This window comes from Thamnophis sirtalis, unplaced genomic scaffold, assembly GCF_051295495.1.
Source record: "Thamnophis sirtalis isolate CommonGarterSnake01/CBP01778 unplaced genomic scaffold, rThaSir2_p1.2 scaffold_3, whole genome shotgun sequence".
Taxonomy (NCBI): domain Eukaryota; kingdom Metazoa; phylum Chordata; class Lepidosauria; order Squamata; family Natricidae; genus Thamnophis; species Thamnophis sirtalis.
The window spans coordinates 5,960,426-6,032,514 of record NW_028261383.1 but is presented as its reverse complement, the minus strand read 5'-3'; the positions used below and the strand labels follow the sequence as shown (position 1 = coordinate 6,032,514).

At 37.9% G+C, this 72,089-nt stretch overlaps 1 protein-coding gene across 1 annotated transcript; it reads right to left on the bottom strand.

Annotated features, from left to right (window-relative positions):
• Nucleotides 1-11,610: 11,610 nt before the first annotated feature.
• Nucleotides 11,611-68,118, bottom strand: LOC148047067 (vomeronasal type-2 receptor 26-like). The gene is made up of 6 exons (XM_087707719.1): nt 68,008-68,118; nt 49,838-50,050; nt 35,521-35,733; nt 15,545-15,757; nt 12,973-13,099; nt 11,611-12,515 (listed from the first exon to the last, which is right to left on the bottom strand). Exons 1-6 carry the CDS (start codon nt 68,116-68,118, stop codon nt 11,611-11,613), a joined length of 1,782 nt encoding a protein of 593 aa, XP_087563845.1.
• Between the last annotated feature and the right edge of the window lie 3,971 nt (nt 68,119-72,089).

Genomic DNA, 72,089 nt, shown 5'->3' with positions numbered 1-72,089 from the left:
AAGATTATCAAGCAATAAATCTGTGAACAGCTAGAAGCAAACCAAGTTAAAACAAAAACCAACATGGGTTTGTCAAAAACAAATCATGCCAAACAAATCTTATTTCATTCTTCAACAAAGTGACTAAATTTGTGGATCAGTAAAATGTTGTGAATACAGTACACTTAAATTTCAGTAAAGCATGTGATCACAACCTACTTCTTGGCAAACTATAAAAATATGGAATATATAGCCCCACCACAAGGTGGGTTTGCAACTGGTTGAGAAATTGTACTCAATTTGTAATCCTCAATGGAGCCACATCCACATGGATGGAAGTCAGCAGTGGAGTATCCCAAGGTTCCACTTTAGGCCCAGTACTCTTCAATATCTTCATAAACAATCCAGACAATGGAATAGAAGGAAGACTCATCAAATCTGAAGATGATACTAATCTGGTAGTAATAGCCAACACCTAGAGCACAAGCTCAAGATCCAAAAGGATCTTGACAGACTTGAACACTGAGCCCTATCTAACAAAATGAAATTCAATGAAGAGAAAAGTAAAGTTTTACATGTAGGCAAGAAAAACCAAATGTATAGGTACAGAATAGATGAAACTTGGCTTAATGTCAGTAACTGTGAAAGGGAACTTGGAGTCTTAGTGGACAATCACATAATTGGGTAAATAGCAATAGCAATAGCAGTAGACTTATATACCGCTTCATAGGCCTTTCAGGCCTCTCTAAGCGGTTTACAGAGAGTCAGCATATTGCCCCCAACAATCTGGGTCCTCATTTTACCCACCTCGGAAGGATGGAAGGCTGAGTCAACCCTGAGCCGGTGAGATTTGAACCGCTGACCTGCTGATCTAGCAGTAGCCTGCAGTGCTGCATTTAACCACTGCGCCACCTTGGCTCATAAAGAGTTAGTGTCACCAAAAAAAATTTGTTTGTCTGGACTATGGTCTGCACTACCTCCATGATGGGCTTTTGGCAAGGGATGAGCTGCATCTCACAAAGACTGGGAAGAATATTTTCGGAAAATGACTGGTCCAACTCCTCAGGAAGGCTTTAAACTAAAATTGAGGGTGGAGGCTGACCAGTCTTTGGGATCTCCAGGACCTAATTCCAAACAAACCCCCCTAGAAAGCAAGTCAAATAATGAGGTAAAGAGGGATGGGAAAGAAGACAAACTCAAACACCAAATAGGAGACATAGGAAGCATACCCAGAACCGGGTATAAAGATCTCAAATGTCTATATACAAATGCACAAAGTTTGGGGAAGTAACAGGGTGAACTTGAATTATTAATGCATGAAGGTCAATATGATATAGTTGGAATTACAGAAACTTAATGGGATGAAACACATGACTGGGACATAGTAATAGAATGATACAAACTGTTTAAAAAATCCCAGATCTCATAAAAGAAGAGGTGGAGTTGCATTGTATGTAAAGGACCACTATACCGCTACAGGAACACACAAAATCAAAGCAAACAAAGTCCTAGAATGTATATGGGTCAATATAATACAAAAAAAGAATGACATTGCCATAGGTGTATAATACAGGCCACCAAACCAAGCAGAAAAAAATAGATATACTTTTTGCTAACCAACTAACTAATTATATGTAGGAAACATACTACAATAGTAATGGGGGATTTCAATTACCCTGTCATCAATTGAAAAACTAATTCTGCACCAAGTGACAAATCAAATAGGTTCCTGACCAACCTACCTGTCCAAAAGATAGAGGAGGGAACTAGAGGGACAGCCATACTGAACTTAGTTCTTACAAACAGAGAATTCTTAATTCTTACAAAAGTGATAGAGGTAATTGAAATCACAGGAATCTTGGGTGAGAGCCACTATGTCATACTAAAATTCAACATAACACAAACACAAGCAACTTAACTAAGGCAGAATATTTTGAGGAATACAAATCTAGGGGACTTGATGGATTATATCACAGAGTTCTAAAAGAGCTAGCAGATGTCATCTCAGAACCACTGTACCACATCTTTCAAAAATCCTGGAACACCAGGGAACTACCAGAGGACTGGAAATGAGTAGATGTAGTTCCCATCTTGAAAAAAGGAAGGGAAAAAAACAGACCCAGGAAACTACAGACCAGTCAGCCTAACATCAATACCTGGGAAGATACTGGAAAGAATACTTAAAAAAAAAGATCTGAGGGGATAGAAGGGGAATTTACCAAATTTGTGGATGGTATTAAGTGGCAGGAATAGTTAACACTTTAAAAGATAGGGTCAAGATCCAGATGGATCCTGACAGACTTGAACACTGGGTCCTATTTAACAAAATGAAATTCAATGTAGAGAAAAGTAACATCTTACACTTAGGCAAGAAAAAAAACAAAAGAACACATATAGACAGGGTGAAACCAGGCTTAATATCAGTAACTGTGATAGAGATCTTGGAGTCTTAGTGGACAGTTAAATATGAACCGGGAGTGTGTGGCAGCAGCCAAAAAGCCAATGCAATCCTAAATTGCATTAACGGAGGGATACAATCATGATCAAGTGAGGTATTAATACCACTTATAAAGCTTTAGTAAGACCACATCTAGAATAGTGCATCCACTTTTGGTCTATAAAAAATATGTTGAAACTCTAGAAAAAATTAAGACAAGAGCAAGTAAGGTGAATAGGGGACTGGAGTTGCAAAATTTTGGCATGACTAGTCTAGTGAAGAGAAGGACCAGGGGAGACATGATATCAGTCTTCCAATATTTGAGGGGCTGTCACAGAGATGAAGGGGCCAAGATATTTTCCAAGGCGTTCAAAGTTCAGACAAGGAATAATGAATGGAAATTGATCAAAGAGAGATTCAACCTGGAAATTAGGAGAATTTTTTTGACAGTGAGAACAATCAACCAATGGAAGAGTTTGCCTCCAGAAGTTGTTGGAGCTTCATTACTGGAAGCTTTCAAGAAGAGATTGGACTGCCATTTGTCAGAAATGATGCAGGTTCCCCTGCTTGGGCCTAAGGATTCCTACCTACAAGGTTCCTTCCAACTGTGTTAATCTGATAAAATATGAGCCAAAAATGTGTGTCAGCAGCCAAAATAAAAAAAAATGAGATCCTAGGTTGCATTAATAGAGGGATAGAATCAAGATCACATGAATTTCTAGTAAAGTTCTTAGTAAAGGTTTTGGAATACTGCATCCAGTTCTGGTCACCACAATATAAAAAAGACAAGACCCTGAAAAGAATGCAGAGTAGAACAACAAGAATGATTAGGAGGCTGGTGGCTAAAATATACCAACAATGGTTACAAGAATTGGTATGTCCAGTCTAATGTAATGAACCTGATATCAGTATTCCAATTTTTGAGGATCTCCAGCACAGATGAAGGGAGTCAAACTAATTTCTCGAAGCACCAAAAGGGAAGGCAAGTAACAATGGATGGACACTGATCAAAGAGAGAAGTAACCTAGAACTAAGGAGAAATGTCCTAAGGGTGAGAGCAATCAACCAGTGAAATAGATTGTCTTCAGAGTTTGTGGATGCTCCATCACTGGAGGCTTTCAAAAAGAGACTGGGCAAGCATATGTCTGAAATGATATAGGGTCTTCTGCTTGTACAGGGATATGAACTAGAAGACCTCCAAGTCTCTTCCAACTCTATTATTCTGTGTGTCATAGTTCCGAGTAATTAACTCTGGGAAGTCAGGAATCTGACACGTTGTTCAGATTCAAGAAACCCTTTAATGAGTACATCATTTGGCACTTAGAAAGCTGAAGCTAGCTCTAAATTATTCCTGTAAATAGAGATAGTTAAAAGAATAGAATCCCCCCCAGGTCTCTCAGGTCACATGGATCAATCAGTGTAATTGTAGGTTCCCGCCCAGCTTTGACATATGTCCATAGATACGACCTTAGTTCACACGCTGGGTAGTAGATGTTATGATTAGTCAGATGAGACACCACATTCCTAAGTTCCCCTCTCTCCCCCTTGAATGGCTACCAAGAAATGAAGCAGAAGTAAACAACACTTCAGTTGCAGTCGTTTTGCAGGTGGACACTATATGATTAAAATATTTCTGAAAATGATGTTAAAATAGTAGTTTGCAGGCCAAATGAGAGTTGGCAATATGATATCTGTGAAATAAAGGCAAATGAATACATAAAAATGTTAGGTGTTAATGTCTTGGTTTGGAGAGAAACTAACTCAAATATAAATTCATTTTGAAGGCACCACACTTTGAAAAGACATTGCACAAATACTGAATCACTTTAGAGATGTACCAAGGAACCAAGGAAAGGATGAAAAGAGCTGGTCTTAGAATTAGGGAAGGAGAAGGAGAAGAAGAGGCATGTTGGTCTATGGGACTGAAAATCTTGAGGAGATGGAATCTGGTTGGAGAAGGGAGGTTATAGCACTTCCAATAACTGAAATTTGTTACACAGAGGTTTGCTGTTATTCCAGAGTGTTGGACATGGAAACTGAGCTCAGTTACAAGAGAGGAGATTCTGACTGAATGAGATAAAAAACATTCAAAAAGGAGGAACAATTTTAGAGTTGATCCAGTAAACCAGAGAAGTTCAGTTTCCTCTTCACTGATTGTTTTGATGCAAAGACCCAGCAGCCATCACTTAGAGAAACTTTAACTGAGATTCATGCAGATAGGAGGGGCTAAGGTAGATAATCTCAGTGTCTCCTTCAAATTTATGAACATACATTTTTAAATTTCTAATCACAAATTTATAAAGATAGGACTTTATTTAAAATGCATGTGTATTTTATAAAATTAACACTGTTTAATATCAAAATATACATGTCATGGTACCTACTCTTTGGAAAATTATTCATAAGTGATAAGATGGACCAAATGTGTTGGCCTTTTGAAGCACAAAAAGGTTGAGATAGTTTCATTTTCTCCTTTTTGTTCCTTAACTAAAGGAACCTTAACCAAATAAAGTAAGTTTGATAGGTCATTGTCAGGATCCCATACCTGCCATGGCTGCAGACTTTGAGTCCCCAGCCTCTCTTCTCTCTCTTTCCTTCTCTTCCTGGATATGGGAGAATACGCAGCATTCAAGGCATGGGCCATAGTATTAATCAAAGTATAAATATGGTGGTTATATCGGTTCCTCCCATTTCTTTCCACTCTGGTGTTCAGTAGAGATTTCTGAGTGCATCTTTTCCGGCCTTTCACAGAAATGAGGTCTTCTGAAAAAGAACAGAGAAAAGATTGATCTCCGAACTGTGGTTGCACACAGAGATCTGGTTCAAAGGAACTGCCACTTTGCCTTTTTCTAAATTGAAAATCATAGGTCCAAACACTATGGATATATTTCAGAAATGCATGTCTTTTTATATACAATTCCCCAAGGCATGCAAATATCCAGACTTTCCCTTCAATGGGTTCTGGCAAACTTTCAAATGTTGAATGGAAAGGAAGAAGTCTGTCCCAAACGGAAAAATATTTTATGATGTGAATAAAGACATTGACTTGTCTCCACTTGGAAATGGCATCCCTGAGAGGTGCTGTATGTCCAGCTGATGAAAATTGTTGTGATATAACAACACAAATTCCATTCCTGACAAGCATAGGAGTCAATGTCCTCATGGAGTTCTCTCCATTCTCTGTGTCTGAAGCAAAGAGACCAATCAAGGTCCATCTGAAATGGAGAAGCAGTTGGACAATTGCTGGGTAGTGGAACCCTTCTTTGGGAAGCATCCGGTAAAAAAATGGGAATTGACTTTTATCACTCAGAGCCTCTGAAACAATTTTATAACTGATCTGAAAAAGCAATGAAGAATGCTGTATTTAAGATTTGATATTAACTTTCAATAAATCCAGCTTTTTTTGTCCTGAACATATTAGAATAGTGTATTGTTGATCAGCTGATATTACAGACAGAATATTAGCAAGACCAGATAAAAAACACAATGAAAGAAATGAAGTAATAAAAAACCAGATTAAGGAATGCAAATGACTCTCTTTTTTTCTGAAATCAGACCCACATTTGCAGATTCAACTGAATTGTTTTGTTCAAATAAAGAGCTGTATTTTATTTAAGTTTTTAAGAATCTGTCAACAGAGGTTATATGTTTTTGTTTTAATATAAGGATTTTGATTTTGACACAGACCTTCTCCTTACTTGTGGGCAGTAGAACCCCCCCAAAGCAATGGTGATGGTGTAATGGCAAAATCAGGGTCTGCCTTTCTACTTACGTAAGAATAGGAGACGACACCTTTTCCAGAGGAGAGGGTTTTTATTATTATTGAATGCATTCAAGAGACCAGTAGATTTCCACCTAACTGATCTGACTTAGGTACATTTTGACAGAGGTTTTATACCTTTGAAATGGTTATTACAAATCATATAGACGTCATATAGGCGTGCACTGGTCCAGGTCATAACTTCTCACCTAAGTCAGCACAAGGTTATTTCGGGTAAATTACAAATATTTAAGGAAAATTACAATACATGATTCCCAAACCACAATAGGGAAGTAAAGTGAAACTAAAAGAGAAGTGAATCTTGGTTACTCATGCAGAAAGAGGAAAGGTCAGAACGCCACTCAGATATATTGCTAAAAATATGGCTAACCTATAGCTTGTTTACAAGTTGAACTTTGATTATCATAAACTGTGCTCTATGACTAAGGTAATGTGGTTAGCTGCCCACCCAGTCTTTCCTACTTGCGAAAAAAACTATTTTCCTGTTTTTCAAGCAAAAAGAAATATGTTCCTTATTTCTTTTCTTTAGGTGAAAGAGCATAAGCAGAGTTTTAATTTTTAAGTTTTAGAATAAAGACAAGTAGCCTGATTAAGTATTGAGTATTGAGTATTAAGTATTGAGGGGTTCAATGGTGGACCCCATGCTGTTTCAATTGTGTTATGAGATGATAGCCCTGCTTTGCTGCTTTCCCCTTCCCCAATGTCAATCCCATCACTAGACAATATACCTACGCTGGCCATGGAGGAAAACAATTCTTGAATGCCATAGAGTGGATATGGTTGAATTTATTGTTTACTTATCGTACTGATTCACTCTTTTTGCTAGATAAAGTAGCACACCACAAACCTGTGGGATTTTGTAGGGATCTGCTAATGTTGACATCTGGATGGAGATGTCCTTGTCAGCTCCATCAATAAAAGTCAAAAGGTTGTCCTTCCTTCCACAGCTGTAGTTGGGAACATTGGCTTCTCCAGTAGAGAGCATGTCCAGCAAGGAATCTGAAGTGCCAATAGTGTTCAAAGAGTTGTCATGCATGTTGTAGCCAAGTGTGAAATTTTGCAGGAGTTGGGAATTCTTATTGACCACTTGAATAGTGAAAATAAAGCGTAGGAGTTTAGACTGATCAGTAGATATTATACTGTAAAAAAATGTTCATTTTTATCATCACCATTACTATCATCATGAATAGCAAAATATATTTATATTTTAATGCATTTTGCTTGATTAATCAAAATAAATCATAGCACTTTTCAATGAGCAGTAGATAAGCTCCTGTAAAAATGAAAAAAACAAAACAGTTGTAAATATGATCATGTTACTATCATCAACAACAGAACCAACAACATTTTTTTTCAATTTAATCTGCCTTGTCTTTTGAAGCCTACAGAGTCTTAATCCAATACTGACTCCAAACCTAGAGACAAATGATACTCACCTATCTCCATTCACTTTTAATGAATGTTGGGAAGATGGAATTGATACAATCGTCTACATGGGTTAAGAAGTGCAAATACACTATTCATTGTGACACTACTAATTTTCATTTGCCCAGTAATCAGGGTTCAAGATAATTGAATAATTACAGTACAACCACCATAAAGGGAAGAGGATGTTTCAAAAGTGACCCAGAAACAAATCCTAAAAATAAGCTATCTTTTATTTGTATCTGGAAGCAAATATCAATGAGGAGTTGTATTTGAAATTAGCTGGGCAGCGAAAAACTACAATAATCACTAAACAAAAACCAGTATTCAAGTCATGAATTCAAGATTGAACAGAGAGAGGAAAATAATATGGACTGGTTTCAGGGTTGTTTTTTTTTCTGTCTCATCTTTGGATTAAAATAAGACAAAGAAAGCATGGTAATAAAAAGATTCAGGAAATTAGACAAAAGAGGTGCTGCCATATCCATCTGGAATTAGCAGAATAAGGAGAACAAAATGAGTTGTTAGAAATATAAATAGATGGAATGCAACTCCATTATCCTTAATGACTTACGAGTGAGACTGACTAGAAGGAGCTGCATTGAAATGGAACATTATATGAGATATTCTTGTTGCAGTGTTGACTACACTAATGAGATGGTCTCCTGGTCTGTAATAGCTCCATGGTTTTTCTCTATCCTGGTGTTCCAAAGTCAGTGGACATTTCATTCTAAGCTTCCCAGATATTGGCTGGGACAACAGTAGAATTAGAAGCAGAAGTAGGAGTTTCATAATTCATGGAGCTCAATCACTCCTCTTCCTGTTTCTAAACAAGAAGAAGAGTTGAGAAATTAAAAGCCCTCTCACAAGAGGTGATTGGATTGAAACAGAGAAAAACTAAGCTTCACCTAGAAAGGAGAGAAAAGTACATTTAACAGCATAGCCTCTGTCTGTCCTAAAATTCACATACTACAGAGTAGTATAAAGCATTTATCGTTCTCTAATGCAAGATACCCCCCATAGTACTTCAGTGATGTTTACATCAAAAGCAGTCACTGGAGAAGTAGAAGGAGACATCTCAAAGAGCAGGTGATAATTATGGTGATAATTACAGTGAGAAGCAACCTTTCCTCTGGGGATCCTGAACTTCTTCCTTGGCTCCATTTGCAGAAAGGAAGCTGGAATAGAGCATATTTAATGAAAAATGACAGATATACTCCGCAGGGCAGTGTTCTGTAGTGGTTGTGGTCTTTCCTATCAGGACCTGTCCAGAAAATGATGTTAGAGGAAAATGCAGCATTTCAAAACCTATGTTGTTAACTTCTGCTATCCTTCAACATGGAATCTTTTCTCCAGAGACTGCTGAGTAAGGTCACCCAGAACTATGAAGTTTGGTGCCACTCTACTTTGAGGACACTAAATATTTTTGGATTATATCATTGTGTAAATATGAAGAAGGATAAAGGGTCAATAGATATTTTTCCTTGACACCATTTTGGTTCCACCTAAAAATTCACCTAAAAACTGGTTTGAAGGAACATGGGTTGGAGACCTTGTTAAAATATGCCAAATTAATGTCAAAGAGCTCAGCAAATCTAAGATCCAATACATTTCCAAACTTCCAAGCAGAGCCTCACCACTGTCATCATGAAAAGAAAAAAAATGTAAAAGGAAAAAGGCTGAGCTAGTTGCTGCCAGAGTCACAGTGGATGACTCTGCTTAGTGCTTAACTGTTTAAAAAAGCCTCTAAAAAGTGCCCTCTACAGGAGGCGGGAGAATGACGTGCCTCATCTAGTCTGGTGTTTTATGATCACTCGAGCAGAGTTAAGCAAGAGTTAAAAACCGAAAAATTTCTGACATAGATGAGGCACATCGTTCTCCCACCTCCTCCTGTAGAGGGCACTTTTTAGAGGCCTTTTTAAACAGTTAAGCATTAAGCAGAGTCATCTGGCAGCAACTAGCTCAGCCTGACCTCAGCTTTTGCCTTTTTCCTTCTACATTTTTTTCTTTTCATGATGGCAGGCAAGAGCAGAGTTGAAATCCTCTCTGAAACAGCTGGAAAAGGTATGTGTGTGGGTCGGAGGGAGGGGGAGAATTCAAACTTCATCCTCAAGTGTAGATCCCTCCCCAAGTGTAGTTTGATTGCCTTTACACACACACACACACACACACACACACACACAGCTGGATAAAAGTATAAGCCCAGTTTTACTGATTATAAGTTTGAAAAGGCAACATGGCTCTACCTGCAATCAAAGGCTTGGATCAGAAGGCAGCAGGCGAATGTTGTGTTTGTGGCAGAGGAGCTGCTTTCAAGCCATTGGAAAATATATCCAATCCAACTTCTGTGTTTGTGTTTGTTTGAGAGTGAGTGAGTGAGAGAGGGCTCCAACTTATCTGTGTGCATGTGTCTGTTTGAGAAAGGGGGGAGGGAGGGAGAGAGGGAGGAAGGAGGGGGAGGGAGAAGAAAAAGAATGCAGGAAAACTTTTTCGCAAAGGAGAAAAATAAATGCTGTCATTATAAATTGGAACAGCATGCCTGGCTGTGGAATTCTGGGAGTTGAAGTCCACAAGTCTAAAAAAATTTGAAACCCCTGTGTCAGTGCATCACCAGCCATAAACCTCACCGCACGTCACTGATATCTATATCTATCTATCTATCTATCATCTATCTATCTATCTATCTATCTATCTATCTATCTATCTATCTATCTATCTATCTATCTATCTATCTATCTATCTATCCATCCATCCATCCATCCATCCATCCATCCATCCATCCATCCATCCATCCATCTATCTATCTATCTATCTATCTATCTATCTATCACCATCTTTCAAGAAACATATATAGAGAACTATGTACTAAGGCATAAACTCCAGCCTACATAGAGCAGAAGGAAGGTTCCATTAGGTTAGTTGCCTAGCAACAGAGTCAAGATTCTGATCAGTGACAGTTGGCTTCAGCAACATTCTGGGGAGTGACAGCCTATAGAAGAAACTGTGGGTTTCTTCTCTTTGCTGGGAATGACATTTAATACTCAAATGTGATCCCTATGTATGAATTTCATTTTTTACCCTTAGGCCATTGGAAGATAGATAGATAGATAGATAGATAGATAGATAGATAGATAGATAGATAGATAGATAGATAGATAGATAGATAGATAGATAGATAGATAGATAGATAGAGATATAAGAGTTAGACAGTGAAGCCTCAAGGATGCTGTTCCACCAATTTTCTACCTTAGATGAATTTCCCATTCACATAGCTGAATGCTGAAAGCTTCCCATTTGGGATACTTTGGGATCACATGGCTTGTTTGGATAGGAGACCAATATGATTCATGGCTGCTTTCCATTTCCTTATCTGAATCATGTCTTCACAGATTATGTTGAGCCTTTCAGTGCTGTTTTGCAGCAGGATCACTAGTTTTTGGACATGTCCAAAAGGATTGTGAGGATAGTTATGACTGAACACAAGGTCATGGAATTCTGAGGTCCATTAAGATCTATGAAGTCACCTAACACCTCCAGAAATAAATGGTGTAGACATCCAGAGTGTTGGAAGTGGGGTCATTTGCATGATCTTGATATGCAACTCCTCTGTTCACACCTACTTTCAAGAAAAAAGTCACCAGGTTCACAAAGATGTAGAATTTCATATTTGAGACACCTCAAGCAAAAGACTCCTTCACTCTCTCTTTTGGGGAGACTTGTCTCTTCTATTAAGCTGTCTTTATTTAATATAAATATCTTATTTCTTAGCTTGTTCATCCCTGGCGGCATGACAATTTTAATTATTAATTGTTATATTTTACTGTCTGATGATAATTTTGGAATTTAATTTCATTAGCCTTACATATTTATATGTTTATTTCCTTCTTTTTAAAATAAAATTGTTACTTTAAAGCAAAGGAAGAATTCAAAAGCTAAATAATTGCAATGAAAAAATTAAATGTTATATGCCTAAGAAATAATTTCACAGTCATTTCTCTACTTTTATCATGATATGTTGCTTAGTGTTTAGATCTGGCCTCAGGATTATAATGTAGCATTTGGGGAAGAAAATGCAACCCAACAGTCCAGCACTGGAGGCCAAGATGGAGAAGACTTGGACAATCACCATGGACTTTCCTTTGCTGCTCAGGTAGGTGGGCAGGAAGGAAATCCAGACACTGCAGAAGACCAGCATGCTGAATGTGATTAGCTTGGCTTCATTGAAGGCCCCAGGCAGATTCCTGGCCAGGAAAGCCACCGTGAAGCAAATGGCAGCTAGGAAACACATATAGCCAAGGACAACATAAAACATGGGGACAGAACCTTCATTGCATTGAAGAATGATTTCTCCAGGCTGGGAGTTTAAGTCAGAGTCAGGAAATGGGGGAGAAATTCCAAGCCATGAGGCACAGATGAAAATCTGGCCAGCAGAACCAGAAAGGATTATAGAGTTTGCCAAGCTCTTCCCCAACCATCTTCTCACTTTGTTCCCTGGTTTTGAGGCTAAGAATGCCAGCACCACTGTGATTGTTTTGGCCAACACAGATGACACAGCTATTGAGAAGACAATGCTGAACACAGTTTGTCGGAGAAGACAGGTGACTTTCCTTGGCTGTCCAATGAAGAAAAATGAGGACAAAAAACAAAGCAATAGAGAGAACAGGAGGATGTAGGAGAGATCCCGGTTGTTGGCTTTAACAATGGGAGTTTCTCGGTATTTAAGGAATATGATTAAAATTAATCCTGTGGCTAGGAACAAGAGTAGGACAATTGAGACCAGAATGATGCCCAGATGTTCTTCGTAGGACAGAAAGATTATTCTTTTTGGGATACATTGGACTTTGCTCTCAGTTGGATAATGATCAATTGGGCACTCGGTGCATTTTTCAGCATCTGAAAAAACAGAAAGTAATATTTCATTTATATCTCTTCACCTTTCAAGAAAGATCTTCATCAGCTGTCAGATGACACTGATCAGCCACAGCAGGTCCAAATAATGAAAACAACTCCCAATTTAGACAGGTTGATAATACTTACTGTGACTGTGGGAATATCCCACAAACTTTACCTCATATTGTGATGGAATATTTCCCCCCCCTTCCACCTGAAAGGTCCCTGCGAGAACTGCATCATCTCAAGGTCACTTTTTGTGATTTGTGTGCTTTTGTGAATGTTATGCATTAATACTGTATTCTGTTATTTTTGTTATTCCTCCCACTATGGAAGAAATTGGGAAGCTTGAAAATTAAGATCCACAAAATTGTCAACCTGAGATGTGTCTCATTTTAAAAAAAATACATGGATCAAAGTGCTATGGATGAATCCAGTACCCTTTTCTGTGATCACCCACCTTCCTGAGTGGAGATGGTCCCCTCTGGACAAGGAACACAGTCATAGCAGCAAACTGGCTCTCCTTCTCGTTTTCGCTTGACAAATCCAGGGTGACAACTTTCCACACATTTGGACTGAGGCAAAGGCTAATTAGAAAAATAAAGAATGGCAAATCTACTATGGTAGAACTAACCATCAATGAATAGTGGAGGTAGACATAAATATTAGCCAAGTCAAGCTGGACTTCACTTAGATAAATATTTGAGTATTTGAGTATTTGAAAATTTATTTATAGGCTGCCCTTTTCCCTGGGGAATAAGGAATTTCTAACTCCCAATGTTGCAGGGGATACAACTACTGGCGGATTCTCCATTTAATTTTTCTCTTTTGGTTTTGTGCTATCAAATTTGCAAGAAAGGACATTTCTACTGAATAAATTCTGGAGAGAAGCAATTGAGAAAAGATTTAAGCATTAAGTGATAATTGTGGTTTCTCCACATGGTTTTATTAACCTGCACTCCTATTTTCATATGCCCAAGAATGTAAATGTGATGTTTTATTCATGTTTAAGTTTAGAAGGAAATTTATTCTGAAAGTTTTATGATTTTTTTTATTTATCTAGATTTATTAAACAGAATAAAACCATGTTGATGAAAGAAACTTCTTTTCAGTTGGATCTGGAAAGTTTTCTTCTGGATTCCATGTAGCATTGCACAGCCACCAATTTGTAAGACCTCCCAGTTAAGATATGAAGGAAAACTTCATTACAGATTAAGATGGTCAACCTTAATTGATCTGTTCTTTGTTTATCTATATATTTATTTGCTATTTTATATAGCTGCCATGCTGGTGAATTAAGACTAAAAATGACTGCATAGTTTCTAGAAGTTTACAGAAATGAGAGGCAAGTAAGGTCATGAAAATGTCTCCCTCAAAAAGGGAAAGTTAAGCATCTTTTTTGCTACATCACATGGGACAAGAGTTTGAACCTTGGAACAGCAAGAGATTTTTCTAATGTCAATCTAGGTATCCAAAAATTGTCCTTTCTGTTGAAAACCCACAATGAGGTGATACCTATTGTCATGAAAAGATTATTATTATTAGATAATTTTGGAGCCTCAATTGCTCATTGAATACAATTGAATATAATTGTATTCAGGGATGTTCCATATGAAGGGATATGCTAAAAACCAAATCTAAGTAACTTTCTTTCTCAAATTGTCAAATTTCAGTGTTTCATTATTTTTTTTAATGAGGGCACATCAAAACAGTCATTATGACTTCATGTGAACTTCTGCAGGAGCAGAATATTTTTCTATCCCCTTGGCATGAAAGACAACAATGGATAACTCTGACTAGGTATGTTCTATTTAAGAACATCACAGATTATAAACCTGCCCAACCATGACAAGATAACCTGAATTCCAAAGCAGATTTTTCAATGGTATCAACAGAAACTGTATCCAGTCTTGATTAGAATTATCCTTGCCTTGGGAACCTGGCATTGGAGAAAAGAGTTTCATTCTATTTTGCTAATCTAAGGCAAGAAAAGAAAACAGGTTGATGCTATCAACATGAAAACTCCCAGCATTTGATTGCAAAAGCAATAGCACCTTGTTGAAAAATGAAGGAATAACATCTTTGTTTGAATGTGTGATGTACAAGGACAATAATGAACATAAGCATACTCGATAGATTATTGGTGGGATTATACATAATTGAAAACAGTGATATACAAATATAAATAGTTGGTAAATCCTTTTTATATTGTAAAAATATTCAGAATGGGATAAGTGATTATATAAAGGTATATTGTTATTAAACAGAAAATCAAGAATGTAAGGGAATTAGGTTTATTGAAAAGAAAAAAATATTAATCATAATTGAATATGCGTTGTACAATGAAAGTAAGGTATTTAGTTATATTAGATGGAAAATTTGTGATTGTAAATGTAATTGAGAATATGGATGCAAAAATACTTGTAACTAATGACATGCTGTACGTAATGGATGAGAATTTTTATGAGGTTTTTTAATGTTTAAAAATAAAAGAAATTGCAAAAAAATAGCACTTAGTTCTATTTACCACTTGACAGTGCCTTACAGAATTCTCTAATTGGATTACAGAGTCAGCATATTCCCCAAAACAATCTGGCTCCCCATTTCACTGAGTTCGGAAGGATGGAAGACTGAGTCAACCTTGAGCCAGACAGGATCGAACACTTGGCTGTGGGCAGAATTAATTGACAAGACTACATTCTAACCAATGCACCACTAAAGCTCTTGGAAAGCCTGTCCCCTTTCACCAGTTTTATAAAATAGACATAATTTGTGTCTTAAAGAATTATCATTTGGCATCCCACATTGGACATAGATGAATCAATTTGAAATGGTGTTCCATGTAACAGCATGTGAAGGATACCTTGTCAATTGTACTGAAGCCTCCCTAGTCATTTAAGAAAACTATAAGGGTTCCACTCCCAATGTTCAATTCTCATTGAAGGTCATTGCATTTGATGAATGGGCTTAGTCACTTGAAATGTATCTCAAGGTCTTGTAAAACAGAAAAAAGATGCCAATATTTCACCCACCTTGTTGAACAAATTTAGCTGTGAAATAGCATCTTGATTGATAGTAATTCTCTGTCTTTCAAAACTGCCGAGTTGCTCTGTAATGGGATCATCCTTGGAGAGAACTATCATGCTTATGATGTTCAGATCTGCTGCTATATCCCCATTTTGGTCCAAGTACAGTTTCAAGTGGGAAAGATTGTAAAACTCACTGTTTTTTAGAAATGGATGGAACTAGAACAGAAATATCCAGAAATATTAACAGCAGTCTAAATAAAATTGGTAAAGTACAGGGAACATTCTAGCCTGGGTCACAAATTGAACAAACAAACAAATGCAGATATTATTCATAAAGTCCTAGAAAACAATGAGGTTATTATCACAAAGCATGAACTGGTCAGGAATAAAGTTGTGAGGCTGATGTTATCCCAGGTAAACAAGACCAGAAAGATGACCAGGTGAGATAATTCTACTTTACTTTAATGCTACATTAACAGAATTTTGAAATTCTGTTTGTACAATTTTCCTACCAACTTTCTATTTAGCTTGAAAATGTAGACCATTTTTTCCTCTTTATTATACAGCATTATACAGCTGTGGGCAATTCCCCCTTTTATCCAGTATCTGTATGTAAGTGTTTGTGTGTGATGGTACCTGCTCTTTGGAACATTATCCACGAGTGATTGGATTGGTCAAACTTGTAGACCTTTTGAAGAACAAAATGGTTCCCCCCCCTTGTATTTCCTCCCCAAAGACAGTAAGTTTGGGTCATTGTCTTCACCCCATACCTGCCATGGGTGCAGCCTTTGAGTTCCCAACCTTTTTTCTCCCTCTTTACTTCTTCTCTTGAACGTGGAGGAATAGGCAGCATTCAAGGCATGGGCCAGAGCATTAATCAAAGTGTAAGCAACGCGGATATATCGATTCCAGATACTGTTACTTTCCAGTTTGGTTTTCAGTGGAGATTTCTGGGTGCATCGTCTCCGGCCTTTGACAGAAATGAGGTCTTTTGAAAAAGAACATTGAAAAGACTGATCTCCAAACTGTGGTTGCACAAAGAGATCTGTTTCGAAGGAACTGTCATTTGGCCTTTCTTTCCACTGAAAACTGTAGGTCCAAAAACTATGGACATGTTTCAAAAATGTGTGTCTTCTTATTTGCAGTTCCCCAAAGCTTGCCATTATCCAAAGTTTCCCTTCAATGGGTTCTGGCAAACTGTTAAGTGTTGAATGGAAAAGAAGAAGTCTGTCCCAAAGGGAAAAATATTCTATGAGGTGAACAAAGACGTTGACTTGTCTCCATTTAGAAATTACATCCTCAAAGAGTACTGTTCGCCCAGTAGTTGAGAATAGTTGTGATATAACAACACAAATTCCATTCCTGACAAGCATAGGAGTAAAGGTCCTCATGAAATTCTCTCCCTTCTCTGTGTCTGAAGCAAAGAGACCAATCAAGGTCCATCTGAAATGAAGGAGCAGTTGGACAATTCCTGGGTAGAGAATCTCTAATTTGGGGAGCATCTGGTAGAAAAAAGGGAATTGATTTTTATCACTCAGAGCTTCTGAAGCAGTGAAACGGATCTGAAAAAGCAGTGAAGAATGCCATATTTAGGGTCAGTTATTAACTTCCAATAAATCCAAATTTTTTGTCATGAACATATTATATACTATTGTATTGTTGATTACCAATAGACCATATCAAGCTGAAGAATATTAAAAACAAATCATTAGCAATAGCAGAAAAAATAAAAGAAACAAATTAAATAAGAATCAGAATAAAGAGTGTAAACCATATTTCTGTATCACCCCTATTGTTTTCCGCAATCAGAACCCCATTTGCAGATTTCAACTGAACTTTTTTGTTCAAATAAAGAGCCATATTATATGTAAGTTTTAAAACCTGTTTACAAAGAAAATATGTTGTTGGTTAGACATAAGGATGGCAATAGGTCATACATTTAATGTGCAGTCCACGATACTGACCTCTCTGTTTCTTATACAATTGATATAATAATACCATGTTTGCCAAAAATAAGACAGGGTCTTATTTTCTTTTGACACGCCCCCTGAAATAAGCACATGGCATTATTTTTGGAAAAGCCTTACTTTTGAGGTGCAGGAGGCAGTGAGTGTAGTCACTTCATGTTTGCTGCAATGTTGCAATATTTTCAGAGAGGGCTTATTTTGGGGGAGGGCTTATTTTAGCAGATGTGCTCAAAAGCCTGATTGGGCATATTGTCTGGGGAGGTCTTATTTTTGGAGAAAGAGGGTAGATGTTTTAAATCTTTTGCCTCTGGATTTCTAAATATACACATCACAAATATACACATTATAAGGGAATTGTTTAAATTTTATAAGAACATATCTTGCTTAAGGGGTATTTTCATGTAAAAATCACCCTAAGATGTTCAGCCATTTTGATATTTAAATACTTCACAATTTGGAAATAGAATTATTAGACACTCATCCACTTCAATGTGCCACACTTACTGAGAATTTATCTTTCCCTGTTTTGATGTCCCAATTTTTTTTAGATTGTACTCCAGTGATATGAGAGGGGGGGAGAGAAAGGTGTATATATATATCACATCTCTCAATATGATTTTTAACTTATATAGTCCAAGCAGTCTTTAATTGAAATGTTGTCTGTTCTAACAGGCAGAATTTGAGAGTCAGTCAGTTTCTGTAGCTTTAATTTTATACCAATACTGAGCTTTTCAATTTCATAGAGAAGATATAGTTGGATTTATCACTTATCTATCCTACCAATCCATTCAGTTTTCCAGATAAAGAGGCACACATACAAACCTGTGGGACTTTGTAAGGTCCTACTAATCTTGACATCTGGATGGATTTGTCCCTGTCAGCCCCATCAATAACAGCCAAAAGGTTGTCTTTCCTTCCACAGCTGTAGTTGGGAACATTGGCTTTGCCAGTAGAGAGCATGTCCAGCAAGGCATCTGAAGTGCCAAGTGTGTTCATATAGTTGTCATGGATGTTGTAACCAAGTGTGAGATTCTGTAGGAGCTGGAAATTCTTACTGACCACTTGAATAACCAAAATAAAGCGTAGGATTCTAGACTGATCAGAAGACTTTCTACGGTTAAAAAAAGTTAATTTTATTAGCATTAATTTTTTCCAAACAAATCTACTTTGTCTTTTGAAGCCTATGGAGTCTTAAGCCAATTCTGACTCCAAACTTGAAGACAAAGGAGAGACCCACCTTCATTTAGTTTTAATAAATTGATGGGAAAGGAAAGATAAGGGGTGATTGAGCAACTATTTTCCTTGGAGGAGTGGGGATGGGTGGTGGGTGGGGAGAGATTAAGACAACACGGTTGATAAAGAGATGATAACAAATGGTTCGGGATGAGGGTAGGCTCTCCACAGGATGGGAACCTGAAGATGTTGTGCACTCAGAGTGTCCCCTGCAAGTTTTAGGATTCCTACATGCCCCTCCTAATAATTGGGCTCCCTTCAAAAAGGGTTGATGATTTTTAGTATCCTGTTAAAGACCATGCAAGCCTGACCCGTCCAGAGGATGGGTGGAGGTTGGGAAAGCCTCTTTTGTTTGCAGACAGTAAGTGCCACGAGCACATTGGTTGGTCATCTCAGACAACCGTCTTTTGTTAAAGATGGTTTTCACTTTTTTTCCTCCCATGGGGAATGGAGGCTGCTGTATTAGGGATTTGTCCGAAGACGTGCTTTCATATAACTCATGACTTTGTGTATGTGTGTGCATGTAGGCAGAGGGATTTCCTTAGATGAGGAAATTTGTGTCATCTGAAAGATTATGGAGCAGAAGGAGGATGAATGTGGGCTGTGATGCACGGCTCACCTTCTAGAGATTTTAGCAGAGCATGAAAGGATTGTGGCTCCCAGTAGCAGCAACGACAGCAAACGTCTTCCTTGCCAGCTTCTAAACTGGGATGTTGTTGAAAGAAAGGAACCCTTGAATGTGACGCTAAGAGTAAATTTTAGGCAACCAGATAGTGAGTTAGCTCTCTGACAGTAAAAAGTTGCAGGCTGCTTAATTCATTCTCAGAGTAAATTCTCTTTTCTTTTTTGCCCTTGGTTTCAATTGGGATTCAAATAAGAACTGTAGTCCAACAGCTGAATTCCGTAAGAAGGGGAATGAGTGCAAATGCCCCTTCCACTGTAAGGCTATGAAGCTGGAGTTGATATGTCAAAGTCTCCAGTTTAAATGTCATCTTAGCTAGGTGACCTTAGGGATAGTATAGCTGTCAGTTAAGGTACCTACCCCATTTGCTGAATGAAGATAATAATATATTCTGATTTAAGGGAATGATGGCAAACAAGGCTTTTTGAAATAATGCTTGCAAAGTAATATAAAAATATTGGCTGGAAAAGTTGATGGAATTAGGAGAGATGGCAAAATTGACTGCTTTGATTAAAGAACACAATTAATTTTGTTTCTAATTGGAAACCCTTTTTGTGCTTCGGGGGAGGGGGAGTAAAACTTTGATTTTGGGTTTTGCTGAGTAGATAGGTTTATTATAGAAATGGCTAGAATATATAATGGTCCAAAGAAGACAATTCAGCTCATCACTATCAAGGTTTCTTTGAAAAATATTTCCATGGGACTAATTTCACCATTTTAATTTGCTCAGTTCTTTGTAATAACATCTACATCATTCTGGATTGACTTGGAGTGCTTCTTAAAGGCAAGCAGAGAGAAAGAGTCTCTGAAATGTATCATTTTAAAGGTCAGAAAGAACAGCTAACCCTTCTCACAGTCAAAATTATAGCATAAGGAAAGAAGAAGAAACTTTTCCAAATCTTTGATGGAAATGGCACCAAACTGAGCAGTAAAAGGCACCGAAATGGAGCTGTGCACTGCAAAAAGTTGTTCAGGGGGTTCTTTTCAGCGGGGAGGGGGGGGGCTGGTCCTTTCCTTCCCCATAGCAACTGAGGAAAGGCACGGGAAAAAGGGGGCATTTTCCTTCTGCCTTTCCCTCTTGCTAAATATTTTTAAAGAAAAGTTTAGAGTTTTAAAATGGATGTAAAAAAAGTTTTTTTTCCTTTTTAATATAAATGATGATGGTCTATAAAGATTAATAAGTGTGAACAGAATTACATGTTATTTATCACAGCAAGATGAAAAGTAGGGATGGCTAAACTGATTGCTTTATTCAAAGAAAAGAACGTATCTATTTTAGTTTCCATGTATTAACCACTTTTAAATTTTGTGCTTGCGGTGGAAAAAATGAAATTGTGATTTTGGTTTTCCTAATTAGATAGTTTGTTGTTATATAATTGGGTAGCATATATTATTGTGTAAAAGTAAAAAGTTGAGGTTGTAATGTTATTATCTTCTACTGTGCTAAAAAAGAGTCAGAAGTCAATGCCTCCCCCCCTTTCCCCCTTCTACCACACACTTTCTCCTTTTCCCCTTTTTCCACTCTTAATTTCCCCTTATTTTCATTTTTTTGTCTTTTATATTCTGATAAACTAATAAAAATAATTAAGCAGGCGAGAAAGATGAAAAGTAAATGTGATTAAAGTTCACTTTTCATCTTCCTCCACCATCAGTGCCTTTCCCTCTCACTTTGGCCTTTTCTAGTGGAGCAAAAATAATATTTCTGTCAAAGCTTCCTTCCCAGGGGAGAACTCCCAGAATGCCAAGAGATGGGCATTAAAGCCAACCCAAAAAAGAAAGACCCTATCCCAGAAATCTTGCTTCAAGCCAAATTTCCCCCATTTCCCTCATTACACTAAAAAAAACCCTCTTCCGTGTCTTCCTACTAAATGAGAGCCTTTTGGTGTAGTGGTGAAAGGGCTGGCCTACACACCAAGGGAAGATGAGTTCGAGTCCTGCTTTTGGGCCAGTCGTTCTCTCTCAGCCCAACCCACCTCACCGGAAAATATTAAAAGGAAGATTAGGTATGTTTTCCGCCTTTCAGTTATTTGTAAAAATAAGACAGGTGGGATAAAAATCTAATAAATAATAAAAATAAAAATAAATGAACCATAGACCATTTATTCTATCAGAACATCTTATTCCTAATCAATTCAATTGGATTATTCCTTCATGAGGATTGAAGGTAGCATTAAGTAAAAAGTCCTGATTTTTAAAAATTTTTTAATGAAGACCCCCCCCCCCAATCACTGGTGTCCCTCTTTACCAATGTTAAAATCTGGTGACCTTAGGCAAACCTGATGGAGAAAAGGGGAGGGGTGAGGCCAGTCATAACAACTCATTAATTTTCAAGCTGCAAATGTTGATTTAACATGAAGAAAACATGGAAAACAAAATTATTCAAAAAAGTAGACACAACAGGTGCTGCAATATAGGAACATGTGGAATAAAAAGAACAAAATGAGAGTGATATTTGAATATCAAAATGGCTGAACCTCTTAGGGTGGTTTTTACATGTTCTTATCAGATTTAACCAATTCCCTTATAATGAATAGATGTGTATATTTAGAAATCCAGAGACAGAAGATTTAACACATCTTCCCTGTTTTCCCCAAAATAAGACCTCTCCAGATAATATGCCCAATCAGGCTTTTGAGCACATGAACTAAAAATAACCCTCCCTGAAAATATTGCAACATAGCATCAATAAAAGCCAAAAGGTTGTCTTTCCTTCCACAGCTGTAGTTGGGAACATTGGCTTCACCAGTAGAGAGCATGTCCAGCAAGGGATCTGAAGTGCCAAGTGTGTTCATATAATTGTCATGGATGTTGTAACCAAGTGTGAGATTCTGTAGGAGCTGGAAATTCTTACTGACCACTTGAATAAACAAAATAAAGTGTAGGATTCTAGACTGATCACAAGACTTTCCACTGTAAAAAAATGTTAATTTTATCAGCATTCTATTTTTCCCCAAACGAATCTACTTTGTCTTTTGAAGCCTATGGAGTCTTAAGTCAATTCTGACTCCAAACTTGAAGGCAAATGAGAGACCCACCTTCATTTAGTGTTTAATAAATGTTGGGAAAATGGAATTGATACAGTCCTCCACCTGGGTAAGAATCACAAGTGTACCATGTCCAGTAACCAGTGTTCAAAATCTATCTATCTATCTATCTGTCTGTCTGTCTGTCTGTCTGTCTGTCTGTCTGTCTGTCTGTCTGTCTGTCTGTCTGTCTGTCTGTCTGTCTGTCTGTCAGTCTGTCTGTCTGTGTGTGTGTGTGAGAGAGAGAGAGAGAGAGAAAACCACTCACACAGAATCATAAAATCTCCAGAACCTAGCTTCTAGGTGCACGCCTAGAAAGGATTTTAGAAAATCATCAGATCATTAATATTTCTTATTTTATTATTATTAACACGCTCTGATGCTAAGGAGTTCTATTCCCCACTCCCCACCTGGAAAAATTTCTGTTCAAGCTACCAGTTGGGCAGGGACAGCAAGTGACTTAACTGGTCTGCTGGCTGGGAGTTTGGAGAGAACCCTGAGGCAGAGAAGGAGATAAGATAGGAGAGGCCTATCCTAGGGGCCTGACTTATGGAGAGAAGGGCATAATATAGGGGTGGATTCTGTGGGGCAAGCCTGATGGAGAAAAAGGGAGAGGTGAGGCCAGTTGTAACTACTCATTAATTTTCCAGCTGCAAATGTTGATTTAACATGAAGAAAACATGGAAAACAAAATTATTCAAGAAAGTAGACAGGACAGGTGCTACAATATAGGAACAAGTGGAATAAAAAGAACAAAATGAGAGTGATAGAATTATAAATGGAGGAAACAAAAGTCTATTATCCTGAATGACTTACAAATGGAACTGACTAGAAGGATCTGCATTAAAAGAGCACATTATATTCAATATTTTTGTGCCAGTGGTGATAATACCAATGAGATGGTCTCCTGGTCTGTAATAGCTCCATGGTTTTTTCCCATCCTGATGCTCCAAGGTCAGTGGACATTTCATTGTAAGATTCCCAGAGACTGGCAGGTACAACAGTAGCATCAGAAACAGAAGCAGGAGGTTCATAATTCCTGGGGATGTATCAATCCATGTCCCACTTTTAAACAAGAACAAGAAGAAGAGTTGAAGAATTAAAAGTCCTCACACAAAAGCCAGTGGCTTTCCTGATTAAGACAGACACTGCAAACTTCACCTGGAAAGGAGAGAAAGGTGCATTTAACAGCACAGTCTGATGTTTAAATTGCTTCAGTCTGATGTTTACATTGGTGACTGGAGAAGTGGAAGGAGACATCTCAAACAGCAGGATGGCGATAATTACAGTGAGAAGTAACTTTTCCTCTCGGGAGTCTGAACCTTTCCTTGGCTCCATTTGCAGAAGGGCATCTGAAGTAGTGCATGTTAGTGAAAAATTACAGATATACCCCTGAGAGCAGTGTTCTTTAGTGGTTGTGGTCTTTCCTGTCAGGCCCTATCCAGAAAATGATGCTGGAGGAAAATGTAGCATTTTAACACCTATTTTGTTGACTTCTGCTCTCATTCAACATGGAATCTTTTCTCCAGAGACTTCTGGGTAATGACGGTCACCAGTGCTTTGGAATTTGATGCCACTCTTGGCTGAGGAAACTTAACATTTTTGGATTGTATCACTGTGCAAGAATGTTGAAAGATAGAGGCCCAATACTCCCCCCCAGATACAAATTTGGTGGCACACCTACAAAAAACTAGATTGAACTGACATGGATTCCTTTCTTCTGGTTATATGGATACACTTAATCGTGGTGTTACTATTTGACCTTTACATCTCTGAGGCTGTGTGTGATTCCCTTCACAAGACTGCCAAGACCTTGAAAGGGGTGATTGAGTATTCCTGTTTCATCTGAGTCAGTTGTCAGAACGATTAGGTTTCTTGTTTGGTGCATTGAGAAGGTACATTATTATGCATGTACACCTTGGCATAGAATGGAAAACTGGGGGATTGAGTTAGAGAGATGGTAGCAGGAGTATCCTGGTGATAATTTGCAGATCATTTGTGGACTTGGATGAATACACAGCTCTTAAGGCTTATGCCAGTCCAGAATGTGGGCTACATATTGTGATTGTCCATGGACAGGATCTTTCATTCTCTTCCTGGGAGAGAGTCACCAGTTCCTCTTTCTCTGGACATTTTGCCCAGACTGTCAAAGTTAAGCCATGTTTGGAGTAGGAACAAGGATATACTTACAAATTTAAGTAAAATTTGGTGGGTTTTATCATTCTATAAGTAAAAAGTTTGTGAAATCATGAACTCAAGGTCAATTATAGCCTCTGAATAATAACTGACATTAATATGATTTCATTTGTAGAAAAAAGTATCAATGTGGATGATATCAGTCATATTCAATGTGATGTATGACAAACATTCATCATTTTGGAGGAGCAAAAAATTAGCTGACTTGAAAAAAAATTGAAAAAGAAAAGAGTGCATATAAAATATTCTTTGCTTTATATCAGAGAGAAGAAAAAAGTATTTCTTCATATCAGATGTTTGCATGTATGACAGAGCGAGAAGTCTACCTCTTGCAAATAAAACTTTGGTCACAGGAACTGCGTATCTGTTTATTCTGCTTAGACATTGTACCTCTTTCTGAAGACCTGGAAAATAATAGAATGATAGGCACCAGTGGTGAAATTCAATTTTTTTTACTGCCGGTCCTGTGGGCGTGGCTTGGTGGGCATGGCAGGGGAAGGATACTGCAAAATCTCCATGCCCATCCCACTGTGGGACCAGCCAGAGGTGGTATTTGCCGGTTCTCAGAACTACTCAAAATTACCACTACTGGTTCTCCAGAACCTGCTGGATTTCACCCCTGATATGCACCCAACTGTGGGATTTTGTATGTGGCTATCAAAATTACCACTACTCAAAATTACCACTACTGGTTCTCCAGAACCTGCTGGATTTCACCCCTGATATGCACCCAACTGTGGGATTTTGTATGTGGCTATCAGAGAGGAGATATTTGTCTCATCCCCTTCAAGGACAATAAAAAGATCCTTTTGCCTTCCACGGCTTTATTTATGAACATTGGCCTCCCCAGATGAGAGAAGGATCAACATAGAATCCCTGGTCAGTCTGGTGTTTAAATTGTTGTTGTGTGGACATTGGGTAGGAGCTGGAGATCTGATTGATCTCCTACATGGCAAAAAGGAAGGATAAGATATTCCAGTAGTATGTGGGTGTTTTCCCGGATATATACAGATATCATATGCTCATTTAATACATAAACCCCACAGGACCTCTCCCTCCCCAAAATCATTTGATTAAAATTGATTTGATTTCTGGAAATCTCTTGTTGTGCAGATAAGCTGAAACCAAGACCACTTACTTTTCTTTCTTTGAATCTTTATATCTCAGACCAATCAGACATGCTTTAAACCTGGGTTCCTTAGACTTGGTTCCAGGATAATTGTTTTAAGAGACAAATTTAAAGAGAAGGAGAAAAGAAGAAGGACCCTCGTCTATCACTTCAGTCACAACTGGAACTGGTCAAATAACCTAAAGTTATACAGAGGCTGGTTCTACACTAAACAGGGAGCTTGGCTAGCTCCACTTCTGAAACATCAACTTGTGATGTGGCTGTGGCTCTCATGAATTCCAAAGCATTCTTTTTTTAGGAAAAAGAGGATTTACTAAAGGCAAAATGTGGAGCTTTTGGAATCATTTGTTAGTGGACTGGTTTTAACTCCATTGCTATATGAATGACTTACAAGATAACTTCAGTTGGTTACCTGTGGAAACTGTATGGTTAAAATGCAACAGAAACAACCAACCAATCAGAAGGTCTCCTGGCCTATAATCATTTGGTGTATTTGATCTATTCCATCTGGCTCAGAAATGTAGGGATATTTGGTCTTCTGTAGCCCATCGGCTTCATAGAGATGAATATCAAACAGTGATTGGATAGAGGGAAAAGAGTGAATGAGGATTGTGACCAATATCTGCAGCTCCTAAAATAATTTGGGTTATAAACCTAATAAAGAAAGAAAATGAGTGAATGTCCGAGGATCATGAGAATCATTTTTATTTTCTGGCTAAAAATATGGGAGGGGTTAGTGCTTCAAGTCAAGTTTCTCAATTTTGTGAAACAGAGCAGTGTCCTGCTTTGCCACCACGTTTCCTCCAAACACAAACTGAAACACACAAACATGTGCTAACTTTTGAATTCCATGTATACGTATATGTGTATGTGTATGTGTATGTGTATGTGTATGTGTATGTGTATGTGTATGTGTATGTATATAGTATAGGAGGGAAGTCCAAAGAATGGACCTCCAGATTTCCTTCTTTCTCTGTTTTAGATTTAGCTTTCTCTATGATGGGGTGTGGAGAATATGGTCTCTAGGCAGCTTCCAGAGAAGATGTGCTCTTCCTGCAGCTCCCTAGTTAAGTCTAGAAAGTGAAGCCTCAGGGATGCTCTTCCTCCATTTTCTACCTTAGATGATTTTCCCATTCACATAGCTGAATGCTGAATGCTTCCCATTTGGGGTACAAAGGGATCATATGGTTTGTTTGGATGTGAGATCAATATGATTCATGCCTGCTTTCCATTTCCTTATCTGGATCATGTCTTCACAGATGATGTTCAGCCTTTCAGGTGCTGTTTTGCAGCAGGGTTACTAGTTTTTGGACATGTCCAGAAGGGTTGTTAGGATAGTTATGACTGAACACAGGGTCTGGAATTCTGAGGTCCATTAAGATCTATGAAGTCACCAAACACCTCCAGAAATAACTGGTAAAGACATCCAGAGTGTTGGAATTGAGGTCTTTTGCGTGATCTTGATATGCACCTCCACTGTTCACATCAACTTTCAAGAAAAAAGTCATAGAGAAAGTCACCATGTTCACACAGATGTAGAGTTTCATATTCAAAACACCTCAGAAAAAGACTCCTTCCTTCTCTCTTTGGGAAGACTTGTCTCTTCTATTCAGCTGTCTTTACTTAATATAACTATCTTATTTTTTAGCTTGTTCATCCCTGGCTGCATGACAATTTTAATTATTAGTTGTTTTATTTTACTGTTTGATGATAATTTTGGAATTTAATTTCATTAGTCTTACGTTCTTTATATGTTTATTACCTTCAGTTTTAAATAACCTTAATTGTCACATTGATGCAAAGGAAGAATACAAAAAAACAATAACTGCAATGAAAAAATAAAATGTTACAAGCCTAACAAACAATTTCACAGTCATTTCTCTACTTTTATCATGATATGTTCCTTAGTGTTTAGATCTGGCCTCAGGATTATAATATAGCATTTGGGGAAGAAGATGCAACCCAACAGTCCAGCACTGGAGGCCAAGATGGAGAAGACCTGAACAATCACCATGGACTTTCCTTTGGTGCTCAGGTAAGCGGGCAGGAAGGATACCCAAACACTGCAGAAGACCAGCATGCTGAATGTGATCAGCTTGGCTTCATTGAAGGCCCCAGGCAGATTCCTGGCCAGGAAAGCTACAGTGAAGCAAATAGCAGCTAGGAAACACATATAGCCAAGGACAACATAAAACATGGTGACAGAGCCTTCATTGCATTGCAGGATGATCTCTCCAGGCTGGGAGTGCAGGTCAGAGTCAGGGAATGGGGGAGAAATTCCAAGCCATGAGGCACAGATGAAAATCTGGCCAGCAGAACTAGAAAGGATGATGGAATTGGCCAAGCTCTTCCCCAACCATCTTCTCACACTGTTCCCTGGTTTTGAGGCTAAGAATGCCAGTACCACTGTGATTGTTTTGGCCAACACAGATGACACAGCTATTGAGAAGACAATGCTGAACACTGTTTGTCGGAGGAGACAGGTGGCTTTCCTTGGCCGTCCAATGAAGAAAAATGAGGACAAAAAACAAAGCAAGAGAGAGAACAGGAGGATGTAGGAGAGATCCCGGTTGTTGGCTTTGACAATAGGAGTTTCTCGGTATTTAAGGAATATGATTAAAATTAACCCAGTGGATAGGAACAAGAGTAGGGCAATTGAGACCAGGATGATGCTCAGATGTTCTTCATAGGACAGAAAGATTATTCTTTTTGGGATACATTGGACTCTGCTCTCGGTTGGATATTGATCAATTGGGCACTCGGTGCATTTTTCAATATCTGAAAAAACAGAAAGTAATATTTCATTTATATCTCTTTTCACTTTTCAAGAAAGATCTTCATCAGCTGTCAGATAACACTGATCAGCCACAGCAGGTCTAAATGATGAAAACAACTCCCAATTGAGACAGGTTGATAATACTTACTGTGACTGTGGGAATATCCCACAAACTCTACTTCAAATTTTGATGGAATATCTCCCCCCCCACTTCCGCCTGAAAGTTCCCTGCGAGAACTGCATCATCTCAAGGTCACTTTTTGTGATTTGTGTGCTTTTGTGAATGTTATGAAATGTAGCAGCAAATTTAAAGTCTGCCCTTTACTTACGTCAGAGATAGAAGCCAACACCACGAGATTCCAAGAGAAGACAGGTTTTATTTTGAACGTGTTCAAGAGCCCAGTCTGATTGCCATCAAACTGAACTGTCTGAGGTATCCCTTGGCAGAGATTTTATACTTTTTAATTGATCATTACAAATCAGAAAGACGTCACACAAGGCGTATACATTTTAAGGTCATAAACCTCTTGCTTAGGTCAGTAAAAGACATTTCGGGAAAGTTACAAATATTCTGGGAATGTTACAAATACATGATTCTCATAAAATCCCAAAATATAATAGGGAAGTGAATCTTGGTTACTCATGAAGCTGACGGGAAGATTGCTAAAGTATTGCTAACATATTGGGTCAATATTGCTAAAATATCGCTGATTACAAGTTAAAATCATGCTGAATCTTAAGTTGACATTTGGACTATCACAAGTTCGCATGTGTCTATAACTAATGTTTGTGGTTACTGCCCACCCAGGTTTCCTGTTTGCCAGAAGCGTACATTCTAAGTTCCGCTATTTTAGAGAGCAAGGAGAAAATAAGGAACTCCTTTAGTAAGGCAGAGGGGACTGTGATTTCTTTCTGACATTAAGCATTTTAGAATTAATAATATTTAGCCTGTTAGAATCACCTAACCTGATTAAGTATTGGGGGGTTCACTTGTGTACCCCGTGCTGCATCATTATTAATACTGTATTATGTTACTTTTGTTATTTCTCCCACTATGGAAGAAATTGGAAAGCTTGAAAATTAAGATCCACAAAATTGTCAACCTTAGATACGTCTCATTTTTAAAAACCACATTGATTAAAGTACTCTGGATGAATCCAGTACCCTTTTCTGTGACCACCCACCTTCCTCGGTGGAGATGGTCCCCTCTGGACAAGGAACACAGTCATAGCAGCAAACTGGCTCTCCTTCTCGTTTTCGCTTGACCAATCCAGGGTGACAACTTTCCACACATTTGGACTGAGGCAAAGTCTAATCAGAAAAATAAAGAATGGCAAATGTACTATGGTAGAACTATCCATCAATGAATAGTGAAGGTGGACATAAATATTAGCCAAGTCCAGCTAGATAAATAAGGAATTTCTAACTCCCAATGTTGCAGGGGATACAACTACCGACAGATTCTCCACTTAATATTTCCCCTTTGCTTTTGTGCTATCAAGTTTGCCAAAAAGGACATTTCTACTGAATAAATTCTGGAGAATTGAGAATTGAGAAAAGATTTAAGCATTAAGTGACAATTAGTGGTTTCTCCTCATGGTTTTATTAACCTGCACTCCTTTTTTCATATGCCCCGGAATTTAAATGTGATGTTTTATTCATGTTTAAGTTTAGAAGGAAATTTATTCTGAAAGTTTTATGAATTTTTCTATTTACCTAGATTTATTAAACAGAATAAAAACATGTTGATGAAATAAACTTCTAATTACAAATGATTTACTTTGTAGGGTGAAGAAGACAAAGATTATGGCGAGAGTTCTTTCAGACCATAATCCAGTATGGATGGAATTGGGAAGGGTGGCCCAGGCAAGAAAGTCCTGGAGGTTGAATGAAAATTTATTTAGATATGAAAAGTATGTTAATGATTGTAAAAAATTGCTATCGGAATATTTTGTTCTCAATATGAACAAGGGTACATCTTTGGAATATGTATGGGATGCAAGCAAAGCGTATATGAGAGGAGTATTAATGAATATAAACAAAATACATAGACACAAACAAGGGCAAAAACGAAAAGAATTGGAAGAGGAAATTAAAGGGAAAGAGTCAGAATTAACATTGAATCCAGGAGATACAAAGATTAGGGAAACAATTGCTATATTAAAATCTCAGTTTGATATGCTGATCTCTGACCAGGTACCTACTAGTTTATTATATGCTAAACATAATACTTTCTGCAATGCAAATAAACCCGGTAGGTGGTTGGCTTATCAGATTAGAAAAAAAAGGAAAGCTCGGAATGTATCCAAATTGTGTTACAGAGGGAAGGAAGTGTTTCAACAGGAAGAGATTCAAAAGGTATTTCGGGAATTTTTTACAGAGTTGTATAAAGGGGATAAAATTAAGGACGGAGATATAGACAAATACCTAGATAAAGAGAAAATCCCCCTAGTTAGAGAAGAACATAGGCATAAGCTGAATCAACCTATAACCTCTGGGGAAATTTTGCAGGCAATTAAACAATTAAAGTTAGGGAAAGCACCAGGCACAGACGGTTTAACAGCTGTTTGTTATGGAAGTCTACAGTTGGAGGTGGTGGAACCCCTCAGAGAACTATTCAATAAAATTCAATCGGGAGGGAGGGTGCCTCCTTCGTGGAAGACTGCGTTCGTGTCGTTGGTACCCAGGGAGGACCGAGACCTTGCCCAACCAAAAAATTGCAGACCTATTTCATTACTCAATGTAGATTATAAAATTTTTACTAAAATATTGGCAAGTGGGCTAATGGGGGTAATTCAACAACTGATACATACCGATCAAGCTGGTTTTATACAGGGCAGACAGATGAAGGACAATGTTAGATTAATTATCAACGCTTTAGAGTACCTGGGAAGGAACAATCAAATTCCGGCCGCGTTCATGTTTCTGGATGCGGAGAAAGCCTTTGATCGAGTTAATTGGCAATTCCTGCTGAAGACATTGCAGGAAATGCAGATGGGAGATGGCTTTTTACGGTCAATTGGTGCAATATATCAGCAGCGAACGGCCCAGATCATTGTCAATGGAAGTCTGACAGACTCCTTTCAAATTGAAAGGGGTACAGGACAGGGCTGTCCTCTGTCCCCATTATTGTTTATTATAACTTTGGAAATGCTGTTGGATGGGATGCGGGGCCTAGGCGGTCTAGGGGGGATTGAAGTTGGACAGCAGGAGTGTGGAGTCCGTGCATTTGCGGATGATCTGGTTATAATATTGGAACAGCCGCAGGAAACTAGTAGGGTGTTGTTGAGTACGATCAATCAATATGGTCAAGTCTCGGGATTTAAAATGAATCTAGGAGGAACCAAAGTAATAGCTATAAATATGACTATCAAACAGAGGGAAGAACTGGGGGCGATGCTAAGATGTGAGGTAGTTAAAAAAGTTAAATATCTTGGAGTTAATGTTTTAATCTCAAATGGGAAATTGTACAAGTGTGATTGTGAGTCACTTTGGCATGGTGCACAATTGGAGTTGAAGGGGTGGGAAGGACTGCATTTGTCCTTGCTGGGTAGAATAGCGGCAGTAAAAATGAACATTTTACCAAAATTTTTATTTCTTTTTCAAATGTTACCAATACTTAAAAGAGATGCGAATCTTTTAGAATGGCAGAAGGGTATCAATAAATTTGTGTGGGCAGGAAAGAAGCCGAGGGTAAAGATGAAAATAATGCAAGATGCACGTGAAAGAGGAGGATTGAAATTACCTAACTTAAAATTATACTATGACGCAGTGGCATTATCTGCAATCAGTGATTGGATTCATCTAACTAATGACAGAATTTTGAATATCGAGGGATATGACTTGTTATATGGTTGGCATGCTTATTTGTTATTTGACAAAAAAACGGATAAGAAATTTAAAAATCACATCTTAAGAAATGCTTTATTGAGGGTTTGGAAAAAATATCAACATAAATTAAATGATAAAGTGCCCATGTGGGCAATTCCTAGACATGCAATTGAAAATATGAATGTAGAACAAAAACACGATAGAACCACCTATAGACAACTTCTTATCTCAGAAGGAGGGGTGATGGAACTAAAATCTTTAGAGGTACTTAAAGAAGAGAAGGTAGTTCAAACGTGGTTTCAGTATGGTCAATTACAGGCTAGGTGGAAAATAGATCAAAGAATTGGCTTTGTAAAAGTTGAGGATAATTTGTTTAAACAAATAAGAGATCAAAGCTCAATGCATATAAAGAGGATATATAATGTATTAGTACAGATGGATTCTGAAACGGAACTGATTAAGGATTGTATGATAAAATGGGCTCAGAATATCGAGGAACCAATAATGCTTGAAACATGGGAAAGAATCTGGGTAAGAAGTGTGAAATTTACACAAGCACAAAACTTGAGAGAAATTTTTTATAAGATGTTTTATAGATGGCACCTAGATCCTAGAAAGCTTGCCTCTATGTACCCAAATGTTCAACCTAAATGTTGGAGATGTGGTTCTTGTGATGCTACATATTTTCATATATGGTGGACATGTCGTAATGTCAAGGCATTTTGGATAAAAATATGGTGGATCCTGCAAAACATCTTTAAAAGAAGGATAAAATTTACCCCCCAGTTGTTTTTACTGGGTATATGTATTGATTTTACAGCAGCAGAGACTAATTTGGTTCTGTATCTAATAACGGCAGCAAGACTCTTGGTGGCGCAGTATTGGAAGAAGAAAGATTTACCTACAATTCAAGAATGGACTTTGAAAGTTATGAACTTAGCCGAAATGGCCAAAATCTCAGCATATCTCAAAGAACATTCAAACGAGAGATATAAACGAGACTGGAAAAAATGGATTGATTACATAAAAAGTAAATATGGGACTAAGAAACTCCAGATAGCTTATCAGTAATAATTTAAATTGTTTAAAATTTGGGTAACAGTAAGAAGCTGAGTTCAATGTAGAGATATTTTAGACTGTGATTGTTCAAAAGTTATACCATGTATGGTCTTTGGGAAGTCGGGGGGAGGGAAGGGAGGTGGGGATTTAGGGGGAGGGGGGAGGGGGGAAATACAATATGTGTTAAATTCCATGATTGTATTTGTATACTGTGGCTTTTCAATGTTAGTGCGAAAATAGAACAAACTGAATATACTGGAAGGTAATAGATACCGAAGGAAAGAGTCGAGTGAAAGAAGAAGGAGGGTGGAGAGGGTGAGAGAGAGGAGGAGGAGAAGGGAGGGAGGGAATGGAGAGGGTGTGATAGGGTTAAGGTTGGAAAGAAGGGGAGGGGAAGTAGGCGTAGAGGGGTGTGTGAGAAGGAAGAATGAAAGTTGGAGGGGGTTGAAAGAGGGTGTATGGCGGGTCAAGGTGGTATACTGGGTTTGTATTGTAGAGGGCATTTTCTATATTCAATGTTATATGCCCTGATTAAGCACAGTGAATATGTGATTGTATAGAATGAAAACATAATAAAATATATATATATTAAAAAAGTAAAAAAAATAAATAAATAAACTTCTTTTCATTTGGATCTGGAAAGTTTTCTTCTGGATTCCATGTAGCATTGCAAAGCCACCATTTTGTCAGAAGTCCAGAACCACTTCCCAGTTGAGATATGAAGGAAAACTTCATTACAGATTAAGATGGTCAACCTTAATTGATCTGTGCTTTGTTTATCTATATATTTATTTGCTATTTTATATAGCTGCCATGCTGGTGAACTAAGACTAAAAATGACTGCATAGTTTCTAGATGTTTAGAGAATTGAGATGCAAGTAAGGTCATAAAAATGTCTCCCTCAGAAAGGGAAAGTTAAGCATTTTTTTTGCTATGTCACATGGAACAAGAGTTTGAATCTTGGAACAGCAAGAGATTTTTCTAACGTCAATCTAGGTATCCAAAAATTGTCCTTTCTGTTGAAAACACACTATGAGGCGATACCTATTGTCATGAAAAGATTATTATTATTAGTTAATTTTGGAGCCTCAATTGCACATTGAATACAATTGAATATAATTGTATTCAAGGATGTTCCATATGAAGGGATATGCTAAAAACTAAATCTAAGTAACTTTCTTTCTCAAATTGTCAAATTTCAGTCTTTCAGTTTTTTTTAATCAGGGCACATCAAAACAGTCATTATGACTTCATGTGAACTTCTGCAGGAGCAGAATATTTTTCTATCCCCTTGGCATGAAAGACAACAATAGATAACTCTGACTTGTATGTTCTATTTAAGAACATCACAGATTATAAACCTGCCCAAATATGCAAGATAAACCTGAATTCCAAAGCAGATTTTTCAATGGTATCAACAGAAACTGTATCCAGGCTTGATTAGAATTATCTTTGCCTCTTTTACTCCACTGGGAACTTGGCATTGGAGGAAAGAGTTTCATTCTATTTTGCTAATCTAAGGCAAGAAAACAAAACAGGTTGATGTTATCAGCCTGAAAACTCCCTGCATTTGATTGCAAAAGCAATAGCACTTAGTTCTATTTACCACTTCACAGGGCCGTACAGAATTCTCTAATTGGTTTACAGATATTCCCCTCAACAATCTGGCTCCTCATTTTACTGACCTCGAAGGATGGAAGACTGATTCAACCTTGACCCAGACAGGACTTTTGGCTGTGGGCAGAATTAGTTGGCAAGACTACATTCTAACCAATGCACCACGAAAGCTCTTGGAAAGGCTGTCCCCTTTCATCAGTTTTATACAGATGACAGGGTGCATAGGAGACATAAAATAGACATGATTTGTGTCCTAACGAATTATTATTTAGCATCCCACATTGGACATAGATGAATCAATTTGAAATAGTGTCCCAGGTAACAGCATTTTAAGAAAACTATAAGGGTTCCACTCCCAACATTCAATTCTCATTGAGGGTCATTGTATCTGGTGAATAGGCTTAGCCACTTGAAATGTGTCCCAAACCTTTGGAAAACAGAGAAAAGACACCAATATTTCACCCACCTTGTTGAGCAACTTTAACTGTGCAAGACCATCTTGATTGATAGTAATTCTCTGTCTTTCAAAACTGCCCAGTTGCTCTGTAATGGGATCCTCCTTGGAGAGAACTACCATGCTTATGATGTTCAGATCAGCTGCTATATCCCCATTTTGGTTCAAATAGACTTTCAAGTGGGAAAGATTGCAAAACTCATTCTTTTTCAGAAATGGATGGAACTAGAACAGAAATATCCAGGAATTTTAATAACAGAAACCTTGGTTTTTTTTAAATTTCACATAGTTGTCCCAAATATGCTTTTGCAAGAGGCAACAGGGATTTTTGGGGGATTTTTTGAAGACATTTTGCTTCTCATTTAATAAGCTTCTTCAGCTCTGACTGGTATCTATTAATCTACTCACATTTGCATGCTTTCAAACTGCAAGCTAGGTAGGCACTGGGGCAAGTAACAGGAGCTCATCCCATTCCATGGAGCTCTGGTCTCGAACCTGAGCTGTCAGTTCATCATCTTTAACTGCTGAGCTATCACACCCCTAATACTATAAATATATAATAATAATAATAATAATAATAATAATAATAACAACAACAACAACAACAACAGCAATAATGGATAGTCCCATCAGGTCTTGGAAATAGATATAAATGACTTTGGGAAAATCTGACTTGCATGAGGAACCAGATCTTGAAAATGAAACCATCCTGATGTCGATGAAGATGAAACCATCTTGAGCCGAGGTGGCACAGTGGTTAGAGTGCAGTACTGCAGGCACTTCAGCTGACTGCTAGCTGCAGTTCGGTGGTTCAAATCTCACCGGCTCAAGGTTGACTCAGCCTTCCATCCTTCCGAGGTGGGTAAAATGACGACCCAGACTGTGGGGGCAATATGCTGACTCTGTAAACCGCTTAGAGAGGGCTGAAACAGCTTCTTGGATGAGAAGTGAAAAATCTTCAAAAAAAAAAAACAAGAAAGTCCAGTTGCCTCATGAAAAAACACTGTTGGTAGAAAAAAGTTGAGATAGTTCCTCATCCAAATAAAGTAAGTTGGATAGATCATTGTCTTGACCTCATACCTGCCATGGCTGCAGCCTTTGAGCACCCGACCTCTTTTCTCCCTCTTTCCTTCTCTTGGATAAGGAGGAATAGGCAGCATTCAAGGCTTGGGCCTGAGTATTAATCAAAGTGTAAGCAATGTGGTTATATCGGTTCAAGATTCTGTTTCTTTCCACTTTGGTTTTCAGTGGTGATATTTGTGTGCATCGTCTCCGGCCTTTGACAGAAATGAGGTCTTTTGAAAAAGAACATCGAAAACACTGATCTCCAAACTGTGGTTGCACAAAGAGATCTGTTTCAAAGGAACTGTCATTTGGCCTTTTTTTCAACTGAAAATTGTAGGTCCAAAAACTATGGACATGTTTCAAAAATGTGTGTCTTCTTATTTGCCGGTCTCCAAAGTTTGCAATTATCCAAAGTTTCCCTTCAATGGGTTCTGGCAAACTGTTAAGTGTTGAATGGAAAAGAAGAAGTCTGTCCCAAAGGGAAAAATATTCTAAGAAGTGAACAAAGACATTGACTTGTCTCCACTTAGAAATTGCATCCTGAAAGAGTACTGTTTGCCCAGTACTTGAGAATTGTTGTGATATAACAACACAAATTCCATTCCTGACAAGCATAGGAGTAAAAGTCCTCATGAAATTATCTCCGTTCTCTGTGTCTGAAGCAAAGAGACCAATCAAGGTCCATCTGAAATGAAGGAGCAGTTGGACAATTCCTGGGTAGAGGATCTCTAATTTGGGGAGCATCTGGTAGAAAAAAGGGAATTGATTTTTATCACTCAGAGCTTCTGAAGCAGTGAAACGGATCTGAAAAAGCAGTGAAGAATGCCATATTTAGGGTCAGTTATTAGCTTAAAATAAATCCAAGTTTTTTGTCATGAACATATTATACTATTGTATTGTTGATTAGCCAATGGGCCATATCAAGATATAGAATTTTAAACATAGATCATTAGCAAGACCAGAAATACAATAAAAGAAGCAAATTAAATAAGAATCAGAACAAAGAGTGTAAACCATATTTCTGTATCACCCCTATTTTTTCCCACAATTAGAACCCCATTTGAATTTTTCAACTGAATTTTTAGTTCAAATAAAGAGCCATATTATATATAAGTTTTAAAACCTGTTTGCAAAGAAAATATGTTGTTGGTTAGACATGCAGAATTTGGGAGTCAGTCAGTTTCTGTAGCTTTAATGTTATACCAATACTGAGTTTTTTAATTTCATAGAGAATATATAGTTGGATTTATCACTTATCCATCCTACCAATCCACTCAGTTTTCTAGATAAAGAGTCACACATACAAACCTGTGGGATTTTGTAGCGTTCTACTAATCTTGACATCTGGATGTCAGCCCCATCAATAACAGTCAGAAGGTTGTCTTTCCTTCCACAGCTATAGTTGGGAACATTGGCTTCGCCAGTAGAGAGCATGTCCAGCAAGGCATCTGACGTGCCAAGTGCATTCATATAGTTGTCATGGATGTTGTAACCAAGTGTGAGATTCTGTAGGAGCCGGAAATTCTTACTGACCATTGGAATAACCAAAGTAAAACGTAGGAGTCTAGACTGATCAGAAGACATTCTACGGGGGAAAAAAAATAATTTTTGTCACCATTCAATTTTTTCCCCAAACGAATCTACTTTGTCTTTTGAAGCCTATGGAGTGTTAAGCCAATACTGACTCCAAACTTGAAGACAAATGAGAGACCCACCTTCATTTACTTTTAATAAATGTTGTGAAAATGGAATTGATGCAGTCCTTCACCTGGGTAAGAATCACAAATACACCATGCCCAGTAACGAGTGTTCAAAATCTATATATATAAAAGTGAAAACCACTCACACATCAAAATCTCCAGAACCATAAAGCCTATAAACTTAAAATATGGCATGTATGTTCTTCCTAACTTCTAGGTGGACGCTTAGAAAGGATTTTTTTCAAAATCATCAGATCGTTAGTATTGTTAAGTCTATCCCTGTTAGGAGACTAGAGTTCTGCAACAGAAGTTAGTAATGAATAAGCTGCTGAATAGCCACTCACAGCCACCAGAGGTAAAACAAATAATAGCTTTACTTGCATAACGAAAATAGGATAAATAGTCTCCAAACAGACTATAAGCAGTCTTGGTGTATATACACAGCCTATTTAGAATACGTTGAAGTTACAGTTCCTCAACTCACAATTCACCATGTAGACAGGTAACTACTATACAGACTAGCTACTATCCAATACACGGCCTTCTCTCCAAATACTGAACTCATAAAGTAACAGTCAGTAACAATCAGGAACAATCAGGAGAATCAGGAGCATCAGGAGAGAGCTCCGAACTAGTTCCTACTTCCTATATGGCTGCTTTTACAACAAATTACATCTCTCTAGCATTTAAAGTAACAGATACATTTGTTACAATCTTATGCTTATACATATTCATTGCCAAGCCAAGACTAGGCTTACAGCCCTAACAAGTATTTCAAATATTATTATTATTATTATTATTATTATTATTATTATTATTATACAATTGTATCACAGCGGCCAGTTGTTTCGCCGGATTTGGCATTGGTTACTAGTCGGGCCCCACCCAGGGGCCTAGGACGTCGTAACGTATTTTCGTAATATGCGTGCAGATCCAAGCAGTGCGGCTTTTTGCATTTGACTGATGGTGATTTTCTCAATTTTTAACTGTTTTAAATGTAATTCCAGTGCTTTTGGAATAGCACCCAGTGTGCCAATTACCACTGGAATTACCACTGCTGGTTTGTGCCATAGTCGTTGAATTTCGATTTTTAAGTCCTGGTATCTTGCGATTTTTTCATGTTCCTTCTCGGCGACCCTGCTATCACCTGGTATTGCGATGTCTATGATTGTGACCTTATTTTTCTCAACCAGTGTGATGTCTGGTGTATTATGCGCCAGTATTTTGTCGGTTTGTATACGGAAATCCCACAAGATCTTGACCATCTGATTTTCGGTGACTTTTTCAGGCTGATGTTCCCACCAGTTTGTTGCTGTTTTAATATTATAATTTTTGCACAAATTCCAATGGATCATTTGTGCTACTGAATTGTGCCGCAATTTATAATCAGTCTGCGCGATTTTTTTACAGCAGCTGAGTATGTGATCAACAGTTTCATCAGCTTCTTTGCAAAGTCTGCATTTGGCATCATCAGAGGATTTTTCGATTTTGGCCTTAATAGCATTTGTGCGGATAGCTTGTTCTTGCGCAGCCAGGATTAGTGACTCTGTTTCTTTCTTTAATGTACCTGTTTTTAACCATAACCAAGTTTGTTCACTGTCCACTTTATCTTTTATTTTTTCCAGAAATTGACCATGCAGTGCTTTGTTCTGCCAACTCTCCATTCTTGATTTTATCACATCTTTTCTGTATTCTTGTATTGTCTGTTGGGCCTTCAGTAGATTTTTGTTCTTTACTTCGATTAATAGATGTTCTTGAGTGTCTTTTAAATAATCAGCCAGTGCATGTTTTTCTTCTTCAACTGTTTGCTTCACTTGTAATAATCCTCTGCCACCTGATTTTCGGGGCAGATACAGTCTATCAGTATCACCACGTGGATGTAAACTGTAGTGCATTGTCATTAGTTTCCTGGTTTTTCGGTCCAAAAGGTCCAAATCAGCTTGTGTCCAGTTAACTATGCCAGCTGTGTATCTTATAACTGGTATTGCCCAGGTATTTATGGCCTTGATTGTATTTCCACCATTCAATTTAGATTTCAAAATTTTCCTAACTCTGTTGGTGTACTCTCGCCTGACAATAGTTTTTACTTCTCCATGCTTGATGTTATCCAACTGCAGAATGCCTAAGTATTTGTAGGCTTCATTTTCTTTGCATTTAATTAGTTGGCCATTGGGCATTTCAATTCCCTCAGATGCAGTGATTTTGCCCCTTTTTATGGATACAGTGGAGCATTTTTCCATGCCAAACTGCATTGAAATATCGGTGCTGAATACTCGGACTGTATTTGTCAATGATTGGATTTCTATTTCTGACTTTCCATAGAGTTTCAAATCATCCATATATAGTAAATGCGAAATTTTTTCAGCTTTTTTGGCTGTTTGGTAGCCTAATTTCATTTTTTTTAAGATTACTGATAGTGGGATCATTGCGATGATGAAGAGAAGAGGTGAAAGTGAATCACCCTGGAAAATTCCTCGCTTGATATTAACCATTCCATAGCTCTCATTCCCTACTGCCAACTCAGTTCTCCATTGTTTCATTGCCTTTTCAGTAAAGGATGTAATATTTTTGCTAATGCCAGTTGTTTCTAAGCATTTTATGATCCAACTATGTGGCAGTGAGTCAAATGCCTTTTTGTAATCAATCCAGACCATATTCAAGTTCGTTTTTCTGTTCTTACAATTTTCTAATATCATTTTATCAATTAGAAGCTGATCTTTTGTGCCCCAATTATTATTATTATTATTATTATTATTATTATTATTATTATTATTATTATTATTATTATTAACATGCTCTGATGCTAAGGAGTTCTATTCCCCACTCCTCACCTGAAAAAAAATATTTTCAAGCTACCACTTGGGCAGGGCCAGCAAGTGACTCAAGTGGCCTGCTGGCTGGGAGTTTGGAGAGAAGCCTGAGGCAGAGAAGGAGATAAGATAGGAGAGGTCTATCCTAGGGGCCTGACTTAGGGAGAGAAGGGGATAACATAGGGGTGGATTCTGTGGGGCAAGCCTGATGGAGAAAAAGGGAGAGGTGAGGCCAGTCATAACTACTCATTAATTTTCCAGCTGCAAATGTTGATTTAACATGAAGAAAACATGGAAAACAAAATTATTCAAGAAAGTAGACAGGACTGGTGCTGCAATGTAGTTACAAGTGGAATAAAAAGAACAAAATGAGAGAGGTAGAATTATAAATGGAGGATATGCAACTCCATTTTCCTGAATTACTTACAAGTGAGACTGACTAGAAGGATCTGCATTAAAAGAGAACATTATATTCAATATTTTTGTGCCAGTGGTGATAATACCAATGAGATGGTCTCCTGGTCTGTAATAGCTCCATGGTTTTTTCCCATCCTGATGCTCCAAAGTCAGTGGACATTTCATTGTAAGATTCCCAGAGACTGGCAGGTACAACAGTAGCATCAGAAACAGAAGCAGCAGGTTCATAATTCCTGGGGATGTATCAATCCATGTCCCACTTTTAAAAAAGAACAGGAAGAAGACTTGACGAATTAAAAGTCCTCACACAAAAGCCAGTGGCTTTCCTGATTAAGATAGACACTGCAAACTTCACCTGGAAAGGAGAGAAAGGTGCATTTAACAGCACAGTCTGATGTTTAAATTGCTTCACTCTGATGTTTACATTGGTTACTGGAGAAGTAGAAGGAGACATCTCAAACAGCAGGATGGTGATAATTACAGTGAGAAGTAACTTTTCCTCTTGGGAGCCTGAACCTTTCCTTGGCTCCATTTGCAAAAAGGCATCTGAAATAGTGCATGTTAGTGAAAAATTACAGATATACCCCTGAGAGCAGTGTTCTTTAGTGGTTGTGGTCTTTCCTGTCAGGCCCTATCCAGAAAATGATGCTGGAGGAAAATGTAGCATTTTAACACCTATTTTGTTGACTTCTGCTCTCCTTCAACATGGAATCATTTCTCCAGAGACTGCTCAGTAATGACGGTCACCCAGAGCTGTGGAATTTGGTGCCACTCTTGGCTGAGGAAACTTAATATTTTTGGATTGTATCACTGTGCAAGAATGGAGAAAGATAGAGGCCCAATACTCCCCCCCACCCCCGATAGAAATTTAGTGCCACACCTACAAAAAACTAGATTGAAGAGACATGGATTCCTTTCTTCTGGTTATATGGATACACTTAATCGTGGTGTTACTATTTGACCTGCACATCTCTGAGGCTGTGTGTGATTCCCTTCATAAGACTGCCAAGACCTTGAAAGGGGTGGTTGGGTATTCCTGTTTTATCTGGGTCAGTTGTCAGAAAGATTAGGTTTCTTGTTTGGTGCATTGAGAAAGTACATTGATATGTATGTACATCTTGGCATAGAATGGAGAACTGGGAGATTGAGCTAGAGAGGGTAGTAGGAGTATCCTGGTGATAATGTGCAGATCATTTGTGGACCTGGATGTGGGCTACATGATGTGATTGCCCATGGACAGGATCTTTCATTTTCTTCCTGGGAGAGAGTCACCAATTCCTCTTTCTCTGGACATTTTGCCCAGTCTTTCAAAGACAAGCCATGTTTGGTGTAGGAACAAGGAAATGCTCTACTTACAAATTTTGAAGGGGAAAAGTAAAGGGTCTGAATACCAAATGTGCTGAGATTTTGTGAAAGGTAAAGACCCCTGCAAAGAAATTGCACATCTGTTGTAATGAATGGTCTCTATGGTTTTATCATTTTATATGTAAAAAGTTTGTGAAATCATGAACTCAAACTCAATTATAGCCTCTGAAAAATAAATGACAATAATATGACTCCATTTGTAGAAAAAAGTATCAATGTGTATCAAATCAGTCATATTCGATGTGATGTATGACAAAACATTCATCATTTTGGAGGAGCAAAAAATTACCTGACTTGAAAAAAAATGAAAAAGAAAAGAGTGCATATAAAATATTCTTTGTTTTATATAAGAGAGAAGAAAAAAGTATTTCTTCATATCAGATGTTTGCACATAAGAAAGAGCGAGAAGTCCACCTCTTGCAAATAAAACTTTGGTCGCAGGCACTGCATATCTGTTTATCCTGCTTAGACATTGTACATCTTTCTGATGACCTGGGAAATATATAGAGTGATATGCACCAGTGGTGAAATTCATTTTTTTTTACTACTGGTTCTGTGGGTGTGGCTTGGTGGGCATGGCAGGGGAAGGATACTGCAAAATCTCCATTCCCATCCCACTCTGGGGCCAGCCAGAGGTGGTATTTGCCGGGTCTCTGAACTACTCAAAATTTCCACTACTGGTTCTCCAGAACCTGCTGGATTTCACCCCTGATATGCACCCAACTGTGGGATTTTGTATGTGGCTATCAGAGGGGAGGTATTTGTCTCATCCCCTTCAAGGACAATAAAAAGATCCTTTTGCCTTCCACAGCTTTATTTATGAACATTGGCTACCCCAGGTGAGAGAAGGTTCAACATACAATCCCTGGTCAGTCTGGTGTTGAAATTGTTGTTGTGGGGACATTGGGTAGGAGCTGGAGATCTGATTGATCTCCTACATGGCAAAAAGGAAGGAGAAGATGTTCCAGTAGTATGTGAGTGTTTCCCCAGACATATACAGATATCATATGCTCATTTAATACATAAACCCCACAGGACTTCTCCCTCCTCAAAAGCATTTGATTAAAATTGGTTTCATTTCTGGAAATCTCTTGTGCAGGTAAGCTGAAACCAAGACCACTTACTTTTCTTTCTTTGAATCTTTAAGAAGGACCCTCCTCTATCACTCCAGTCACAACTGGAACTGGTCAAATTATCTAAAGTTATACACCGGCTGGTTCTACACTAAACAGGGAGCTTGGCTAGCTCCACTTCTGAAACATCAACTTGTGATGTGGCTGTGGCTCTAGCGAATTCCAAAGCATTCTTTTTTTTTTTTTTTTAGGGAAAAGAGGATTTACTAAAGGCATCAGAAGAAAAGAAAAGATCAAAATGTGGAGCTTTTGGAATCATTTGTTAGTGGACTGGTTTTAACTCCATTGCTATAGGAATGACTTACAAGATAACTTCAGTTGGTTACCTGTGGAAACTGTACGGTTAAAATGCAACAGAAACAACCAACTAATCAGAAGGTCTCCTGGCCTATAATCATTTGGTGTATTTGATCTATTCCATCTGGCTGAGAAATCTAGGGATATTTGGTGTTCTGGAGCCCATCGGCTTCATAGAGATGAATATCAAACAGTGATTAGATAGAGGGAAAAGAGTGAATGAGGATTGTGTCCAATCTCTGCAGCTCCTAAAATTATTTGAGATATAAACCTAATAAAGAAAGAAAATGAGTGAATGTCTGAGGATCATTAGAATCATTTTTATTTTCTGGTTAAAAAAAATGGGAGGGGTTAATGCTTCAAGGCAAGTTTCTCAATTTTGTCAAACATAGCAGTGTCCTGCTTTGCCACCCCTTTTCCTCCAAACACAAACTGAAACACACAAACATGTGCTACATTTTGAATTCCATGTATATGTATATGTGTATGTATATAATATAGGAGGGAAGCCCAGAGAATGGACATCCAGATTTCCTTCTTTCTCAGATTTAGCTTTCTCTATGATGGGGTGTGGAGAATATGGTCTCTAGGCAGCTTCCAGAGAAGATGTGCTCTTCCTGCAGCTCCCTAGTTAAGTCTAAATAGTGAAGCCTCAGGGATGCTCTTCCACCATTTTCTACCTTAGATGATTTTCCCATTCACATAGCTGAATGCTGAATGCTTCCCATTTGGGGTACAAAGGGATCATATGGTTTGTTTGGATGTGAGATCGATACGATTCATGCCTGCTTTCCATTTCCTTATCTGGATCATGTCTTCACAGATGATGTTGAGCCTTTCAGATGCTGTTTTGCAACAGGGTCACTAGTTTTTGGACAGGTCCAGAAGGGTTGTTAGGATAGTTATGACTGAAAACAGGGTCATGGAATTCTGAGGTCCATTAAGATCTATGAAGTCACCAAACACCTCCAGAAATAACTAGCATAAACATCCAGAGTTTTGGAAGTGGGGTCTTTTGCATGATATTGATATGCACCTCCACTGTTCACATCAACTTTCAAGAAAAAAGTCATAGAGAAAGTCACCATGTTCACACAGATGTAGAGTTTCATATTCAAAACACCTCAGAAAAAGACTCCTTCCTTCTCTCTTTGGGAAGACTTGTCTCTTCTATTTAGCTGTCATTACTTAATATAACTATCTTATTTCTTAGCTTGTTCATCCCTGGTTGCATGACAATTTTAATTATTAATTGTTTTATTTTACTGTTTGATGATAATTTTGGAATTTAATTTGATTAGTCTTACATGTTTATATGTTTATTTCCTTCTGTTTAAAATAAAATTAATTGTTACTTTAAGGCAAAGGAAGAATTCAAAAGCTAAATAATTGCAATGAAAAAAATAAATATTACATGCCTAAAAAATAATATCAGATTCATTTCCCTACTTTTATCATGAGATGTTCCTTAGTGTTTAGATCTGGCCTCAGGATTATAATGTAGCATTTGGGGAAGAAGATGCAACCCAAAAGCCCAGCACTGGAGGCCAAGATGGAGAAGACCTGAACAATCACCATGGACTTTCCTTTGGTGCTCAGGTAAGTGGGTAGGAAGGATACCCAAACACTGCAGAAGACCAGCATGCTGAAGGTGATCAGCTTGGCTTCATTGAAGGCCCCAGGCAGGTTCCTGGCCAGGAAAGCTACAGTGAAGCAAATGGCAGCTAGGAAACACATATAGCCAAGGACAACATAAAACATGGTGACAGAGCCTTCATTGCATTGCAGGATAATCTCTCCAGGCTGGGAGTGCAGGTCAGAGTCAGGGAATGGGGGAGAAATTCCAAGCCATGAGGCACAGATGAAAATCTGGCCAGCAGAACTAGAAAGGATGATGGAATTGGCCAAGCTCTTCCCCAACCATCTTCTCACACTGTTCCCTGGTTTTGAGGCTAAGAATGCCAGTACCACTGTGATTGTTTTGGCCAACACAGATGACACAGCTATTGAGAAGACAATGCTGAACACTGTTTGTCGGAGGAGACAGGTGGCTTTCCTTGGCCGTCCAATGAAGAAAAATGAGGACAAAAAACAAAGCAAGAGAGAGAACAGGAGGATGTAGGAGAGATCCCGGTTGTTGGCTTTGACAATAGGAGTTTCTCGGTATTTAAGGAAAATGATTAAAATTAACCCTGTGGATAGGAACAAGAGTAGGGCAATTGAGACCAGGATGATGCCCAGATGTTCTTCATAGGACAGGAAGATTATTCTTTTTGGGATACATTGGACTCTGCTCTCGGTTGGATATTGATCAATTGGGCACTCGGTGCATTTTTCAATATCTGAAAAACAGAAAGTAATATTTCATTTATATCTCTTTTCACCTTTCAAGAAAGATCTTCATCAGCTGTCAGATAACACTGATCAGCCACAGCAGGTCTAAATCATGAAAACAACTCCAATTGAGACAAGTCGATAATACTTACTGTGACTATGGGAATATCCCACAAACTCTACCTCAAATTGTGATGGAATATCTCCCCCCCCCTTCCGCCTAAAAGTTCCCTGCGAGAACTGCATCATCTCAAGGTCACTTTTGTGATTTGTGTGCTTTTGTGAATGTTATGAAATATAGCAGCAAATTTAAAGTCTGCCCTTTAGTTACGTCAGAGATAGAAGCCAACACCACGAGATTCCAAGAGAAGACAGGTTTTATTTTGAACGCGTTCAAGAGCCCAGTCTGATTGCCATCAAACTGAACTGTCTGAGGTATCCCTTGGCAGAGATTTTATACTTTTTAATTGATCATTACAAATCAGAAAGACGTCACACAAGGTGTATACATTTTAAGGTCATAAACTTCTTGCTTAGGTCAGTAAAAGACATTTCAGAAAAGTAACAAATATTCTGGGAAAGTTACAAATACATGATTCTCATAAAATCCCAAAATATAACAGAGAAGTGAATCTTGGTTACTCATGAAGCTGACGGGAAGATTGCTAAAGTATTGCTAACATATTGGGTCAATATTGCTAAAATATCTCTGATTACAAGTTAAAATCATGCTGAGTCTTAAGTTGACATTTGGACTATCACAAGTTCGCATGCGTCTATAACTAATGTTTGTGGTTACTGCCCACCCGGGTTTCCTGTTTGCCAACAGCGTACATTCTAAGTTCCGCTATTTTAGAGAGCAAGGAGAAAATAAGGAACTCCTTTAGTAAGGCAGAGGGGACTGTGATTTCTTTCTGACATTAAGCATTTTAGAATTAATAATATTTAGCCTGTTAGAATCACCTAACCTGATTAAGTATTAGGGGGTTCACTTGTGTACCCCGTGCTGCATCATTATTAATACTGTATTCTGTTACTTTTGTTATTTCTACCACTATGGAAGAAATTGGGAAGCTTGAAAATTAAGATCCACAAAATTGTCAACCTTAGATATGTCTCATTTTTAAAAATCACATTGATTAAAGTACTCTGGATGAATACAGTACTCTTTTCTGTGACCACCCACCTTCCTCGGTGGAGATGGTCCCATCTGGACAAGGAACACAGTCATAGCAGCAAACTGGCTCTCCTTCTCGTTTTCGCTTGACAAATCCAGGGTGACAACTTTCCACACATTTGGACTGAGGCAAAGTCTAATCAGAAAAATAAAGAATGGCAAATGTACTATGGTAGAACTATCCATCAATGAATAATGGAGGTGGGCATAAATATTAGCCAAGTCCAGCTAGATAAATAAGGAATTTCTAACTCCCAATGTTGCAGGGGATACAACTACCGACAGATTCTCCACTTAATATTTCCCCTTTCCTTTTGTGCTATCAAGTTTTCCAAAAAGGACATTTCTACTGAATAAATTCTGGAGAATTGAGAATTGAGAAAAGATTTAAGCATTAAGTGACAATTAGTGGTTTCTCCTCATGGTTTTATTAACCTGCACTCCTTTTTTCATATACCCCGGAATTTAAATGTGATGTTTTATTCATGTTTAAGTTTAGAAGGAAATTTATTCTGAAAGTTTTATGATTTTTTTTATTTACGTAGATTTATTAAACAGAATAAAACTCTGTTGATGAAATAAACTTCTTTTCATTTGGATCTGGAAAGTTTTCTTCTGGGTTCCATGTAGCATTGGAAAGCCACCAATTTGTCAGAAGTCCAGAACCACTTCCCAGTTGAGATATGAAGGAAAACTTCATTACAGATTAAGATGGTCAACCTTAATTGATCTGTTCTTTGTTTATCTATATATTTATTTGCTAATTTATATAGCTGCCATGCTGGTGAACTAAGACTAAAAATTACTGCATAGTTTCTAGACGTTTAGAGAATTGAGATGCAAGTAAGGTCATAAAAATGTCTCCCTCAAAAAGGGAAAGTTAAGCATTTTTTTTTTGCTCTGTCACATGGAACAAGAGTTTGAATCTTGGAACAGCAAGAGATTTTTCTAACGTCAATCTAGGTATCCAAAAATTGTCCTTTCTGTTGAAAACCCACAATGAGGTGATACCTATTGTCATGAAAAGATTATTATTATTAGTTAATTTTGGAGCCTCAATTGCACATTGAATACAACTGAATATAATTGTATTCAAGGATGTTCCATATGAAGGGATATGCTAAAAGCTAAATCTAAGTAACTTTCTTTCTCAAATTGTCAAATTTCAGTGTTTCAGTTTTTTTTAATAAGGGCACATCAAAACAGTCATTATGACTTCATGTGAACTTCTGCAGGAGCAGAATATTTTTATATCCCCTTGGCATGAAAGACAACAATAGATAACTCTGACTTGTATGTTCTATTTAAGAACATCACAGATTATAAACCTGCCCAACTATGCAAGATAAACCTGAATTCCAAAGCAGATTTTTCAATGGTATCAACAGAAACTGTATCCAGGCTTGATTAGAATTATCTTTGCCTCTTTTACTCCACTGGGAACTTGGCATTGGAGGAAAGAGTTTCATTCTATTTTGCTAATCTAAGGCAAGAAAACAAAACAGGTTGATGCTATCAGCCTGAAAACTCCCTGCATTTGATTGCAAAAGCAATAGCACTTAGGGCCTTACAGAATTCTCTAATTGGTTTACAGATATTCCTCTCAACAATCTGGCTCCTCATTTTACTGAGCTTGGAAGGATGGAAGACTGATTCAACCTTGATCCAGACAGGACTTTTGGCTGTGGGCAGAATTAGTTGGCAAGACTACATTCTAACCAATTCACCACAAAAGTTCTTGGAAAGTCTGTCCCCTTTCACCAGTTTTATACAGATGACAGGGTGCATGGGAGACACAAAATAGACATGATTTGTGTCCTAACGAATTATTATTTAGCATCCCACATTGGACATAGATGAATCAATTTGAAATAGTGTCCCAGGTAACAGCATTTTAAGAAAACTATAAGGGTTCCACTCCCAACATTCAATTCTCATTGAAGGTCATTGTATCTGGTGAATAGGCTTAGCCACTTGAAATGTGTCCCAAACCTTTGGAAAACAGAGAAAAGACACCAATATTTCACCCACCTTGTTGAGGAACTTTAACTGTGCAAGGCCATCTTGATTGATAGTAATTCTCTGTCTTTCAAAACTGCCTATTTGCTCTTTAATGGGATCCTCTTTGGAGAGAACTACCATGCTTATGATGTTCAGATCAGCTGCTATATCCCCATTTTGGTTCAAATAGACTTTCAAGTGGGAAAGATTGCAAAACTCATTCTTTTTCAGAAATGGATGGAACTAGAACAGAAATATCCAGGAATTTTAATAACAGAAACCTTGTTTTTTTAAAAAAATTCACATAGTTGTCCCAAATATGCTTTTTCAAGAGGCAACAGGGATTTTGGGGGGCTTTTTTGAAGATATTTTGCTTCTCATTTAATAAGCTTCTTTAGCTCTGACTGGTACCTATTAATCTACTCACATTTGCATGCTTTCAAACTGCAAGCTAGGTAGGCACTGGGGCAAGTAACAGGAGCTCATCCCATTCCATGGAGCTCTGATCTCGAACCTGAGCTGTCAGTTCAGCATCTTTAACCGCTGAGCTATCCCACCCCTAGTACTATAAATATATAATAATAATAACAGCAATAATGGATAGTCCCATCAGGTCTTGGAGATAGATACAAATGACTTTGGGAAAATCTGCCTTGCATGAGGAACCAGATCTTGAAAATGAAACCATCCTGAAGTCGATGAAGATGAAACCATCTTGAAACCATCTTGAGCCGAGGTGGTGCAGTGGTTAGAGTGCAGTACTGCAGCCACTTCAGCTAACTGCTAGCTGCAGTTCGGCGGTTCAAATCTCACCGGCTCAAGGTTGACTCAGCCTTCCATCCTTCCGAGGTGGGTAAAATGAGGACCCAGACTGTGGGGGCAATATGCTGACTCTGTAAACCACTTAGAGAGGGCTGAAAGCCCTATGAAGCGGTATCAGCAATTAGCAATAGTTAGGCTTATATACCGCTTCATAGGGCTTTCAGCCCTCTCTAAGCGGTTTACAGAGTCAGCATATTGCCCCCAACAACAATCTGGGTCCTCATTTTACCCACCTCGGAAGGATGGAAGGCTGAGTCAACCTTGAGCCTGGTGGGATTTGAACAGCCAAACTGCTGAACTGCAGTCAGCTGAAGTAGCCTGCAGTGCTGCATTTAACCACTGTGCCACCTCGGTTAAATATAAGTTTAACTGTTATTGCTATGGATGGTGGAGAATGGAAGGATTTATACTCCTTGCAGACAGCTGGTCATTTGCTTTTCCAATATTCCAATTATCCACAGATGAATTTATTGGCCAACATTGTTGACCTTTTGAAGCACAAAAAGGTTGAGATGTCTATGGAGATTCTCAGTCATCCAGATCATGCTTGTTCCAAAAGTGTATTTTCAAGAGGCAACTGGATTTTCTCTCTCTCTCTATCTATCTCTTTTTTTGGAAGACATTTCAGTTCTCATTCAAGAAGTTTCTTCAGCTCTGACTAGATGGTGGGGAATAGTGGGGGCTCTCTGCAAGGAGCATAAATCCTTTCATTCCCCCCATCCAGTCAGAGCTGAAACAGCTTCTTGGATGAGAAGTGAAACATCTTCAAAGAAAAAGAAGAAAGTCCAGATGCCTCATGAAAAAACACTGTTGGTAGAAAAAAGTTGAGATAGTTCCTCATTCAAATAAAGTAAGTTGGATGGATCATAGTCTTGACCTCATACCTGCCATGGCTGCAGCCTTGGAGCACCCGACCTCTTTTCTCCCTCTTTCCTTCTCTTGGATAAGGAGGAATAGGCAGCATTCAAGGCTTGGGCCTGAGTATTAATCAAAGTGTAAGCAATGTGGTTATATCGGTTCAAGATTCTGTTTCTTTCCACTTTGGTTTTCAGTGGTGATATTTGTTTGCATCGTCTCCGGCCTTTGACAGAAATGAGGTCTTTTGTAAAAGAACATTGAAAAGACTGATCTCCAAACTGTGGTTGCACAAAGAGATCTGATTCGAAGGAACTGTCATTTGGCCTTTTTTTCAACTGAAAAATGTAGGTCCAAAAACTATGGACATGTTTCAAAAATGTGTGTCTTCTTATTTGCCGGTCTCCAAAGCTTGCCATTATCCAAAGTTTCCCTTCAATGGGTTCTGGCAAACTGTTAAGTGTTGAATGGAAAAGAAGAAGTCTGTCCCAAAAGGAAAAATATTCTAAGAAGTGAACAAAGACATTGACTCGTCTCCACTTAAAAATTGAATCCTCAAAGAGTACTGTTTGCGCAGTACTTGAGAATTGTTGTGATATAACAACACAAATTCCATTCCTGACAAGCATAGGAGTAAAAGTCCTCATGAAATTATCTCCATTCTCTGTGTCTGAAGCAAAGAGACCAATCAAGCTCCATCTGAAATAAAGGAGCAATTGGACAATTCCTGGGTAGAGAATTTCTAATTTAGGGAGCATCTGGTAGAAAAAAGGGAATTGATTTTTATCACTCAGAGCTTCTGAAGCAGTGAAACGGATCTGAAAAAGCAGTGAAGAATGCCATATTTAGGGTCAGTTATTAGCTTCCAATAAATCCAACTTTTTTGTCATGAACATATTATACTATTGTATCGTTGATTAGCCAATGGGCCATATCAAGATATAGAATTTTAAACATAGATCATTAGCAAGACTAGAAATAAAATAAAAGAAGCAAATTAAATAAGAATCAGAACAAAGAGCGTAAACCATATTTCTGTATCACTCCTATTTTTTCCCACAATTGGAACCCCATTTGAATTTTTCAACTGAATTTTTAGTTCAAATAAAGAGCCATATTATATGTAAGTTTTAAAACCTGTTTGAAAGAAAATATGTTGTTGGTTAGACATAAGGTTTGCAATAGGTCATACATTTAATGTGCAGTCCACGATACTGACCTCTCTGTTTCTTATACAATTGATATAATAATACCATGTTTGCCAAAAATAAGACAGGGTCTTATTTTCTTTTGACACGCCCCCTGAAATAAGCACATGGGGTTATTTTTGGAAAAGCCTTACTTTTGAGGTGCAGGAGGCAGTGAGTGTGGTCACTTCATGTTTGCTGCTATGTTGCAATATTTTCAGGGAGGGCTTATTTTGGGGGAGGGTTTATTTTAGCGGATGTGCTCAAAAGCCTGATTGGGCATATTATCTGGGGAGATCTTATTTTTGGGGAAAGGGTAGATGTTTTAAATCTTCTGTCTCTGGATTTCTAAATATACACATCTCAAATATACACATTATAAGGTAATTGGTTAAATCTCATAAGAACATATCTTGCTTAAGGGGGTATTTTCATGCAAAAATCACCCTAAGAAGTTCAGCCATTTTGATATTCAAATACTTCACAATTTGGGAAATGAGTTATTAGACACTTATCCACTTCAATGTGGCACACCTACTGAGAATTTATCTTTCCCTGCTTTGATGTTCCAGATTATTTTTTAAGGTTGTACTCCAGTGGTATGAGAGAAAGGTGTATGTGTATGTGTGTACACACACACACACACACACACACACACACACACACACACACATATATGTTCTATTTGTGCTCATAAATAAATAAAGGGAGACTAGTATAGATCTATTTCAAGCTATTTAGCTCTCATCAGCTAACCATACCCTTAGTGGGATTCGAACCTGTGCTGTATTGCATCTTAGGCAAACGTCTTAGCCATTATGCCACAGGTCTCCTCCTTATCAGCTGAAGCCAGGGAAGAAGGTATATATTTAGTGTCACAACCCCTTGTAAGCCCCAATTATGGGAGGAAGCCAACTGCCTCCATCATCTGTCAATCAGCTCGTCACAAGAGTCCATCATGACAGAAACCCAATATTTTTTTACTGTTGCCTTTGTTATATTTGTGTTCTATTTGTGCTGATAAATAAATAAAGGGAGACTAGTATAGATCTATTTCAAGCTATTTAGCTCTCATCAGCTAGCCATACCCTTGCTGGGAATCGAACCTGTGTATAGGTTATATATCTATCTATATCTATATCTATATCTATATCTATATCTATATCTATATCTATATCTATATCTATATCTATATCTATATCTATATCTATATCTATATCTAATCTATATCTATATCTATATCTATATCTATCTATATCTATATCTATATCTATATCTATATCTATATCTATATCTATATCTATATCTATATCTATATCTATATCTATATCTATATCTATATCTATATCTATATCTATATCTATATCTATATCTATATCTATATCTATATCTATATCTATATCATCTATATCAATCATCTATATCATCTATATCATCTATATCATCTATATCTATATCTATATCATCTATATCATCTCTCTCTCTCTCTCTCTCTCTCTCTCTCTCTCTCTCTCTCTCTCTCTCTCTCTCTCTCTCTCTCTCTCTCTCTCTCTCTCTCTCTCTATCTATCTATCTATCTATATATATATATATATATATATATATATCACATCCCTTAATATGATTTTTAACTTATATAGTCCAAGCAGTCTTTAATTGAAATGTTGTCTGTTCTAACAGGCAGAATTTGGGAGTCAAAGTCAGTTTCTGTAGCTTTAATTTTATACCAATACTGAGTTTTTGAATTTCATAGAGAAGATATAGTTGGATTTATCACTTATCCATCCTACCAATCCACTCAGTTTTCTAGATAAAGAGGCACACATACAAACCTGTGGGATTTTGTAGCGTTCTACTAATCTTGACATCTGGATGTCAGCCCCATCAATAACAGTCAGAAGGTTGTCTTTCCTTCCACAGCTGTAGTTGGGAACATTGGCTTCGCCAGTAGAGAGCATGTCCAGCAAGGCATCTGACGTGCCAAGTGCGTTCATATAGTTGTCATGGATGTTGTAACCAAGTGTGAGATTCTGTAGGAGCTGGAAATTCTTACTGACCATTGGAATAACCAAAATAAAACGTAGGAGTCTAGACTGATCAGAAGACTTTCTACGGTAAAAAAAAAATTTTTTTGTCACCATTCCATTTTTTCCCCAAATGAATCTACTTTGTCTTTTGAAGCCTATGGAGTGTTAAGCCAATACTGACTCCAAACTTGAAGACAAATGAGAGACCCACCTTCATTTACTTTTAATAAATGTTGTGAAAATGGAATTGATGCAGTCCTCCCCCTGGGTAAGAATCACAAATACACCATGCCCAGTAACCAATGTTCAAAATCTATATATATATAAAAGTGAAAAACACTCACACAGAATCATAAAATCTCCAGAACCATAAAGCCTACAAACTTAAAATATGGCATGTATGTTCTTCCTAGCTTCTAGGTGGACGCTTAGAAAGGATTTTTTCAAAATCATCAGATCATTAGTATTGTTAAGTCTATCCCTGTTAGGAGACTAGAGTTCTGCAGCAGAAGTAAGTAATGAATAAGCTGCTGAATAGCCACTCACAGCCACCAGAGGTAAAACAAATAATAGCTTTACTTGCATAATGAAAATAGGATAAATAGTCTCCAAACAGACTATAAGCAGTCTTGAGGTATATACACAGCCTATTTACAATACGTTGAAGTTACAGTTCCTCAACTCACAATTCACCATGTAGACAGGTAACTACTATACAGACTAGCTACCATCCAATACACGGTCTTCTCTCCAAATACTGAACTCATAAAGTAACAGTCAGGAACAATCAGGAACAATCAGGAGAATCAGGAGCATCAGGAGAGAGCTCCGAACTAGTTCCTACTTCCTATATGGCTGCTTAAAGCAATAGCAACAAATTACATCTCTCTAGCATTTAAAGTAACAGATACATTTGTTACAATCATGGCTTATGCTTATACATATTCATTGCCAAGCCAAGACTAGGCTTACATCCCTAACAAGTATTTCAAATATTATTATTATTATTATTAACATGCTCTGATGCTAAGGAGTTCTATTCCCCACTCCTCACCTGAAAAAAATTATTTTGAAGCTACCAGTTGGGCAGGGCCAGCAAGTGACTCAACTGGCCTGCTGGCTGGGAGTTTGGAGAGAAGCCTGAGGCAGAGAAGGAGATAAGATAGGAGAGGTCTATCCTAGGGGCCTGACTTAGGGAGAGAAGGGGATAACATAGGGGTGGATTCTGTGGGGCAAGCCTGATGGAGAAAAAGGGAGAGGTGAGGCCAGTCATAACTACTCATTAATTTTCCAGCTGCAAATGTTGATTTAACATGAAGAAAACATGGAAAACAAAATTATTCAAGAAAGTAGACAGGACAGGCGCTGCAATATAGGAACAAGTGGAATAAGAAGAACAAAATGAGAGAGGTAGAATTATAAATGGAGGAAATGCAACTCTATTATCCTGAATGACTTACAAGTGAGACTGACTAGAAGGATCTGCATTAAAAGAGCACATTATATTCAATATTTTTGTGCCAGTGGTGATAATACCAATGAGATGGTCTCCTGGTCTGTAATAGCTCCATGGTTTTTTCCCATCCTGATGCTCCAAGGTTAGTGGACATTTCATTGTAAGATTCCCAGAGACTGGCAGGTACAACAGTAGCATCAGAAGCAGAAGCAGCAGGTTCATAATTGCTGGGGATGTATCAATCCATGTCCCACTTTTAAAAAAGAACAGGAAGAAGACTTGAAGAATTAAAAGTCCTCACACAAAAGCCAGTGGCTTTCCTGATTAAGATAGACACTGCAAACTTCACCTGGAAAGGAGAGAAAGGTGCATTTAACAGCACAGTCTGATGTTTAAATTGCTTCAGTCTGATGTTTACATTGGTTACTGGAGAAGTAGAAGGAGACATCTCAAACAGCAGGATGGTGATAATTACAGTGAGAAGTAGCTTTTCCTCTTGGGAGCCTGAACCTTTCCTTGGCTCCATTTGCAAAAAGGCATCTGAAGTAGTGCATGTTAGTGAAAAATTACAGATATACCCCTGAGAGCAGTGTTCTTTAGTGGTTGTGGTCTTTCCTGTCAGGCCCTATCCAGAAAATGATGCTGGAGGAAAATGTAGCATTTTAACACCTATTTTGTTGACTTCTGCTCTCCTTCAACATGGAATCATTTCTCCAGAGACTGCTGAGTAATGACGGTCACCCAGAGCTGTGGAATTTGGTGCCACTCTTGGCTGAGGAAACTTAATATTTTTGGATTGTATCACTGTGCAAGAATGGAGAAAGATAGAGGCCCAATACTCCCCCCCCACCCCCGATAGAAATTTAGTGCCACACCTACAAAAAACTAGATTGAAGAGACATGGATTCCTTTCTTCTGGTTATATGGATACACTTAATCGTGGTGTTACTATTTGAGCTGCACATCTCTGAGGCTGTGTGTGATTCCCTTCATAAGACTGCCAAGACCTTGAAAGGGGTGGTTTGGTATTCCTGTTTTATCTGGGTCAGTTGTCAGAAAGATTAGGTTTCTTGTTTGGTGCATTGAGAAAGTACATTGATATGTATGTACACCTTGGCATAGAATGGAGAACTGGGAGATTGAGCTAGAGAGGGTAGAAGGAGTATCCTGGTGATAATGTGCAGATCATTTGTGGACCTGGATGAATACACAGCTCTTAAGGCCTATGCCAGTCCTCAAAGTGGGCTACATGATGTGATTGCCCATGGACAGGATCTTTCATTTTCTTCCTGGGAGAGAGTCACCAATTCCTCTTTCTCTGGACATTTTGCCCAGCCTTTCAAAGACAAGCCATGTTTGGAGTAGGAACAAGGAAATGCTCTACTTACAAATTTTGAAGGGGAAAAGTAAAGGGTCTGAATACCAAATGTGCTGAGATTTTGTGAAAGGTAAAGACCCCTGCAAAGAAATTGCACATCTGTTGTAATGAATGGTCTCTATTGTTTTATCATTTTATATGTAAAAAGTTTGTGAAATCATGAACTCAAACTCAATTATAGCCTCTGAAAAAAAATGACAATAATATGACTCCATTTGTAGAAAAAAGTATCAATGTGTATCAAATCAGTCATATTCGATGTGATGTATGACAAAACATTCATCATTTTGGAGGAGCAAAAAATTACCTGACTTGAAAAAAAAATGAAAAAGAAAAGAGTGCATATAAAATATTCTTTGTTTTATATAAGAGAGAAGAAAAAAGTATTTCTTCATATCAGATGTTTGGACATAAGAAAGAGCGAGAAGTCCACCTCTTGCAAATAAAACTTTGGTCGCAGGCACTGCATATCTGTTTATCCTGCTTAGACATTGTACATCTTTCTGATGACCTGGGAAATATATAGAGTGATATGCACCAGTGGTGAAATTCATTTTTTTTTACTACTGGTTCTGTGGGTGTGGCTTGGTGGGCATGGCAGGGGAAGGATACTGCAAAATCTCCATTCCCATCCCACTCTGGGGCCAGCCAGAGGTGGTATTTGCCGGGTCTCTGAACTACTCAAAATTTCCACTACTGGTTCTCCAGAACCTGCTGGATTTCACCCCTGATATGCACCCAACTGTGGGATTTTGTATGTGGCTATCAGAGGGGAGGTATTTGTCTCATCCCCTTCAAGGACAATAAAAAGATCCTTTTGCCTTCCACAGCTTTATTTATGAACATTGGCTACCCCAGGTGAGAGAAGGTTCAACATAGAATCCCAGGTCAGTCTGGTATTGAAATTGTTGTTGTGGGGATATTGGGTAGGAGCTGGAGATCTGATTGATCTCCTACATGGCAAAAAGGAAGGAGAAGATGTTCCAGTAGTATGTGAGTGTTTCCCCAGACATATACAGATATCATATGCTCATTTAATACATAAACCCCACAGGACTTCTCCCTCCTCAAAAGCATTTGATTAAAATTGGTTTCATTTCTGGAAATCTTTTGTGCAGGTAAGCTGAAACCAAGACCACTTACTTTTCTTTCTTTGAATCTTTAAGAAGGACCCTCCTCTATCACTCCAGTCACAACTGGAACTGGTCAAATAACCTAAAGTTATACAGAGGCTGGTTCTACACTAAACAGGGAGCTTGGCTAGCTCCACTTCTGAAACATCAACTTGTGATGTGGCTGTGGCTCTAGCGAATTCCAAAGCATTCTTTTTTTTTTTTTTTTTTTTAGAGAAAAGAGGATTTACTAAAGGCATCAGAAGAAAAGAAAAGATCAAAATGTGGACCTTTTGGAATCATTTGTTAGTGGACTGGTTTTAACTCCATTGCTATAGGAATGACTTACAAGATAACTTCAGTTGGTTACCTGTGGAAACTGTACGGTTAAAATGCAACAGAAACAACCAACTAATCAGAAGGTCTCCTGGCCTATAATCATTTGGTGTATTTGATCTATTCCATCTGGCTGAGAAATCTAGGGATATTTGGTGTTCTGGAGCCCATCGGCTTCATAGAGATGAATATCAAACAGTGATTAGATAGAGGGAAAAGAGTGAATGAGGATTGTGTCCAATCTCTGCAGCTCCTAAAATTATTTGAGATATAAACCTAATAAAGAAAGAAAATGAGTGAATGTCTGAGGATCATTAGAATCATTTTTATTTTCTGGTTAAAAAAAATGGGAGGGGTTAATGCTTCAAGGCAAGTTTCTCAATTTTGTCAAACATAGCAGTGTCCTGCTTTGCCACCCCCTTTCCTCCAAACACAAACTGAAACACACAAACATGTGCTACATTTTCAATTCCATGTATATGTGTATGTGTATGTATATAATATAGGAGGGAAGCCCAGAGAATGGACATCCAGATTTCCTTTTTTCTCAGATTTAGCTTTCTCTATGATGGGGTGTGGAGAATATGGTCTCTAGGCAGCTTCCAGAGAAGATGCGCTCTTCCTGCAGCTCCCTAGTTAAGTCTAGAAAATGAAGCCTCGGGGATGCTCTTCCGCCATTTTCTACCTTAGATGATTTTCCAATTCACATAGCTGAATGCTGAATGCTTCCCATTTGGGGTACAAAGGGATCATATGGTTTGTTGGGATGGGAGACCAATATGATTCATGGCTGCTTTCAATTTTCTTATCTGTATCATGTCTTCACAGATGATGTTGATCCTTTCAGGTGCTGTTTTGCAGCAGGGTTACTAGTTTTTGGACATGTCCAGAAGGGTTGTCAGGATAGTTATGACTGAGCACAGGGTCTGGAATTCTGAGGTCCATTAAGATCTACAAAGTCACCAAACAGCTCCAGAAATAACTGGTAAAGACATCCAGAGTGTTGGAAGTGGGGTCTTTTGCGTGATCTTGATATGCACCTCCACTGTTCACATCAACTTTCAAGAAAAAAGTCATAGAGAAAGTCACCATGTTCACACAGATGTAGAGTTTCATATTCAAAACACCTCAGAAAAAGACTCCTTCCTTCTCTCTTTGGGAAGACTTGTCTCTTCTATTCAGCTGTCTTTACTTAATATAACTATCTCATTTCTTAGCTTGTTCATCCCTGGCTGCATGACAATTTTAATTATTAGTTGTCTTATTTTACTGTTTGATGATAATTTTGGAATTTAATTTCATTAGTCTTACGTTCTTTATATGTTTATTACCTTCAGTTTTAAATAACCTTAATTGTCACATTGATGCAAAGGAAGAATACCAATAATTGCAATGAAAAAATTAAATGTTACATGCCTAAACAATAATACCAGAGTCATTTCCCTACTTTTATCATGAGATGTTCCTTAGTGTTTAGATCTGGCCTCAGGATTATAATGTAGCATTTGGGGAAGAAGATGCAACCCAAAAGCCCAGCACTGGAGGCCAAGATGGAGAAGACCTGAACAATCACCATGGACTTTCCTTTGGTGCTCAGGTAAGCGGGCAGGAAGGATACCCAAACACTGCAGAAGACCAGCATGCTGAATGTGATCAGCTTGGCTTCATTGAAGGCCCCAGGCAGGTTCCTGGCCAGGAAAGCTACAGTGAAGCAAATGGCAGCTAGGAAACACATATAGCCAAGGACAACATAAAACATGGTGACAGAGCCTTCATTGCATTGCAGGATGATCTCTCCAGGCTGGGAGTGCAGGTCAGAGTCAGGGAATGGGGGAGAAATTCCAAGCCATGAGGCACAGATGAAAATCTGGCCAGCAGCACTAGAAAGGATGATGGAATTGGCCAAGCTCTTCCCCAACCATCTTCTCACACTGTTCCCTGGTTTTGAGGCTAAGAATGCCAGTACCACTGTGATTGTTTTGGCCAACACAGATGACACAGCTATTGAGAAGACAATGCTGAACATTGTTTGTCGGAGGAGACAGGTGGCTTTCCTTGGCCGTCCAATGAAGAAAAATGAGGACAAAAAACAAAGCAAGAGAGAGAACAGGAGGATGTAGGAGAGATCCCTGTTGTTCGCTTTAACAATGGGAGTTTCTCGGTATTTAAGGAATATGATTAAAATTAACCCTGTGGATAGGAACAAGAGTAGGGCAATTGAGACCAGGATGATGCCCAGATGTTCTTCATAGGACAGGAAGATTATTCTTTTTGGGATACATTGGACTCTGCTCTCGGTTGGATATTGATCAATTGGGCACTCGGTGCATTTTTCAATATCTGAAAAAACAGAAAGTAATATTTCATTTAAATCTCTTTTCACCTTTCAAGAAAGATCTTCATCAGCTGTCAGATGACACTGATCAGCCACAGCAGGTCTAAATAATGAAAACAACTCCCAATTGAGACAGGTTGATAATACTTACTGTGACTGTGGGAATATCCCACAAACTCTACCTCAAATTGTGATGGAATATCTCCCCCACTTCCGCCTGAAAGTTCCCTGCGAGAACTGCATCATCTCAAGGTCACTTTTTGTGATTTGTGTGCTTTTGTGAATGTTATGAAATGTAGCAGCAAATTTAAAGTCTGCCCTTTACTTACAGGGCGGGGCACAACCTTTTCCTAGGGGGTCACAGCAAGATCGACAGCAGTTTACAACTTCCGCCTCATTTTAAAGCCCATAAAAAACTGAATTGAATGAGCTATTAAATGTTAAATTTGCTTTAAGAATGGCTGGAAAATTCGATTCAGAAGAACAAAGGATCATTGACAGAATAAAATGCATTGCCTTTCGAGAGGCTCGCGATGCTGGAGCGACGTTTATCAATCGAAAATGGATTGCAAACAAATTGAAACGTCATCCGGATTGGGTTACTGATAATTGGAACAAAACAGCCCAAGAATGTTTCACAAAATTTGGAGAAGGGCGTCCTCTGCAACTGTCCCAAGAAAGCAAAGCCATCATTGCAACTGGCAGTCGCAAACAACGAAAAGGAAACTGAAAAGTGGCCCAAGAAATCCTTCAAATTCGTGGAAAACGAGTTGATCAAAGGACAATCGGCCGATATCGAGAACGAGAAGGTTTGAAGCCATTCCACGTCATTTGCAAACCATTGAAAACTCAAACACACGTTCAAGATCGGCTTTGGTTGTGCGATTGGTTGTCTGAATGGACCGAGGAAGATTTTCTTCATTTGGCGCCATCTGACGAATTCTTCGTTTATGCCATTCGAAAACCGAATTTCCAGAACGATCGAATTTGGGCTAAAGACGTCGACGACATCGCCAAACATGAACGATATCGACAAATCGTTCGCAATCCGACTTGCATCGGGATTTTCGTCATTTTCACAGCCAAGAAACTGCATTGGGTTTTGAAGGATAAAGGGGAATCCTGGGATGGCAGTTATTTCCGTGAGAAAATTTTATTGGAGAATGTCATTCCATTTCTCAGTGATCCAGACAATGTCTTGGTGGTTGGTGAGGCTGTCTTTCTTCATGACAAAGCTCCTTGCATGCGTGCAAATGCGACTCAGCAATTGTTAAAGGAAAACAATGTCGAATTTTGGGGCAATGACGTCTGGCCGGGAAATTCGCCAGATCTCAATCCGGCAGAGAACATTGGGGCCATAATTAAGGATGAAGTGGAAGCTCTGATGATTCAGGAGCAAGGTCAAAATCGATATTCGGTTGAAACTTTGAGAATGAATTTGGAAACTGTGTTGAAAAATCTGGAAAATCGAACGGAACTGTTTGAAGATTTGTTGTGTTCTTATCCACCTCGTTTGAATGCTGTTCGAAGGGCTAATGGTGGTCATACTGACTATTAAATCGTGTCAATAAACTCAGTTTTTGATGGGCTTTCGAATGGTGTATGAATTATTTGTGTTGTTATTACAAGTGTTGCTGTGACCCCCTAGGAAAAGGTTATGCCCCGCCCTGTACATCAGAGATAGAAGCCAACACCACGAGATTCCAAGAGAAGACAGGTTTTATTTTGAACGCGTTCAAGAGCCCAGTCTGATTGCCATCAAACTGAACTGTCTGAGGTATCCCTTGGCAGAGATTTTATACTTTTTAATTGATCATTACAAATCAGAAAGACGTCACACAAGGCGTATACATTTTAAGGTCATAAACTTCTTGCTTAGGTCAGTAAAAGACATTTCAGGAAAGTTACAAATATTCTGGGAAAGTTACAAATACATGATTCTCATAAAATCCCAAAATATAATAGGGAAGTGAATCTTGGTTACTCATGAAGCTGACGGGAAGATTGCTAAAGTATTGCTAACATATTGGGTCAATATTGCTGAAATATCGCTGATTACAAGTTAAAATCATGCTGAGTCTTAAGTTGACATTTGGACTATCACAAGTTCGCATGCGTCTATAACTAATGTTTGTGGTTACTGCCCACCCAGGTTTCCTGTTTGCCAGAAGCATACATTCTAAGTTCCGCTATTTTAGAGAGCAAGGAGAAAATAAGGAACTCCTTTAGTAAGGCAGAGGGGACTGTGATTTCTTTCTGACATTAAGCATTTTAGAATTGGGAAGAAGGCGGGGCTTAGCAGTGAGAAGATGGAGTTTCAGGCTACTCCTGAAATTCCTCTATACCGAAGGATTTTTGGACGGGTTCTTTGAACTCTAGCTGTCCTGGAGATGACAGTGAAGGTGGGGAGAGACCCAGGACCTCAGAGATACCCGCAAATCTCTGGGGGGGGGTATTAACTCCTCGTGCCAATTCCTTTCTGGATTAGCTGCGTGCTAACTGAAACTGCAGGTTGCCCCTAAGAATGCTAGAAGTGATGTCATCTGGTAAGCTGATTTTATTATCCAAGAGAGACTGTTCGCGTTAAAAACTTAAGATAAATGAAACCAAAGAACAGGGAAATTTAGCGGCGAATTGGCTTTTTCTAATGGATTTATGGCTGGTGGTTACTTTACCTCTTAAATGCTTCAAGAAACTCCTCGACACCCTCCCCCCTCTGAATCTCCTTAAGTGGATCGTAAAATTTATTTTCTACTAATTAGCCCGTCACGATTCGACACTTTTATTACTTTACTACTCGGCTTTGTTTACAATCACAGCCTGTGAGAGACTAAGAAGTCTGTGGAAAAAAAAAGAGTTTGCAATTTTTAACTGCGACACACATCATGGCGTCCCAAAATGCCTCTAAGATTTCATTTCAGAGACTTTTTTCTGCATGTAGAGGACTTTTTGATTCTTATCAAAGACTGGAAAGAAAACTGGATCATCTGATTTTAAAATATGAAGCAAAAACTGAGATTGTTGAATGTTTAAATGCTCCTGAAATACAAACGGAAAATGTGAGAAATGGTGTCTGGTCTATCTCAGAGGAAGAAAGGAGGGGGGAAGCTATAAAGAAGACTCATTTAAAAAGACAGAGTGCAGGAGGAATGGAAAATCCACCCTTGAGAATTAAAGTTAATTTGGAAAATTTTACAAGCTCAGGACAACATTATTATTATTTCATCATTGACATTCAGAGTCCAAAGGTGCCAAAATATCTCTGTCTGGATTTGATTATGAAAACATTTGGTAAATTTATCCAACGCGTGGCAATTGGCTGGAGAGGATCTTGCTATTGGAGAGACACTGGCTGATAGATGGAACAACGTAATTTAAAATTTAGCTAAATCTGATTACCTTAATGTGTAATAGATATAGCTGAAAAATGACTGATATGGATAGTAATATATATAATTTGGAACTGGCTGATAGATTGAAGAACACAATTGAAAATTAGTTAAACCTAATTGCTTTTTCTTGTAACAGATATAGTTGAATAATAATTGATATTGATAGTAATGTATATAATGTGGAGTTGATATGATAACTAACAATTGGAAGATTATACATAAAGAGTATTAAATACAATAATTATCACTATTAAAAACTAAATAAAATACATACAATCAAATGTTAATCAATACTGGGAAAATGTTATGATATATGATATAATTAAATATTATGGATGTCCAGCTAAAATAAGATATGAGGATTTGATGATAATAGAGGATTTTATAAATAAGTAAATGAATTGTCAGCATGTGTTATGGATTAATTATGTAATGCATAGCTAAGGATGAAGGATGTTTAAATAACCATAGATAATTAAAACTGGAGGTATAATGATGTTGATATGGTAAATATTCGAGTTAAGATATTTGAATTAATATGAGTTAATGGAAGAGAAGCACGAAAGCATGTTGTAACCAGTTGATATACTTCTCTTTTTTTCTCATGATAGACACCTGTGTTTTGTTTCGTTTTCCTGCCTTGTCTCTTGTCGTTTTTGTCTTTTTTTGTATTATTTTTATTTTTTATTTTTTACTTTAATTTTTATTTTTTATCTGTCCTTTTTTTTCTTTTTTTTCTTTTTTTTTGATTTTTTCCTCTCCCACTGGAGTGGGCAGGGATTGGTCAAGATTATTACTTTCATCAATATTGTTAAATAATAATTACAGTTAAATGAAAATGGATATATAATAATGCCTTAGTTAATATGAGTTATGTTGGTTGACTGTGGAGGAGATGTACCAAAACTTATCTGTAATTGATTGATATATATTTTACAGATGTAAAGAAAGATGTGTACCTGTTTTAAACTAAAATTAAAAAACATTTATTAAAAAAAAAGCATTTTAGAATTAATAATATTTAGCCTGTTAGAATCACCTAACATGATTAAGTATTGGGGGGTTCACTTGTGTACCCCATGCTGCATCATTATTAATACTGTATTCTGTTACTTTTGTTATTTCTCCCACTATGGAAGAAATTGGGAAGCTTGAAAATTAAGATCCACAAAATTATCAACCTTAGATATGTCTCATTTTTAAAAATCACATTGATTAAAGTACTCTGGATGAACCCAGTACCCTTTTCTGTGACCACCCACCTTCCTCGGTGGAGATGGTCCCCTCTGGACAAGGAACACAGTCATAGCAGCAAACTGGCTCTCCTTCTCGTTTTCGCTTGACAAATCCAGGATGACAACTTTCCACACATTTGGACTGAGGCAAAGTCTAATCAGAAAAATAAAGAATGGCAAATGTACTATGGTAGAACTAACCATCAATGAATAATGGAGGTGGACATAAATATTAGCCAAGTCCAGCTAGATAAATAAGGAATTTCTAACTTCCAATGTTGCAGGGGATACAACTACCGACAGATTCTCCACTTAATATTTCTCCTTTGCTTTTGTGCTATCAAGTTTGCAAAAAAGGACATTTCTACTGAATACATTCTGGAGAGAAGCAATTGAGAAAAGATTTAAGCATTAAGTGACAATTAGTGGTTTCTCCTCATGGTTTTATTAACCTGCACTCCTTTTTTCATATGCCCTGGAATTTAAATGTGATATTTTATTCATGTTTAAGTTTAGAAGGAAATTTATTCTGAAAGTTTTATGAATTTTTTTATTTACCTAGATTTATTAAACAGAATAAAACCATGTTGATGAAAGAAACATCTTTTCATTTGGATCTGGAAAGTTTTCTTCTGGATTCCATGTAGCATTGCAAAGCCACCAATTTGTCAGAAGTCCAGAACCACTTCCCAGTTGAGATATGAAGGAAAACTTCATTACAGATTAAGATGGTCAACCTTAATTGATCTGTTCTTTGTTTATCTATATATTTATTTGCTATTTTATATAGCTGCCATGCTGGTGAACTAAGACTAAAAATGACTGCGTAGTTTCTAGATGTTTAGAGAATTGAGATGCAAGTAAGGTCATAAAAATGTCTCCCTCAGAAAGGGAAAGTTAAGCATTTTTTTTTTTTGCTCTGTCACATGGAACAAGAGTTTGAATCTTGGAACAGCAAGAGATTTTTCTAACGTCAATCTAGGTATCCAAAAATTGTCCTTTCTGTTGAAAACACACTATGAGGCGATACCTATTGTCATGAAAAGATTATTATTATTAGTTAATTTTGGAGCCTCAATTGCACATTGAATAAAATTGAATATAATTGTATTCAAGGATGTTCCATATGAAGGGATATGCTAAAAACTAAATCTAAGTAACTTTCTTTCTCAAATTGTCAAATTTCAGTGTTTCAGGTTTTTTTAATCAGGGCACATCAAAACAGTCATTATGACTTCATGTGAACTTCTGCAGGAGCAGAATATTTTTCTATCCCCTTGGCATGAAAGACAACAATAGATAACTCTGACTTGTATGTTCTATTTAAGAACATCACAGATTATAAACCTGCCCAACTATGCAAGATAAACCTGAATTCCAAAGCAGATTTTTCAATGGTATTAACAGAAACTGTATCCAGGCTTGATTAGAATTATCTTTGCCTCTTTTACTCCACTGGGAACTTGGCATTGGAGAAAAGAGTTTCATTCTATTTTGCTAATCTAAGGCAAGGAAACAAAACAGGTTGATGCTATCAGCCTGAAAACTCCCAGCATTTGATTGCAAAAGCAATAGCACTTAGTTCTATTTACCACTTCACACTGCCTTACAGAATTCTCTAATTGGTTTACAGATATTCCCCTCAACAATCTGGCTCCTCATTTTACTGAGCTCGGAAGGATGGAAGACTGATTCAACCTTGAGCCAGACAGGACTTTTGGCTGTGGGCAGAATTAGTTGGCAATACTACATTATAACCAATTCACCACAAAAGCTCTTGGAAAGTCTGTCCCCTTTCACCAGTTTTATACAGATGACAGGGTGCATGGGAGACACAAAATAGACATGATTTGTGTCCTAAAGAATTATTATTTAGCATCCCACATTGGACATAGATGAATCAGTTTGAAATAGTGTTCCAGGTAACAGCATTTTAAGAAAACTATAAGGGTTCCACTCCCAACATTCAATTCTCATTGAAGGTCATTGTATCTGGTGAATTAGCCACTTGAAATGTGTCCCAAACCTTTGGAAAACAGAGAAAAGACACCAATATTACACCCACCTTGTTGAGCAACTTTAGCTGTGAAAGACCATCTTGATTGATAGTAATTCTCTGTCTTTCAAAACTGCCTATTTGCTCTTTAATGGGATCCTCTTTGGAGAGAACTACCATGCTTATGTTCAGATCAGCTGCTATATCCCCATTTTGGTTCAAATAGACTTTCAAGTGGGAAAGATTGCAAAACTCATTCTTTTTCAGAAATGGATGGAACTAGAACAGAAATATCCAGGAATTTTAATAACAGAAACCTTGTTTTTTTTAAAAAAAATTTCACATAGTTGTCCCAAATATGCTTTTGCAAGAAGCAACAGGGATTTTTGGGGGATTTTTTGAAGATATTTTGCTTCTCATTTAATAAGCTTCTTCAGCTCTGACTGGTACCTATTAATCTACTCACATTTGCATGCTTTCAAACTGCAAGCTAGGTAGGCACTGGGACAAGTAACAGGAGCTCATCCCATTCCATGGAGCTCTGGTCTCGAACCTGAGCTGTCAGTTCATCATCTTTATCTGCTGAGCTATCACACCCCTAATACTATAAATATAATAATAATAATAATAATAATAATAATAATAATAATAATAATAATAATAATAACAACAACAACAACAATTGAACCGGGATCCATCTTGGAAACAAACCAGTTAATGTACAGCGCAGCTGTAATAGTCACTAATGAACTAGGCATTAAAATCAAAGTACCTAGTCACACAACAGAAAAAGCATCAAAGCCAAAGTGGAAAATCCGATTAGAACAAAAAATCTAAAAATTAAGGGCAGATGCTAGTAACTTAAAGAACATGCATGAGCAACGGCTTAAAAACAACAAAATCATAGATCGGCTAATCAGAAGATATAGATTGGATACAAGAAACGTCAATGAAGCTGTAGAGATTGTAAAACAGCAGATAACAGCAACAGCTAGAAAAATTGAAAGATATGAGGCACGAATCATCCAATATAAACAAAATCAGCAATTTCGATCAGACCAACGGCGTTTTTATCAAAGTCTTAATGTGAATGGTGACACCAAAAGTGAAAAACCAGAAAAGCAGGCCACAGTTGAATTCTGGAAAGAATTGTGGGAAAATGCAAAGGACTACAACGACGAAGCAAAGTGGATACATGACTTTGAGAAAAGCATTGGCAACAAACAAATGCAAGTATTAGAAATAACAACTGAGATGATCAAAAATCGAGTTAAAAAGGTAAAGAATTGGACATCACCTGGAAAGGACCAATTACATGGTTTCTGGCTCAAATATCTGACCAGTTTACATGCAATATTGGCCAGGCAACTGAATGAAATTTTACAAAAGGGCCAAATTGATGAATGGTTGACAACTGGAAAAACATACTTGATTCAGAAAGATCCAACTAAAGGAACAACACCTGAAAACTACAGACCAATAACATGCTTGCCAACAACCTTCAAATTACTCACAGGCATTATTGCAGATAACATGATGGATTATTTGGAAACAAACAACATCTTGCCAGTAGAGCAAAAAGGCAACAAAAGAAGGAGCAGGGGCACAAAAGATCAGCTTCTAATTGATAAAATGATATTAGAAAATTGTAAGAACAGAAAAACGAACTTGAATATGGTCTGGATTGATTACAAAAAGGCATTTGACTCACTGCCACATAGTTGGATCATAAAATGCTTAGAAACAACTGGCATTAGCAAAAATATTACATCCTTTACTGAAAAGGCAATGAAACAATGGAGAACTGAGTTGGCAGTAGGGAATGAGAGCTACGGAATGGTTAATATCAAGCGAGGAATTTTCCAGGGTGATTCACTTTCACCTCTTCTCTTCATCATCGCAATGATCCCACTATCAGTAATCTTAAAAAAAATGAAATTAGGCTACCAAACAGCCAAAAAAGCTGAAAAAATTTCGCATTTACTATATATGGATGATTTGAAACTCTATGGAAAGTCAGAAATAGAAATCCAATCATTGACAAATACAGTCCGAGTATTCAGCACCGATATTTCAATGCAGTTTGGCATGGAAAAATGCGCCACTGTATCCATAAAAAGGGGCAAAATCACTGCATCTGAGGGAGTTGAAATGCCCAATGGCCAACTAATTAAATGCAAAGAAAATGAAGCCTACAAATACTTAGGCATTCTGCAGTTGGATAACATCAAGCATGGAGAAGTAAAAACTATTGTCAGACGAGAGTACACCAACAGAGTTAGGAAAATTTTGAAATCTAAATTGAATGGTGGAAATACAATCAAAGCCATAAATACCTGGGCAACACCAGTTATAAGATACACAGCTGGCATAGTTAACTGGACACAAGCTGATTTGGACCTTTTGGACCGAAAAACCAGGAAACTAATGACAATGCACTACAGTTTACATCCACGTGGTGATACTGATAGACTATATCTGCCATGAAAATCAGGTGGCAGAGGATTATTACAAGTGAAGCAAACAGTTGAAGAAGAAAAACATGCACTGGCTGATTATTTAAAAGAAAGTCAAGAACATCTATTAATCGAAGTAAAGAACAAAAATCTACTGAAGGCCCAACAGACAAATCCGGCAAAACAACTGTGATACAATTGTATAATAATAATAATAATAATAATAATAATAATAATAATAATAATAATGATGATGATGATGATGATGATGATGATGATGATAATAATAATAATAATAATAATAATAATAATAATAATAATAATAATAATAATAATAATTAACAGCAATAATAATAATAACAGCAATAATGGATAGTCCCATCAGGTCTTGGAGATAGATATAAATGACTTTGGGAAAATCTGCCTTGCATGAGGAACCAGATCTTGAAAATGAAACCATCCTGAAGTTGATGAAGATGAAACCATCTTGAAACCATCTTGAGCCGAGGTGGCGCAGTGGTTAGAGTGCAGTACTGCAGCCACTTCAGCTGACTGCTAGCTGCAATTTGGCGGTTCAAATCTCACCGGCTGAAGGTTGACTCAGCCTTCCATCCTTCTGAGGTGGGTAAAATGAGGACCCAGACTGTGGGGGCAATATGCTGACTCTGTAAACCGCTTAGAGAGGGCTGAAAGCCCTATGAAGCACTATATAAGTTTAACTGTTTTTGCTATGGATTGTGGAGAATGGAAGGATTTATACTCCTTGCAGACAGCTGGTCATTTGCTTTTCCAATATTGCAATTATCCACAGATGAATTTATTGGCCAACATTGTTAGCCTTTTGAAGCACAAAAAGGTTGAGATGTCTATGGAGATTCTCAGTCATCCAGATCATGCTTGTTCCAAAAGTGTATTTTCAAGAGGCAACTGGATTTTCTCTCTCTCTCTATCTATCTCTTTTTTTGGAAGACATTTCACTTCTCATCCAGTAAGTTTCTTCAGCCCTGACTAGATGGTGGGGAATAGTGGGGGCTCTCTGCAAGGAGTATAAATCCTTTCATTCCCCCCATCCAGTCCGAGCTGAAGCAGCTTCTTGGATGAGAAGTGAAAAATCTTCAAAGAAAAACAAGAAAGTCCAGATGCCTCATGAAAAAACACTGTTGGTAGAAAAAAGTTGAGATAGTTCCTCATCCAAATAAAGTAAGTTGGATAGATCATTGTCTTGACCTCATACCTGCCATGGCTGCAGCCTTGGAGCACCCGACTTTTCTCCCTCTTTCCTTCTCTTGGATAAGGAGGAATAGGCAGCATTCAAGGCTTGGGCCTGAGTATTAATCAAAGTGTAAGCAATGTGGTTATATCGGTTCAAGAGTCTGTTTCTTTCCACTTTGGTTTTCAGTGGTGATATTTGTGTGCATCGTCTCCGGCCTTTGACAGAAATGAGGTCTTTTGAAAAAGAACATCGAAAACACTGATCTCCAAACTGTGGTTGGACAAAGAGATCTGATTCGAAGGAACTGTCATTTGGTCTTTTTTTCAACTGAAAACTGTAGGTCCAAAAACTATGGATATATTTCAAAAATGTGTGTCTTCTTATTTGCCGGTCTCCAAAGCTTGCAATTATCCAAAGTTTCCCTTCAATGGGTTCTGGCAAACTGTTAAGTGTTGAATGGAAAAGAAGAAGTCTGTCCCAAA

Bases quoted from the DNA above. Each gene is read 5' to 3' on its own strand.
- LOC148047067 (XM_087707719.1), bottom strand. From the start codon at position 68,118: ATGGTAGTTCTCTCCAAAGAGGATCCCATTAAAGAGCAAATAGGCAGT. The intron at 50,051-68,007 runs GTGGGTGTAATA...TTTCTGTTCTAG, and splicing joins AGCTAAAGTTGCTCAACAAG to TTCCATCCATTTCTGAAAAA. The intron at 35,734-49,837 runs GTGGGTGAAATA...TTTCTGTTCTAG, and splicing joins AGTTAAAGTTCCTCAACAAG to TTCCATCCATTTCTGAAAAA.